This window comes from Siphateles boraxobius, unplaced genomic scaffold (genome assembly GCF_051911475.1).
Source record: "Siphateles boraxobius isolate OS27281-9 unplaced genomic scaffold, OSU_SipBor_1 29, whole genome shotgun sequence".
NCBI classification, from domain to species: domain Eukaryota; kingdom Metazoa; phylum Chordata; class Actinopteri; order Cypriniformes; family Leuciscidae; genus Siphateles; species Siphateles boraxobius.
Genome location: NW_027508908.1, coordinates 17,004,016 through 17,076,104, shown reverse-complemented (window position 1 = coordinate 17,076,104; position 72,089 = coordinate 17,004,016). Strand labels below are relative to the sequence as shown.

Genomic DNA, 72,089 nt, shown 5'->3' with positions numbered 1-72,089 from the left:
GAAATTTCAGTCTTATTTTAGACTGTAGAATGCATTGTCTTAATACAACAAGCAGCAAACACATTTCCCTGAAATTCCTTAATGTAATTCTTTGTGATCTTTAAATACTATATCTTATCCCTGATTATTGTGGATTATATATATATATATATAAATTTCTTGGTTGATTTCCACAAAGAAATTGGCATAGACTCTACACTACAGTGGCATTTGTTTGAGCACCCTATGGTGCGTTTCCCAAACCCATCGCCAAATATGGTCGGATTAATTTTGTGATTCTGACCTTTATTCATAATAATGCCATAATAATGCACCACATTTTTAAGTTGTTTCTGCAACATATTATCAGTTATTTCTGTCTTAGTTTCACTTTCATTGACTTTAAGGTTGTTTATATTCAGTTTTCTTTTTATTCTAGTCCCCGCCAGTCTTTAGTTGTCATGGTAATTGATATGATTTTGTTATTCTGTCCAGCTGTGTGTCATTAATATTCCTAGTTTGGCTGTGTATTTATATGCCTGTGTTTTCAGTTCTCTTTTTCAGGTTGACGCTTATGTTGAGTTTGGTGATGCTTCCGTTCTATTAAATAAGTGTTGTTTTACCTTCATCTTCTTCGTCGTGTTCCTGTTTGATACCGCGCTTAGCTACAAGTTTCTACATTCATTTGGATATTAAATGTAAAAATATAATATATTACAGTATAAAAAATATATTACAGCCTCGAAATGGCACAAAGAGTGCTCCCTATTAGGCTACTACAAAACTGTCACTTAATCTCAGGAAAAAACAATAAAGTTATCGACTCACTGCATAGTGAATCTACTGAGCTCCGCACATGACATGACTAGCTTAATCTTGCGGAACATTTACTAATTTGTTCCCTAGATTTATAAATTGTGTGCACGATGTAGCAAATCAAGGGAACAAAATAGTAAATTGTGCGCTCGATTTATAAATCGAGGGAACGACGTAGTAGCCTAAATCATGCACGCGATTTAGTAAATCGAGGGAATTAATGAATAGCCTAAATAATGCGCACGATTTAGCCTACCACATTTTTTCTGCATGTTATTTGCAGCGCTCCGTATGAATCTACTTGAATCTCTTAAGACACAACTTTTTTTGTTAATGAGATGATTCGAGAGCGTGCAGAACTCAGCATTGAGCTCAAACCCAGGAGTTTTGTCCGAAGAGTGGATTCTGGTTAAATTAAACACCTCTGATTGGCCATTGCGTTCAAAAGATCAACAAACATGTCTGTGATTAGCTACATTTCTCACCGCTGCAAAAACATGTTGTAAATAAAAACAATTGATCTTCTCCAAGCGTAAACACAAATATGCACTGGAGCGTTTGCCAGATCTGTTTCACCATTAATATGATATTATTACAGTATCAACTGAGGGTGCTCTTGCTTTTGTATAAGGGTGCTTATATTTAAATTTTACTTTGTGTGTTCACACATGTTTTAAATTTTTAACAAAAAAGAATATTTGTGATAAAACATTAATTGTAGGACCCCCTGCATTACTGCTGTGGACTCCTTATGGGCCCTACGACCCTTGTTTTAGCATATCAACAATAACGCTGTTTTTGAAGAGTGTGCATGTTTCAAATGCGTAAGAGGGAAACCACAATGAATCAAACATCGAAAGCAAAAATAATCTGAAAGCAAATGCGAAATAGTAAAAGTCCACGACTTGCATGCCACGCGACGTCGTTAACAACAGACCTGTATTATTGATTCAATGTTGGTCAAACGACAGAGGTGCGACCTTGCAACAGTTTTGCGACTTACTAGTTAATTTCTCCAACAATTCATATTACGGTGGTTAAACAGCGAGTTATGTCATTGTACAGGAAACGCACCCCTGACCAGCCAACACAGCAATTCGGCTCAACCAATGGTGTGACAGGGGGAAAGGTTTAGGAAACCTGTTTGAAAAACAGCAGTTCTGTTGGTGCATTATTGGTGCAGAAACTTGAATCCTCATCCTCAAAGTTTCTTTAACTATTTCTTTATAGCCGCTCAGTCTAAAGTTTTTCTCTGTAGACTGAAGTGTCCATGGTTTTCCACTCTTTGTCTGGATTCTAGCAATAGTCCAGCTGTACTCAGTGGGTTGGGAGGCTGTTTATTATACAGTCCTGTCCTTGTGGAGGCCCTGGGGATCTAGGCCAGAACGGCAAGACAAAAGACTATGTGAGAATTCAGGGCAATGGCCAATAAACCTGAATGCTACGATTTAATACTGACAGACTGAAAACCACATAGTCTTCTCAACTGTAAAGTGCCAAAAGCAAATACAGAAAGACTGACTAAAATGGCATATCTTCATATCTGTCTTGTCAGTGCTTGCCTTCATACTCTTTCCTTTCTCAGATATGCCCTTTAAATATCAATCACTCCTTTTTTCATTAAAGCTGCGATAAGGTTGGAAATATTTCAAGAGTCATGGTAATAACAGAAGTGATAAGCTATTCATTTCAGGACTCAAAGTTTGTTTTGCATGTTTTGACAAAAATCTGTAATAACATAATCCTTTATTAGAAGTATGACAATATAAATAAAAGCTACTTTATAGGATCATTATAGGATCATTTGTCTCGCAGCTATCATTTTAACATATGTGGTCAGACCACCAGTTAAAATAAACAGGACTTCATTGTCTAGGTAATGTTGTTTATTATTTGTATTCTACAGGTCGGTTTTCGGCCAGATGGTCAAACCGGAGTCTGGTTAATATAGATCAGAGCTTGCAGCTGCATTTTGCTGATCCAAGGCCAGCTTTACTGTTTCCTTTTCAATTAATAAAGCAAGGACACTGATCTGGGAGCAGAGCAAATGGGCAACTGATACTTTTTGATTAATGCAGGGGAAAAATAATAACACATTCTGTGTCAGATGACAATAAATGGAAAAGATGAAGCTGGTAAAATATTGTAAATCACTGAGGTTAAAGAAAACGTGATATATTTCACATCTGCCACAGCTGCGGTGGGTAATGTGTCACCGGGGTGACAAAGGCAGGCGGAACCTTTTAATCACAGCCGGGTTTCCGAGGGGAGGGATTTCCGGTGTGGGACCCGGAAGACTCCAGTTCCGGAAAACTCCGAGCAGAGACGGAGGATGATTAGTTGATACAAAACAGGTGCGGGAGAGGATGATTGCGATCGCGATTGGGACGCGTTGTCAGTTGGGAAGGATAAAAGGACATTTCATCTTCAATGAAGGAGGAAGGAGAGAGGAATAGCGGCGGGAGATATTCGGGTGAATCTGGAGATGTGGAGAGGAGAACTGTGACGGATAAGAGATAAGTGCTGTTGATGTTTGGAGTGAGAAATGAGAAATCTGGTGGAGGACGTGATGAGAAGATAAGTGTTGTTGATGTTAGGACTGTGATATGAGAAATCTGTTTGGAGGATGTGATGAGGCTGCATGAAGTGTAATTTTGTCTTTTTGGAGGAAGTTGAATGCCCCACGCTCCATTGGAAAAAGTCCAAGAGATTGAGAGAGGTGCAGTGGACCAGACCCCCTGTCTCCGCCCTAGTTTGTGAGTGACGAGACTTTGCAGTGTTGTTCATTAATGTAAACACGTGTGCAGATTTGTGCGAGTTGCAGTTGAGCACGAGTGGAGGTGTAACGCAGTGACATTGGGGAAGCGGTCCTGGCTGTGGAGACATCGTCCGCGACTCATTGGATGGAGACCGTTGGAAGAAGTCATCTAGTGGTGAAATTCTCCTTTTCTCCTCTTTAATAGTTACGGGGCATTGTGAAGTGTTAGCTTTGCTGTGGAAACCTCATCTTCTCTCTGTCTGAGCCCTGTGAATGGAACTAGCTTTGCTGTGGAATCCTCATCTTCTCTCTGTCTGAGCCCTGTGAATGGAACTAGCTTTGCTGTGGAATCCTCATCTTCTCTCTGTCTGAGCCCTGTGAATGGAACTAGCTTTGCTGTGGAATCCTCATCTTCTCTCTGTCTGAGCCCTGTGAATGGAGCTAGCTTTGCTGTGGAATCCTCATCTTCTCTCTGTCTGAGCCCTGTGAATGGAGCTAGCTTTGCTGTGGAATCCTCATCTTCTCTCTCTGTCTGCCGGAGCCTTGTGAGTAGAACCAGCTTCACTGTGGAATCCTCATCTTCTCTCTGTCCGAGCCCTGTGAATGGAACTAGCTTTGCTGTGGAAACCTCATCTTCTCTCTGTCTGAGCCCTGTGAATGGAGATAGCTTTGCTGTGGAATCCTCATCTTCTCTCTCTCTGTCTGCCGGAGCCTTGTGAGTAGAACCAGCTTCCCTGGGGAATCTTCATCTTCCCTCTGTCTGAGCCCTGTGAATGGAACTAGCTTTGCTGTGGAATCCTCATCTTCTCTCTGTCTGAGCCCTGTGAATGGAACTAGCTTTGCTGTGGAATCCTCATCTTCTCTCTGTCTGAGCCCTGTGAATGGAGCTAGCTTTGCTGTGGAATCCTCATCTTCTCTCTCTGTCTGCCGGAGCCTTGTGAGTAGAACCAGCTTCACTGTGGAATCCTCATCTTCCCTCTGTCTGAGCCCTGTGAATGGAACTAGCTTTGCTGTGGAAACCTCATCTTCTCTCTGTCTGAGCCCTGTGAAGAGAAAGACAGTTCTGCTGTGAATCCGAGAGAAACAGTTCTGCGGGTAATTCTTACCTGTCCTCTACCTGTCTGAGCCCCGAGAGGAGAGCCAGTCCTGTGGCTGATTCCGTACTCCTCTCCGTCCACCCGAATCCTGTGAAGAGAGACAGTTCTGCTGTGAATCCGAGAGAAGCAGTTCCGCTGATAATTCTTACCTGTTCCTTGCCTGCCAGAGTCCTGAGAAGGACCAGTTATACGGCTGAAACCTCACCTTCCTCCAGTTGGCTTGAGGTTGTTTTTACTTAATTTATTCAATAAAGATTCTGTGTTTTTCTACATTACTTTGCCTCTGTGTCCTCTGTGGTGTTGGCTCCTCGCGGTGGTACGTGAGTCGGGGGCTGGGACGGCCGGTCATCTGGCGTCCACTCCTCCCCCGACCCGGTGACATAAAGTGGCGTAGTCGGCAGGGTTGTTGCCACCGCGAGTTGAAGCGGCCACAGGTTCGCTATGGCCGACGAAGAGATGGTGGCTGCAAGACCGCAGGTCATGCCCGTGTTTATGGGAGCCCCTTGGGCCCAGCGTTATGGAGGACCGGGATCAGAACTACATCTCCAGGACTGGAGGACGCAAACTGAATACCTGGCTGGCCTCCAGGGGCTGAGTGATGCACAGAAGATACAGTTTGTTCTGGGCTCCCTGGAGGGAGAAGCAAAGAGGGAAGTTCTTGCTGCACCCAGCACTGCACGAGCCACCGCCAAGGCCATCTTTGACTTTTTGGCGGAACTGTATGGGGATACTACCCCCGTGGCCGCCCTTCGGGCTCAGTTCTTCAACTTTCGACAAGGTCCTAGGCAAGCCTTACGGGCTTATGCGTTGAAGCTACGTGAGCAGTTTGTTCGATTGAAAGGGCGACCCGATCATGGTCTGGGTGATGGAGATTCCTTATTGCGAGATCAGTTCGTTTTGGGGCTCCGAGACGGGCCTATCCGACAGAGTATAAAGCTCCAGCTCCGCCGAGACCCAGCGTTAACTTTTGAAGATCTCCGACAGGAGGCCTTGGCGTTGGAGATGGATCAGGGTGAGGCAACTGACCCACCGGTGTGTATGGCTGTTGGTGGTGCCTCTACTCCAACCGTAGATTGGAAACAGAAGTTGCGTGCAGAACTGTTGGAGGACGTCAAAGGACAGATGGCTGAACTATCTAGGACCCTCCTAGAAGAACTGCGCCGGGGACAGCTCAGTGGCCGGGATCGATCCTATTCCGAGGGGAGCCGAGAGCCCGGACGGCGCCCTGGACGACCGGCTAATCCGAGGTTCCAGTGGGATGGTCAGGGCAGGCCCATTTGTAACAGCTGTGGGGAATCAGGACATTATAGCCGTCAGTGTGGCTCCCGACGCAGTTCCCAAGAGGGTTTTTAGTTGTGCCGGCCACTGCGGGTCAAGTGGCCGGGACCCCCTTAAATGACCCCCTTTCTATGCCTATCCTCCGAGACGACTGGGTTGGACGTTGTCCAACCGTGAAGATTCAGGTTAATGGGGTGGAGATTGAAGGTTTAGTCGATACCGGTTCCCAAGTCACGTTATTCTCCGAGAGCCTGTCCAGGGAACTCTTTAAAAACCGACGACTTCAGGAGGCGGAGTCCTCACAACTTGTGTTGAGAGGAGCAAACGGGCTAGACATTCCCTATACCGGCTATGTGATGGTGGACTTCCATGTTCAAGGGGTCCCCGTACGACAAAAAGGAGTTGTTATCGTTAGAGACCGCTGCTTGGGTTCACATCGAGCATTGATTGGCATGAATGTCATTTCGGAATGCTGGGAAGAGCTGTTCCGAAACCGGCCGGCCCAGGCCCCTTCGGTCCCAGAGCGACAGGAATGGGAGCGTATTCTGGCTGACTGCCGTAGGATTCAGGCGGCTAACCGCGAGGAGGATCGCGAAAGCATTGGGCGAGTAATTTGCCGGTTTGGCCTGACAGTGCCAGCACGAAGCGAGGCAGTGATATGGGCTCGGCTGCCTCCAAGGTCTTATGGCGTGGACGACTGGGTCCTCCTCGAACCACATTGGGATTGCCAATCCATCGGAGTGGCCCGAGGGCTGGCTGTGGTCCATCGGGGCCGGGTCTCGGTGCGGGTACGGAACGTTAACCCGTATCCTGTCGTCCTTCGCCGCCATCAACGCCTGGTCCGAGTCACCGCGGTGCGTTCCCACCAGGTGAGGGAAGAGAGAGACGTTTGCTTCCGTCAAGTGAGCTCTGTGGTAGTGGAAGTGGCTGTTAGATCGGTAGAGCCGAGGAATGACCCCCAGAGAGGTGGAATACCGGATCATGTGGCAGGAGATTCCTTAAAAGGAGAGGGCCTGGAAGAGGAACAACAACTCCAACTCCGAGACTTTCTGGCGAAATGGCAACATGTGTTCTCTACCCACGATGAAGACTATGGTTGTACGGGGATTGTCAAACATCAGATTCCTACAGGCGACGCGGCACCAAGCAGAGAGCGGTATCGGCCGGTGCCCCCGACGCTTTATTCAGAGGTTCGCACCCTGCTGAAGGGGATGCTGGATGGAGGAATCATACGGGAGAGTAGTAGCCCTTGGGCGGCCCCAATTGTGCTAGTGCGGAAAAAGACCGGTGCCTGGAGATTTTGTGTTGACTATCGGAAGTTGAATGACGTGACGAAGAAGGACGCATTCCCCTTACCACGCATTGAGGATTCCCTCACTAGTCTGACTCAGGCCGCCTGGTACTCCACGTTAGATCTGGCCAGTGGGTACTGGCAGGTGCAGGTGGACGAGAGGGATAGGGAGAAGACTGCCTTTACCACTCCATTTGGGCTCTTTGAGTGGGAGCGGATGCCGTTTGGGCTGTGCAATGCCCCTGCGACTTTCCAGAGGCTAATGCAGCGATGCTTGGGAGGGCAGTTAGTTGATTCAACCTTGGTCTACCTCGATGACGTCATAGTATTCTCGCCAGACTTCGCCTCCCATCTGCTCCACCTGGAACGTGTGTTCCAGGCTATGGAAAAATATGGATTGAAGTTGCGGCCGGATAAATGCCAGCTATTTAGGAGTGAGGTGCAGTTTCTGGGCCATCGGGTCAGCGCTGCAGGTGTGTCCCCTGACCCGGAGAAGGTGTCTGCCGTCCAGGGCTGGGAGGTGCCAAAAACTGTCCGGCAAGTAAGGTCCTTTTTGGGCTTTGTAGGCTACTATCGACGTTTCATCAAGGGGTTTTCGGGGATTGCCAAGCCCCTGAATCGACTCCTCGAAGGTACCGGACGCTCCCGACCCCGGGGATCTCCCTCCGTGGACTGGGACTCGGCGTGTGAATCGGCTTTCCAAAAACTCAAGCGGGAACTCCTTCAGGCCCCGATCCTGGCGTATGCTGATTTTACTCAGCCGTTTATCCTATACACCGACGCAAGTAATGCAGGATTGGGAGCTGTACTCGCACAACGACAGCAGGGAGAGGAGAGAGTTATTGCATATGCCAGCCGGAGTCTCCATCCAGCCGAGCGGAATGCCTCCAACTATAGCTCTTTCAAGATAGAACTTCTGGCAATGAAGTGGGCGATGACGGAAAAATTTAAAGACTACTTATGGGGAGCGAAGGTGATGGTGGTGACCGATAACAACCCCCTGGTTCATCTGCAGACAGCCAGATTGGGAGCGGTGGAGCAGCGTTGGGTGGCCCAGCTGGCAAATTACGATTACCAGCTTCAATATCGACCAGGTAGAGAGCATACTAATGCGGATGCGCTGTCCCGACTCCCTGTGCCTAACGAGAGTGGGCGAACCGTACCCCCTACTTTTGAACCGGAGGAAAGACTGCTAGTGGGAGTGGTGGAAGCCCCCGGAATCCGGTTGGAGGGAGTACCCACTGGCTGGGGATGGGACCCAGGCCGGTGGAAAGAGTTACAGCAGAGGGATGTTGACCTGGCAAGGGTGCATGCTTACCTGCAACAAGGTTCTAGGCCGGGGGTAGAAGAGAGGCAGACTCAAACCGTGGCAGTAAGGAAACTCATGGGGCAGTGGAAGAGACTCAGTTTGAGAGAGGGGGTGATCTGTCGTTTTATTCAAGAGCCAGTAAACCAGGAGGCAGTATACCAGGTGGTGGTGCCAGAAGAACAGCGTTTGGCCCTGCTGGAAGCCTACCACACGCACACAGGACACCAAGGACAAGAAAGGACATTATCCCTGTTAAGGAGGTATTTTCACTGGACAGGGATGGAAGCGACGGTCAGGGAGTTCGTTCAAAGTTGCCCCCGGTGTGTACTTTTTAAGACCAGGAAAGAGGCAAGAGCTCCCTTGGTCCCCATGTGCCCTAGAGCACCTCTGCACATCGTGGGGATGGACTTCTTAACGCTGGGTCGGCCCACGGATCGGTACCAGAACATCTTGGTAGCAACTGATCTATTTACCAAATACGCATGGGCTATTCCTACCCCAGACCAAACAGCTGTTACCACTGCCGGTGTACTCTGGCGAGCTATTATCCAGCCCTTCGGGTGCCCCGAGACTCTTCACTCGGATCAGGGCCCGAACTTTGAAGCTAGGGTTGTACAAGAACTGAGCCGCCTTTATGGGTGCCGGAAGACTCGCACTACCTCGTATCACCCCCAAGGTAACGGGGGGTGCGAGAGGTTCAACCAGACCCTGTTGGGGTTACTCGGGACCTTGGAAGCCGACCAACAGAGTCAGTGGGAGGAATGCCTCCCTGCCCTAGTACAAGCCTATAATAACAGTGTACACAGCACCACAGGTTATGCCCCGGCATTCTTGATGTTTGGGAGACACATGCGGTTACCGGTTGATCTGTTGCTGGGGACTAAGCCTACGGAGGGAGTTCAGAGTACGACGGAGTGGGTGGGTCGTCATCATCGGCAGCTCCATTACGCCTACCGTCGGGTTACGGACCATCTGAGCGCAGCAGCAGCCAAAAATAAACGGTTGTATGATCGGACAGCTCGAGAAGCCCCCCTACTGCCCGGAGAGCGAGTATTGGTGCGAGACAATCGACGCCCAGGGAAGGGCAAACTCAGCGACCGTTGGGAGACTGTACCGTATGTGGTGGAACGCCAACAAAGGCCTGATCTACCTGTGTATACCGTTCGCCCTGAAGGAAGGCTAGGCCCTGAGCGGGTACTCCACCGGAATTTGCTTCGTCCTTGCCCAAATTATTTGGCCCCGATGGAAGAGGCCCCTGAACGGTCTATGACCCCAGTAGCTCCATCAGTGGGATGGGCCGTGGTCCCAAGGGGCCCCGAAATCGAGGCGGTAAGAGCAGTCCCCTTATCCCCACCTCGACGTTCCCAGAGGGACAACCAGGGGAGGCCACCCCAGCGATACGGCGAGTGGGCCGAAGTTTCCCGGTCCTAGGGACTAGACCCGAATGGCAGGGGGGGATGTCACCGGGGTGACAAAGGCAGGCGGAACCTTTTAATCACAGCCGGGTTTCCGAGGGGAGGGATTTCCGGTGTGGGACCCGGAAGACTCCAGTTCCGGAAAACTCCGAGCAGAGACGGAGGATGATTAGTTGATACAAAACAGGTGCGGGAGAGGATGATTGCGATCGCGATTGGGACGCGTTGTCAGTTGGGAAGGATAAAAGGACATTTCATCTTCAATGAAGGAGGAAGGAGAGAGGAATAGCGGCGGGAGATATTCGGGTGAATCTGGAGATGTGGAGAGGAGAACTGTGACGGATAAGAGATAAGTGCTGTTGATGTTTGGAGTGAGAAATGAGAAATCTGGTGGAGGACGTGATGAGAAGATAAGTGTTGTTGATGTTAGGACTGTGATATGAGAAATCTGTTTGGAGGATGTGATGAGGCTGCATGAAGTGTAATTTTGTCTTTTTGGAGGAAGTTGAATGCCCCACGCTCCATTGGAAAAAGTCCAAGAGATTGAGAGAGGTGCAGTGGACCAGACCCCCTGTCTCCGCCCTAGTTTGTGAGTGACGAGACTTTGCAGTGTTGTTCATTAATGTAAACACGTGTGCAGATTTGTGCGAGTTGCAGTTGAGCACGAGTGGAGGTGTAACGCAGTGACATCGGTCCTGGCTGTGGAGACATCGTCCGCGACTCATTGGATGGAGACCGTTGGAAGAAGTCATCTAGTGGTGAAATTCTCCTTTTCTCCTCTTTAATAGTTACGGGGCATTGTGAAGTGTTAGCTTTGCTGTGGAAACCTCATCTTCTCTCTGTCTGAGCCCTGTGAATGGAACTAGCTTTGCTGTGGAATCCTCATCTTCTCTCTGTCTGAGCCCTGTGAATGGAACTAGCTTTGCTGTGGAATCCTCATCTTCTCTCTGTCTGAGCCCTGTGAATGGAACTAGCTTTGCTGTGGAATCCTCATCTTCTCTCTGTCTGAGCCCTGTGGATGGAGCTAGCTTTGCTGTGGAATCCTCATCTTCTCTCTGTCTGAGCCCTGTGAATGGAGCTAGCTTTGCTGTGGAATCCTCATCTTCTCTCTCTGTCTGCCGGAGCCTTGTGAGTAGAACCAGCTTCACTGTGGAATCCTCATCTTCTCTCTGTCCGAGCCCTGTGAATGGAACTAGCTTTGCTGTGGAAACCTCATCTTCTCTCTGTCTGAGCCCTGTGAATGGAGATAGCTTTGCTGTGGAATCCTCATCTTCTCTCTCTCTGTCTGCCGGAGCCTTGTGAGTAGAACCAGCTTCCCTGGGGAATCTTCATCTTCCCTCTGTCTGAGCCCTGTGAATGGAACTAGCTTTGCTGTGGAATCCTCATCTTCTCTCTGTCTGAGCCCTGTGAATGGAACTAGCTTTGCTGTGGAATCCTCATCTTCTCTCTGTCTGAGCCCTGTGAATGGAGCTAGCTTTGCTGTGGAATCCTCATCTTCTCTCTCTGTCTGCCGGAGCCTTGTGAGTAGAACCAGCTTCACTGTGGAATCCTCATCTTCCCTCTGTCTGAGCCCTGTGAATGGAACTAGCTTTGCTGTGGAAACCTCATCTTCTCTCTGTCTGAGCCCTGTGAAGAGAAAGACAGTTCTGCTGTGAATCCGAGAGAAACAGTTCTGCGGGTAATTCTTACCTGTCCTCTACCTGTCTGAGCCCCGAGAGGAGAGCCAGTCCTGTGGCTGATTCCGTACTCCTCTCCGTCCACCCGAATCCTGTGAAGAGAGACAGTTCTGCTGTGAATCCGAGAGAAGCAGTTCCGCTGATAATTCTTACCTGTTCCTTGCCTGCCAGAGTCCTGAGAAGGACCAGTTATACGGCTGAAACCTCACCTTCCTCCAGTTGGCTTGAGGTTGTTTTTACTTAATTTATTCAATAAAGATTCTGTGTTTTTCTACATTACTTTGCCTCTGTGTCCTCTGTGGTGTTGGCTCCTCGCGGTGGTACGTGAGTCGGGGGCTGGGACGGCCGGTCATCTGGCGTCCACTCCTCCCCCGACCCGGTGACAAATGCTGGAGAAAATAAAATACATATATACAACAAAAAATATGTTACCTGTATCTGAACAATACCAGTTAAAGTATTTTGTTTTAATAAGTCTGATAATTACTAATGAAGAATTATTTATTTATTTATTAATCCATTCATTCATTTGTTCGTTCGTCCATTCATTCATTTTATTTTACAGCTTGCCACAATATGCTTTTTTAAATTAAAATTAAATTGGACGCTGAATGAACATCAGTCTTTTTCTACATGAAGTATGAAGATCTCAAACTGCCTAAAACAAAGCTTTTACTACACCTGAAAAGTATTTGCAAGGATATCATGCATGCACTGGGTCCTTAGGTCATTTCCATGTCAGATGAACTACCGCTCAGGGACCACTGGTAACATGTGCTAACCAGGTGGATTGGGTCTGCATTGCATACTGTAGATTCATTGTTGAATGGTAGCTACATTTGCTTTCTAAACAGTGTCTGGAAAAACAGGTGCAAGCTTTGATGCATCCCACTACACCAAAATAGTATTAATCAAATGCAGGTTGTTGTTAACTTGTGTGCACACCCTTTAATGTTAATTTTAAATCATGAAAAAAAAGGTATTTGATTATAATCTTGACAAAGTACATTTGACCTCACAACCTGTAAACATGTTACGTCCTCATGTCTGCCTGTTATTAAGCTGAATCATGTCTCAGACATAACAAATTTGCAACAAGCTTAAAAGCAACATCTTTATTTTTAGTGCATTGGCACTCATAGAACTTGGGGGTAGAGTATTAAGCCTTTAAATATAATTGTACACTTGCTACAGATATTTTGCTCATTCTTAAACATGTATTTTTATAGTGCACACTCATTTTCCAACTCTTGTATTTATGCGATAAAAATATGCACATTATGCTACACGCAGCCAGAATTTGTTTTGGAAAGTTGAAGTTGAGTCATGGTGGCTGATTCAGCATAATATGAGCCTGCTCATGTGCAGTGTGTGAATCGAAGGCGATGGAGGATGAACTCACAAAGTCTGCTCCAGGTGCACTAGTTCATCTGACCGCTAGAAGTATATTCAAAGAGCATTCAGCGTGACTGTGGTGAATGACAGGTCTGTGGCAAAGTGTGAGTCATTTTTCTCTTCTTTAAGTGAGGTCTGTTTTTTTAACTACTCAGTCAGCAGTTGTTAAAAGATTCTGACATCAGGTTCTTTCACTGCGTTTAGAAGTTATTCTGCCATTAAACGAATGACATGTGGAGGTCACAGAACATTAAATAGAAATTAGTTGAGCACGTTGTTTGAAGAATGTGCTCACTAAGAAACCAGTCACCTTGTAAGACTGTTTTGATTACCTTTTAACAATGCCCTGATTGTGAATGAAGAATGGAATTTCTCTATTTTCATGTTTTACTAACCTTTCTGACTATAAAAACTGAACTGTGATTTCATAAATCACTTTCATTTTTCCTTGTAATGTTTTTACGCAAAGACCTATACATAAAAGTTTCTTCAAACTGTTGTCTTGAAATCAAAAGGGGAAACCTTTTTACTGTGTGTCATACTGAAGCAAAAAACAACAACAAAAGAAAACATATTTTTGATTTTGTACATTTTTGAAATAATTGTGTGTGGTGTGCTCACCAAGACTGCATTTATTAATCAAATTTAAGATAACAGTTTTTAAATGTATATATATATATATATATATATATATATATATATATATATATATATATATATATATATATATATATAATTTGTTCCTCAGTTTTCAGCATCATTACTTCAGTCTTAAGTGTCACATGATCTTTCAGTAATCATTCCAATATGTTGATTTGGTGCTAAAGAAACATTTCTTATTATTATGTTGAAAACAGTTGTTGCTTACTATCTGTGAAAACCATGATAAAAACAAATTCTTTATTGAATATAAAGTTAAACAGCAATATTTGAACAAGAAATATTTCCAACATTGTAAATGTATTTACTGTTAATTGATATGTCTTGATGTATGGATTTGTTTAAAATCCCCCAAACAAAGAAAATTCCTTTCTCGAAGATGATTACATTTTGTTTTCATTCTTCTTTGATTTCATTCTTTCTCATCATGATCACAATCTGTTTATGCTCACCTCTATTTCCATCACTGAAGATGACTGCAGATACATGTAATTTTCAAGCAGGTGTGCTTTCTGCTTGAAATTACATGATGTGATGTATGGAATCTCCAAAGTGGTCAATAACAGGGGCAGGAGCTTGTGACCTTTGCCCTTGCCAGCCCCCAGCATTTTCTTCTCTAAAATGCGGGTGCCTTGTGAACTCAGGGGAATTCATGCATGTGAGAGAGAGTGTGTGTGTGTGTGTGTGTGTGTGTGTGTGTGTGTGTGTGTGTGTGTGTGTGTGTGTGTGTGTGTGTGTGTGTGTGTGTGTGTGTGTGTGTGAATGCCATGGGTCTAGGATCAGTCTCTAGGAGGGAAATAACAAGGATTTAAACCTTGTGTAACCTTTACTTATAGAGTCTCAGTCTGAACCTTTAAGGGTCAAAACAGCATGTCATGGAAAAAGAACAGTGGGGGATGCAATAACTTCAACTACCATAAACAACACATACATGTTCGCGTTTGTACTGCCAAGTTGTTGCATTGAACTGACATTACACTACATTTTGTCTGGAACTGTGTGCTTTCGGCAGCTATTCGTCTCATCCAAAACATTACTTTCAGGAACGCGTGTAAAAGGCTCAGTCGGTCACTCCCCCCGAGCCCTGCGTTTGCGCGCAGACGTATCAACGCGCGCACCAGCGCCATCTAAAAGTTTCATTCTCACGTTTCCAACATAACGCACAGCTTCACAGCTGGAGTCTCCAATGCGCTTCTCAAATACATCCTTTTTCAAAAATTTTAGGGATTTGTTTATACTGTTTTGACGTTTCTCCGCATCGGAATACAAGCAATTAGTGTTATATTGGATTGAGAAGAAAACCGACAACAAATAAAAACTTAATGAATGAAAACATTTTCAGCTTTTTCATCATCAGTGGAGAATTTGCATCCTAAATTGAACGGACTATCACATTTCTGGAGATAGAATTTTGAGAGGTGCATGCTGTGGACCAAAAGCATGCAGGATTGTAGTTGGAATAATCTCCTGTTAACAAAGTTAACATAAGGTTTGTTTGTTTTTTTCTCTTTCCAGTAGCTCTTGAATCAAAACGTACTCGGAGTTTGGCAGCTACAACAGCGCTCCATAACTTATTTTAAAGCAAGAATACAGTTTATTATTGTAAGATTGTAGTGACATTTAAGAACCAATTGCTTTATTAATTAATTCCTCAGCAAACAAAGATTTAGATACATATAGATCGCCAAGTCTTTATATTTTGCTTCTGGACGAACCCCTTATGCTTGCAGACTTTATATAGGCTATCTTAGAAATAACACACACACACACACACACACACACAAACACACACACACAAACAATTATTCTATAGTAGGCTATTTTTGCTTAAAAATTTGCGTTTTTCTGCAGTTTAAGGTGGCTGCTGCTGTGAGGCTGAAGATGGGTCGCTTTTATGCTCAGGTTTTGATGATGCTGGTGGTAGTAGCACTGCCTGTAGCAGTACGGTGTTGCCCGAGGCCATGTGCGTGCCACCAGCCCGCAGAGGTGCACTGCACGTTCCGCTCCTTACTCGCGGTGCCTGCTGGCGTGCCCAAACAGGTGGAGCGGATGAATTTGGGGTACGATTAACTGTTCTGTGACACGAGATTATTATTCCTAGACATTGCTTTCTTTCTTAGCTTTCTGAAATCAGCTTTCGTAATAGAACACTTTAGCACATCTATTCCAAAACTGATTTATCTGTAGATTAGGCATATCATACTGGTCATCGTAGCATTTTGAAAATGGATTTTATTACTCGTTGCTTTAAAACATTTAATCCAAATGGGTTCATCTGTCGGTTAGTGGGAATTTCCCTTGATGATATCAAATGCCGGGGATATTTCGATCACTTTTCATGTGACCTACAACTATGCAGGATGTTTAGGACTGTCCCAGGACGTATTTGAGATAATACTTAATTGGTTAAACAGGGGCTAGTTGTCGCAATGTGTGCATGTTTATATTAAATTGTATGTTTACATAAACACATACCTTACAGGCTACAAAAGTTACATTTCAACTGATCTTACCCAAGTGTAAAATCCAGTTCTTTGAATTGTCACAATGCAATATGTGATCATTTTGTTTGTTTTGTAATAAAATAAATAAAATAAAAAACAGTAAAAAGATTATTATATACAAAATTATTTTATTAAGCAACACAAATGTAAACAGTAATGAACAAAAAAAAAAAACATTGTTTTAATCAACAAATATTGTATTTAATTTTTTTTTAAATTTTCCTGACCTGAAATGTATGAGAAATGCATACATTTGTCCTGGGAACAAAGTTCAACCATATAATCAGCTATAGTACAGTAGTTGAGCCATTCCTGAGTGTATGGCAGTGTGGTTTTATTTTGTTCAGTTGTTTACCCAGAAGCAATTACAAAAAACAACAACAAAAAAGATTTAGAAATTTTATTTGGAGAACTTAATTCCCTAAATTATGTCATGTTAAGACATTTTTGGACTAGGCATTTGGAAACCTTACAATTACTGAGATAAAACCTTTTGAAAACCCTACACTCCCACATTGAAATTGAGTCAATTCAGATTATATTTGGTCAATCTGCAGCATCACAGCATAATTAACAATCTTATTTTCACCTCCTTCTTTACACTCAGGTTTAATACTATAAATAGAATAACTTACAGCTCTTTTGCTGGGTTACGAAAACTGGAGCTTCTTTTAATGCATGGCAATGATGTGCATCAAATTCCTGATGGAACATTCCGTGACCTCATATCTCTTCAGGTACAAATTTTTCCCTTTGAGAAAACATTATTTCTGTACTTCTTTTGTTGTACTAATGTTTGCATTGATACCTCATATATGTATGGAACAACTTTTGCAATTAAATAACATCAATGAATTCAAATTGAAAATGTAATATAAACAAGTAAATCATATCTAGTTCAATGCCTCTTTCTCCTCAGATGCTGAAACTAAGCTATAATAAACTGAAGGTAATTAGCAGGCAAACCCTTTTGGGTCTCTGGAGTCTCACAAGGTTGCACCTGGATCACAACAGACTTGAGTTCATCCACCCTGATGCATTCCAAGGCCTCACGTCTCTTCGCCTTCTCCAAATGGAGGGCAACCAACTTCAACAGCTCCATCCAGCAACCTTCTCCACTTTCTCTATTCATGGACACTTCCATGTGTCCACCCTAAAGCACTTGTACCTGTCAGATAATATACTGACCACATTATCACAGAGGATGCTAGCTAGCATGCCCTACCTGGAGAACCTCTCCCTGCATGGGAACCCCTGGACCTGTGACTGTCGCATGAGATGGTTCAAAGAGTGGAATAAAAATTCACCAGGTTATTATTAGCATGATTGACAATAGTAATAATATAAATGATCACTTGTGATTATCTTCTCATAATGATAGTTCTGCATGGGATTATATACAATTTTGTTTAGAATTATACAACTACTTTATCTTTATGAATGTCCATTTCTAACTCCTCCTTTTTTCTTTCCAGGTGTGCTGAAATGTAAGAAGGACAAAGCCTATCTGGATGGCCAGCTATGCCCTATGTGTTTCTCTCCAAAATACCTAAAGAATAAACAACTACAGGAGTTGGAGAAACCCACTTGCAATAGTCCCATCATCAGCACCTTTCACAGAGCCATTTCCCCAGAGGACACTGAAAGTGACCTCCTGATGGAGGATGAATTTCGTCAACCCCTTGGCAACATTTCCCTGGGCCTATCAGATGAACATGGACATCAAGTAGACCTGGAATGCATTGTCACTGAGCCAGGAGAGGTTACAAGTATAGGCTGGGACTATGTTAACCATTATCAAATATCAGCAAATGTGACTCTGGCGTTAGATTTAAAGTGCATTATTGACAGGTCCAGTTATGAGAAGTTGTGGAGATTGATTGCATATTATAGTGATGTTCCAGCCCACCTTCGAAGGGAAATTATGCTAAGTAAGGACCCTTACACAAGCTTTAGATATCGGCAAGATGTTGAAAAGGATGCTCGTTACTATACAGGAGTAAAAGCTAACATAGCAGCTGATCCATCCTGGTTAATGCAGTCATCAATGGACCTCCAGCTAAACAGACTTCAGTCGACAAGTAAAAGTGTTCGAATTATTCTGAGCACCCATCTGACTGAAGTTATGGAAAAGGAATATATAAGACAGCAGAGTAGGGGCTGGGTTATCATTGAGTCCAGGAACAATACTAGAACAATGCAGACTGCTGTTGTGGGAAGTCCTGCTAAAATAAACTGTACCATACATAGCTCAGGGAACGAGTCAGTTAAATGGATGCTACCTGATGGCTCTACTTTAAAAACACCTTATAGCAATGTTGATAGAATGCTTTCAGCTTCAAGTGGCGGTGTTCTTGAAATCAAATCTCTGGATCATTCTGATTCAGGAGTGTACTACTGTATTGCACAGGTTTCAGATGATCTTACGATACTCCCATTTCGCCTGGCAGTAGAGGAATCCTCCAGCCCACCTCCTGGAGGTGAGGGAGTAACAGAGCCAAAAATGGGATTCGCAGGTCGACCGTTTTTCCTTCCATGTGTTGCCACTGGATCCCCTGATGCTGATATACACTGGATTCTCCCTGATGGCAGCATTGTTAACAAGTGGATAAACATTTCCAGGATATTTGTGGCTTCAAATGGAACTCTGATTATTCGACACAGTCAGCTTTCAGACAATGGATACTATAAGTGTGTAGCAGGAAACCAGCATGGGATGGACACTTTGGCCACAAAAGTAATAATAACTAGGCCACCAGGTATGCTCCCCTTACGGAAGTACTCCAGTAGCCCTCAACCTGCTGAGGGAGTTTCAACTAAAATAAAAGTCCTTGTGAAAAATGATGTGGAGTCATCTGGGGATAATGAACCTGAAGAGTTTTTAGAGAAAGCGCTTCCTACGCAAGTGGATTTTCCCAATCGGCGGAGGGTCCCAAGTACGGGAATAAGGGGAGGTCATCCGTCTAGGAATTCCTGGCGACGCCCTGCTACACCAAGGAGGAGAATAGGTACCCCAGTAGTGGACAGGGTTAACACTGTAGAGTCAAAAAGAAGAATTAACTTGTCAAACAATCAAATAGACCCAAAGCACTGGGCTAACATTTTGGCAAAAGTTCGCAGTAGTGGAACCAGTTCAAAAACAACTACTCCAAACTATATTCAGAACAGTACACACAAAATACAGTCAGAGTCAGAGTCAGAGGCCTACACAAAGCAATCATTACGATCATCTGCAGAAGGTACAACAACAAGGGCACCAGTAAAGGAAGTATTGTACTCAGTTACAATGTCACAGATGCCTATTGAAGCTACTGAGTACAACTTGAATATAAGATCTCTGGATTCTGAGAATGCAAGACATGTTATTTACCAGATAGCAGCTCCTAAAACAGACCCAAATTCAGATTTGTTTACAGTAAGCACATATTTCTCACAACCCACAGTTGGACCTCAGATGACCCGTTTTACTGTGAGAGATTCAGAGGTTGCAGATGTAGTTGCAGGGAGCACTGTGTTGAGCACAACATCATATGGAACCTATTTACAGGAAAACCAAAGCCACACAATGGATGTAACTGAAGCAATTCAAAAGTATGATGGTGAAGATGACGTAGAAAAAAGGGTTTTGGAAAACCCTGAGCATGTGGGAGAGGTTTATCAGGAAAGGATGCATCACAGCTTAGAATCAACCACAGCCAAAACTCTCATAGAACCAAGTACAGAAACTGCTGTGTATTTATTTACTGAAATTCTAAGTATAATTAAGCAAGGACCACAGACCTTACAAAAGCACATACCTCAAGAGAAACATAATGTCTCAAAAAATCCACTGCTTCTTACTGTGACACCAACCACCAAACCCACTTCAGGACATAAAGCAACATTCACTAATTTACTTAATGCTTCCTCCTCAAGTGCTAGGAACTCATCCAGTTTGAGGAGAAGGAACGGTGGAAGACGTAGAAAGCCTAATCGAATTAGAACTAAGACAAACAGTTCTAAATCATCAGTATATGTCACAAATGTCACCCCACAGCCCACTTCATCTTCAATTGCAGAAGTCACAAATGAGTTTTCAGTCGTTACTAAGACAACTGCCTCCTTTCAAACTAAAATAGAAACATCTCCATGGGCCAAAAGTGTAGGAGCCAAGATGAATAATACTGTTCCATTAACTGACAGACAACCAGAGTCACTAGGCAAAATTACTCACGAAGAGAACACAGACCCTTTATACAGTGGCAGGAATCACAAAACCCACAAATCCCTATCCCAAGAAAAATTATCTTTGACAAAGGAGAGACACTCATCTCATGCTAAGCCAGCTCAAGAGAAAAGCACCACTACAGTACTAGTGTCTTCATCAACATTCAGTAGTTTTGGAAGTGAAAAAGAAAAAGCAACCATAGAGAAAGAAAAAAAATCCACCTTGTCTCCCCATATTCCAAATCCTCCTATGAAGGCAGCCATTCATGAGTGGTTTACAAGCACCCATACCCCTGCAGCTAAAACGTTTGAAGAGACTCAACAGGGAAACATTACAGCAGACCCCAGCTCAACCCCAACGTCAGACGACTCTCATGCACAATTAGAAGAACTTCCAGATGCAAGTCCAGACAAAACAAACAGCCAATATATCCCCACAGAGACTGAAAAAGCTCTGTCATACAAAGAGCTTGAAAGAAGGTTTCCTGTGAGGTCATTTTCTTCTTCTTCCCCAAGTACACAGTATGAAATCATCAACAATAATTCAGAAATCCTATATGGTTCAGCAACAGCAACAATTTTTGAGGGGGCACAAAAGAGTTCACAGGTTCCAACAGGAAGGCCCAAAAGCTATCCAGGATTAGTGCTTGCAACAACAAAACCAATTAGGCTTTCAACTGGTAGCATCCACAACAGACACAATTCTGTTTTATCCATGAACCCTTGGTCTCCATCAGAAAATGCTAATGTGTCTCCAATTACAAAAGAAAACATAATTGCCACAACAACAACTACAACAGCTCTGAGGCCTCCTACAGTACATACACATATGCTTCACCCAAATACACCCACTTCTGTGAGCATGCTAGGTGAACCAGACAACGCAAATCACATTCCTGATAGTGACAAAGACAGATTTGTAACCCCAGGCCAGGAAACCATTAGTAAGATAGAACTTAGCAGAACATACAGTAGGACAAGACTTCCAGTCACACAATTTCCTTATCAATTAGCCAGTGCCTCTGAGGAGACAGGATCTCAAGAATTAGAGGAAAACATCCACAAAAAGACCATTACAAAAACACCCACAACGCCGCCACTTCACTCAACTTTAACTGTATCTTTACAACAGCAAAAACTTCCTGGCAGGCCAGGTGTTCAGGGTAGAGGAAGCTCTTCTGTACATTACACCACATCAGGAGGACCTCAACAAAGACCAACGGTAGTGCCTGAGGGTAGAGGCAGACCTCGGATCACCAGCACAGACATTAGATCAGTAACAGCACATGCTGAGACTGATGCCTATTTGCCTTGTATGGCTGTGGGAAAACCCAGTCCCTTCCTTTCCTGGACTAAAGTATCCACAGGTAGGACAGGTATAGTTTTAATTATTTAAATATTACCATTAGCTTTTAAAATCTGTGCGTTGTTGACACATGCATTTAGAAATATATTCTTTTGATGCTGTAGCTCTAAAATTATTTTGTTACTTTTTTCCTACAGGAGCTAGTATCACACAGAACAGCAGGGTTCAGAGATTCGAGGTCTCTTCTAATGGTACGCTTATAATCCACAATGTACTTCCTCTGGACAGAGGCCAGTATCTCTGCAGTGTTCAAAACCAGTATGGAGAGGACAAGATTGTAGTTAATTTAGTTGTGCTAGCTGAACACCCTAGAGTTTTGCAGCCTCGCTATAGAGAAGCCACAGCATACGTTGGAGAAAATGTTGAGTTTGAGTGTCAGTCCCAAGGGCATCCTCAGCCTCGGATCACCTGGGTCCTACCTGATAGGAAAATGGTACATTCTAATGGACCTACTCAAGGCACACCTGAGCACATGGTCTCAGTGTTACCTAACGGCATGCTTCACATGAAATCGGTCAATCACATGGATCGAGGAATTTATAAATGCATTGCTAGCAATGCTGCAGGTGCTGATACCATATCCGTTCGACTGACTATTGCTTCCTTGCCACCCATCATTCAGCAGCCAAGACATGAGAATGTCACTCTTCCAGAGGGAAGCACTGCCTACTTGAATTGCACTACCAGGGGTGTTCCTCCCCCTGCTATTGGCTGGATCACTCCTGATGCCATGCAGCTCCGTCCCTCCCAGTTTATTAATGGACGTAACTTGTTTGTATTCCCCAATGGGACACTCTATATTCGTAGTCTTGCTCCGACAGATGCAGGGAGGTATGAATGCTCAGCAACCAATGCGGTTGGCACTGCATGGAGAGCCATTTTTTTGTCTATAACGAAGTCTATAATATACTCAAGAGCCAAGATTATATTCTCAACGCCTAAAAAAACAGATGTGGTCTATGGAGGCAGTTTGCACCTGGACTGTGTTGCGTCAGGGAATCCAGAACCCAGGATCATTTGGAGGACTCCGTCTAAAAAGCTTGTGGATGCTCACTACAGGTAATGTAAACACTTAACTGAAGTACATCTACTTTGCAGGAAAGTACATACTGAGTTTATACAGAAAAATGAAAAATGTGCACATAGCTACTGTCTTCCTTTCTTTTTCTTCTCCCTCTGCATTTCTCTTGGTACTTAAAGCATGCACTTAAACACTATGTTTTCATAAGTTTGCATCCTGTTTTGACTAAGAGACATGTTACCCTTGCCATGCAAATCAAACACTCTTAATGTCACGCTGTGGTGAATCAAGTTTGTATTGTTGTTAATAGGTCTATGTGGTGTTTATTGTATGCTTTGAGACAAACCATGTGCAAACTCTTAAGTCAAGACCATTGCTGAGTACTTTCTCCTTAAAACTGCAGTGATCTAAAGACAGTTTCAAAATCAAGGTTTGAAGTCACTAGTGTTTCTTAAGTCACAAACTACCTTGTAACTAATCACATCAATGTAATGGCAGGCTTTAGCATATCATTAACTATTATCTGAAGCAGTGGAGTCTCAAGAGAGGCCAGGTTAACCCAGTATATTTTTCTCTGTTGAAATAAAAAATCGGGTAGTTTTAGCAATATAGCGGGTGTATGATGTATATTAGGATGTTATGAACTATATGCCTTTCTCCACTGATGTTCTGAGTTTTTCAAAGCGTTTCTAAGGATACTAATTGTTAAAAGGCAGCTGTCTGACTCTGAGGTGGCGAACAGGAACATGATTTATGTAAAATTAGTAACACATTATTAGCTGTTTGATAGAGTTTTCAAGCAAGAGGCTAATCATATTAATTATCGTTATGTGTCAGACGCTGTAAAAAGCGATACCATTGTGCAGCGTTTACCTCAATATGTTGATCGAGTGGACCGCTTATCCTAAATGAAGCAAGGGTTACATTTAAGCTATTTTAAGGCATGAAGAAACATTTTTCACAGGAAAAATCTTTTAAATATGTAATTTTGGTGATCAAAGATCAGTTTTAAAGGATAAAATTATTGACTACAACTTTAATTGTTTAAGACTTTGACTGCTCCTCTAAAAGAGGAGCTCATCTAGTTATGAAATCTCAAACATCAAGGGTGCAAGATTCTAATCAAAAAGCAAAAATCTTCTGTTAGTAACATTTTACATTAAACTGGTTGAATCACACATCTTCAGTAATAATGCTTTTGTAATTTTTTTATATTTCAGTTACGATCAAATGATCAAGGTCTCTGCCAACGGTACTCTATCCATCATCTCTGTGACAGAGAAAGATAATGGTGAATACCTCTGTGTTGCTCGCAACAAAATCGGGGATGATTTTGTGCCCTTTAAGGTCAACGTCCTGGCAAAACCTGCTAAAATTGAGCAGAAGGCAAAGTCTGATAGGAAGGTGCTGTATGGAGGTAACCTAAAAGTTGACTGTGTGGCCTCTGGACTACCTGATCCTAAAATCCAGTGGGTATTGCCTGATGGCACCATGATCAACAGTGTTGTGAAATCTGAACGTAATGTTGGCAGTCGAAGTCGCAGGTATGTTGTCTTTGAAAATGGAACCCTCTTCTTCAATGAAGTAGGGATGCGTGAAGAGGGCGACTATACATGTTACGCTGAGAACCAGGTTGGACAAGATGAGATGAAAGTGCATGTCGAAGTAGTTGCAGATGGTCCCATGATTGCAAATAAGACACATGATGTCATCAGGGTCCTCTATGGAGAATCCGTCTCTCTGCAGTGCAGTGCCAAGGGTGAGCCAACACCTCTTATATTGTGGTTCTCACCCACTAATAGAGCCATCACTTCAACTTCCGACAAATATTTTATACACAACAATGGGACTCTAATCATTCAGAAAGTTCAGAGATTTGATGGTGGGAACTATATATGTCTTGCCAGGAACAGTGCAGGACAGGATCGCAAAGTGACCAGAGTGGAAATTATTGTCTCTCCACCTGCTATTAATGGCCTCATAGGCACCACAAACTCAGTGAAAGTGTCTAGTGTGAGAGATCAACGGAAACTAATTGACTGTGAAACTACTGGTACACCTGTTCCCCGTGTCATGTGGGTTCTTCCAGAGAATGTTGTACTCCCCGCACCATATTATGGCAGTCGAATGACAGTACATCGCAATGGCACTTTGGATATTCGTTCAGTGAGAATGACCGATTCAGGCCAGTTAGCCTGTGTTGCTCGTAATGAGGGAGGTGAAACAAAACTCATTGTTCAGCTTGATGTAACAGATATTTTGGAGAAGCCGAATCTTAAGAGTCCTAAAATGGAGTCACTCTTATTGACCGTGGGCAGGACCATTAACCTAAGCTGTTCAGTTGAGGGGTCACCAACCCCACAGCTGACATGGATCCTTCTAAATGGCTCCCCACTATTGAGTGGTGCACAATTCAGTAAATTCCTCCACAAGTCTGATGGGACTTTAGTCATCAGTAACCCTGCTCTCTCAGAGGCAGGCACATATCGCTGTTTGGGACGCAATGCAGCTGGGCTGGTTGAAAGAACTGTTACATTAATGCCAGGGCACAAGCCAGAAATCAATAACAGGTATAACTCACCTGTTAGTATCATAAATGGGCAAAGTTTACATCTGCACTGCTTGTCAAACACTGATTCTGTCCGTCTCACCTGGACTCTGCCAAGCGGGATAGTCTTAAACCGACCTCAAAGAGCAGGTCGTTATGCTATTCTTGCCAATGGAACACTCTCCATCCAGCAGGCCTCTGTCCATGACAGGGGCTCATATACCTGCAGAGCCTCAAATGAATATGGAAGCTCCCTGATAACTGTTCCAGTCATCATCATTACATATCCACCCCGTATCACTAGTGGCCCAGCTCCTGCTACCTATGCTAAAAGAGGAGTGGCGGTACAACTTAACTGTGTGGCCACTGGCATCCCCAAATCAGAAATCGCATGGGAGACACCAGACCGAACACGGCTTGTTGTCAGCCCCCAACCACGGCTAATTGGGAACAAGTACCTCCATCCTCAGGGTTCCTTAATCATCCAGAATCCTACAACAAGAGATGCTGGACTGTACAGATGCACAGCCAGAAATGTGGTAGGGGTTGACTCAAAAGGTACATACCTTTATGTATACTAAGAAACATCTTCATATGCCCAAGGAACTGCAACATTAACACAGCTTGATAGCAATAGAATTTGTCAATGTGAAATACAGAATGGAATCAGCCCAATGCAAAAAAACCCCAAAAACATTACATTTTATTTTGTCAATGATGTGAGCTTTACTTTAAAGTTTGCAAGTAAAACTTTGCAAAATGTAAAAAGGTACTATTCTTCAAAAGCTTGGTATGGGATTCATGTACAGTAATGTAACCAACCTACTGATATTACAAGGCATCTTTCTACTTTTAATGTTTGACAATGACAGTTTATGTCTAAATGTATATATATATATATATATATATATATATATATATATATATATATATATATATATATATATATATATATATATATATTTGTAGCCATGTAGAAAAATATAAATTATATATTCTGACTTTATGGAAGCCAATAATGCAGAATATTTTGCAAATCAGGGATAACATTATTTTAATAATGCTTTAAAAAAATCTAATTATTCAAAACTTTCAAATGTAAACAAGATGATCACTACACAATTTTGAACGACTTTTGAATTTTTGAAAATTAATTTTCACAGTATTACAATCATAGATTCTTATTCAGCTTTCAAGAATTACTAGCAAATGAAATACAAAGTTGCCTACAATAGCTTTTTCATATGATTATTTGTATCTACATTGCTCTATTTGAAAAAATGTCTTTTTTTGTCCATTTGTAACACTTATAAATTATTTGTCCTTTAAAAACTAATGTATTTCTATTTTGCATATTTTTAATAAAGATTACTTTTAATAAATAACCAAAGTTCCATGTCAGCCCTTGAGCAACATGATGGTATTGATATGACAGAAAAGATGTGAGCACTCTCCCCTCGGCAAATCACTTAAACATTCTCTAACCAGTAAATGAGAGCAATTCATGAAAATGGGGATTTTGGAAACTATTATGTAGTTGAGGTTTTCTCAGACATGATGAAAGCACAGACTAAACTGAACCATCTTCTGCTTTATGGTTTTTAGATTTCAACAACATACATATTCTGAGCAGCTAGTCTCTAAATGATCTGTAAATATTTTCTCTAAGAGTGGGAGAACATTACTATGAGACCGAAAACATCTTTACACCTGCAACACTATGTGGTAGGCCTACATCTTTGTTTGTTACCCTGCACAGCTTTAAATCGACAAATTCATGCTTATATCATACTACAGCAGAACTATTGAAGTATTTTAGAAAAAATATTTGTGAAATCTGCTCAGATCCATATTGAACCACTAACCCCCGGTTTCACAGACAAGGCTTAAGTCTAGAATGCAGACTTAAAGGTATTGTAGGTAGGAATTTTATTAAAAAAAAAAAAAAAACTTTTTTCCAAATTTGTTTAAACTTTCTGTATATATCAATGCATAATTAAAATGTAAGTACTCTGAAAAAGAAAGTATAAAAATCGAGTGTCTGTAGACCTCTCACGACTGTTTTAAAGACAGCTCATTATTTCCATTCATTCCACCCCCTCCCTTCTGGGCTCCATCTAAAGCCACGCCCCCAAAACACATGAACGCGCGATCCCGGCCGTTCGCTCAGCTGGAAGAGTAGGACTCGGACGCGTTTACCAGCGCCGAGCAGAGATGAGCGCAGTGCATGTAGTGACATCATGTCAGAATCACAAGTAATAAAATAACTAACTTTATCAGTATGAATATAAACAACTAACGTGGCTGTTAGTACTCACTATCAAGCTCGCATATCGATACTGGTAAAGTTTAAAATATTTTACAAGCTCGTAACCGAATCAAACTCAATATAAGGCAAAGCTATAAATAGCTTCATTGATACACGTTTGCCGTAAAAATCAGTTACACTGTGAAGAAGGTGAATTTGTAAGATTCATAACATTAGATTGTTTACAGATAAACTGAGTAATACACTCAAACACCTTCTCACAACTGCATTGCAGACACAAGATAATATAACACACACACACACACACAACATATATTGTATAACATACAGATACAACATAAAGACAGGTAAATATATGTAGAGCATATAACAACAAATCAAACGTGAAAAAACGGAGCAGGTAGAGTTCACTGTGAACATGGGAACAAAGTTTAGGCAGAGCAGAGGGTAAAGCTAGGAATAAAAACAGATCCCCTAAACTTTTTAACCTAAAGTTAGATTTGGCGAAATTAAACAAAACAGCTTTCAACTGCAGATAGGCCTATTGCTTATTTATCGTCTCAACCCTGGCTCACTAATAGTAACGTTATACCAGTCGACACCAAAGTTACACTGTCATAGCTAAGCCAGTACCGTTAGTTATGCTACGTAACGTTAGGTAGCTATATTAGGTAGCTACGTGTGCTAGTGATACATGCTTCATGAAAAAATAAATGCCATCAAAATGAAAACAGCAAGATTACCTGTCCAGCAGAAATAAAGCCATCATGGAGTCACTTTTCAGCCCCTTGAGATCCCTCAGTTGTCGCCACCGCTGGAAAGCCACGCCAATATTGACTCTCGTATGATTTCTTTATTTATCCAAAGACTTTTCTTTCATAGCCTTTTCAAATACTGTCTTCCTTTTTTAACTTGTTTGACTTCGCTGCCTCTATATGCAGGTACTGAGAATTTTGACTGTTTCTCTGCCATAATTATTATTACTAGCTTCCGTGCCTCTTCAAACGGGTGCGCGCATTTGGGCTGCTCCTGTATCAGCAGAGGTGGTATCCATGGTAGCGAGGGAGAGTGACAGTCACCCCAGCCAATCATTTCTTTCGTCCCGAATGGAATAATGAGCTGTGTTTATTACATTCCTGAGAGAACTACAGAAACTCGATTTTTATACTTTCTTTTTCAGAGTACTTACATTTTAATTATGAATTGATATATAAAGAAATTTAAACAAATTTGGAAAAAAGTTCTTTTTATAAAATTCCTACCTACAATACCTTTAAGCCTGCATTCTTCATTCAGACTAAAATGCATGTTTGAGTTGTTTTTACTGAAAGTAACTTGCACTGACATATTTTAAAATCTGTCACTGTGATGACGAACCTTTGTGAAGACGTCATCACCAGAGTGTCATTTCAGTGCACCCCAGTGAGTGTTAAATGTTGTTATAATTGGTCTGTTTAGTACATAGTTTAAGCACTTTGTTTACAGTTCATTACATCATCCCGGATACACTCAGCTATGGACGTTAGCAACTCCACAAGTCCCATTATTGGAATTTATAACTGTGATGGCGCAGTGGATAAGACACATGCCTTTAGTGTGAGAGACCCGGGTTCGAATCCACTGTGAGACACCAATGTGTCCCTGAGAAAGACACTTAACCCCTAGTTGCTCCAGAGGCGTGCAACCTCTGAAATATAGCAATTGTAAGTAGCTTTGGATAAAAGCGTCAGCTAAACGAATAAATAGAAATATAAATGATGCAGCTATTGTCTTCTGCTTACCTGTTAATTACTTAGCTGTCTTAATAGCAGCGGTCATACCATTCTGCATAACCAGGGGGCGACATATGTGGGGATTGTGATGTTTCTAGCTGGTTTCCTTTGTGTTTAATCTGCAAAGGGTATAGTGCTGCCTCATAATCACTGATCATTTATTTTATTTTATTTATTATTTTTTATTATATATTAAGTTGTAGCCTACTCCGCACGAATTACCCTTGGGTTGTTAATAAATTATCTATTTTTGCACCGGAATCAATCTTGTCACGCCATGCCTTTCTAACTCCTCTCTAACCCTCCAACTACAGCACCTTGCTTTGGACAGTCCCAAAGGATGTCCTTTGCCAGTCACTCACTGTCATTGTTTTGTCTCAAGATACACACCAGTAATGTTTTTTAATTTTATTTTCTAAGGCACATTTATAAAAGCTACTTAAATGTCCTAAATAAATTAATTAAACTAATCTTGGCTTAATCTTAGCCCTGTCTGTGAAACCAGGCCATAGGGTATTTACCATTATTTTCTGAATGTGCTTATTTTGGATCAAATTCAACGATGCATATATATATATATATATATATATATATATATATATATATATATATATATATATATATATATATATATATATATATATGTATATATATAAATCCTGTTCTTCATCTGTCTGATAGAATTCTTCTTCTGGTTCAAAACTTCTGGTTTTGGCAGCATCGTGAAACAAAGTAAATGGTGCTTTGTACCAGACCATGACACAGCACAGGTAATACGGCAGAGCGTGAGCAGCTTGAAAAAACTCTCAGATTGCTAAGATGTCAAAATGAGTAATTGTGAAAGACTGAGAGTTTATATTTAGTGCCATATGTTGCTTGATGTATAAGTACATGGTCTGTATAAATGTCAACTTCATTTATGCTTGACCTAAAGTTCACTCAAAAATGAAAATTCTGTCCTCATTTACTCATGCTCAAGTTGTTCTAAACCTGTATAAATTTCTTTTTCTTCTGCTAAACACAAAAAGAAGATATTTTGAAGAATGTCAGTAACCAGACAGTTGATGGACCCTATTGACTTCCAAAGTACTATGAAAGTCAATGGGGTCCAATCAACTGTTTGATCACTGACATCAAAATCTTCTTCTAAATTCATACAGGTTTGGAACAACTTGAGCGTGAGTAAATGATGACAGAATTTTCATTTTTGGGTGAATCATCCCTTTAAATGGCAATATCTGCAGCTGTCGAGACAGTGAAATGATGTAAATGTTAAAATATATTGTTTCATGTTGGAACTGGCTAATCTTTTATATAAACATATAGCTTATGTAAAAACTGGATGATCTCAAATTGATCTATGTAGATTCTGTTTATTAATGGACCATTTTCACAGAAAGTCTCCTTTTTTGCAAAGTCATGGAAATTCAACACTGGAATTTTTCTTCCAGTTTTTTAGCAAATTTCTTAAATTTACATTGCGTCCATGTTCCAAACCTGTTGTATTGACAGTATAAACATAATTTAAATAATATTAATGTAGTAAAATAATGGTTAAAATTAAAGCTGCAGTATGTAACTTTTGTAAACAAATATTTGTTAAAACTGTCATTTTGTCCTGACAGTAGAATATGAGACAGATAATCTGTTAAAAAATCAAGCTCCTCTGGCTCCTCCCTGTGGTCCTAATGCCATTTTGCTGAACTACACCGCTCCCGGTCAGAAAAAATCAATCAGAGCCAGGAGGAATGTCTTAGCAGTGTCAATCACGCTCGAGTACGCGCTGAACACCCCTCTCTTGCACAGCGCGAGCGCGTACCGTTGTTCAAACTCAACATTGCCGGTGTGCTGCAGCTGTGCTAATGGCGGAGAAACAACCTAAACTGCCAATTTCTCGAGTGGCACCTGCTCATAAAACAAGGAGATAAAAGGAAAAAGACCGATGATGATAAACAAGCGAAAAAGAAAGAATTAGACAGAGCCCATTGACTCGATGTCAAAACTCTAGCAGCGTAACATGTAGATAAAATGTCACGCACTGTGGTAAGCAACAATTGAAACCTGCTAATTCACTGGCTTGTCATGTTGCTGAAATAATGTACTAGCAAACCTTATCTAGCATTACATACATATTCACTAGAATAATTACTTACATACTGTAACGTTAGTTACCGTTATATTAACGTTATCTTACTAGCTATTTATAACTTAAAGAAAGAGTGCAACGTTATAAAGTTACATGTATTGCAAAATACATAATGATTTGAGGACCAAGTTTGTAGTCAAAGTATGGGCAGGCCATAGTCAATGTAAAGCATATTGTTGATGTTTCGTCCCTATTAGTGAATGTTCCATAACTGTTTATAATCCGCCGTCATCGGTGGTCCTGCTTACTAGCCTGCGCGTTCACGGCAGGCTCCGCTGTGGGGGAGGAGCTGTGGAGGGAGGGCTGTAGCGCAGCAGAGAGCAAGGGGGTTGGACCTGTAAGTTGTGCTTCTTCAAAATTTCAGGCTAAGTCAACGTTTTCTCAAAACTCCCTACTGCAGCTTTAAGATACATTTAGAGTGAATCAGAATGCAATCAGATCTTTCTTTGTGCAAAGTTTAAAGCAGAGAGATGTCATACCAAAAGAGTAATACTCCTGAAAACCTCAATATACTGTGGCCAACATGTTTTATTGAACAAGATCAAATAAAAGATGCCCTCTAACTGAATGATAAATATTTTATGACTTCAAAGAGCTGTCATGAGTAAAACTCAGATGAACAATCATTTTATGACTATCTCCTTTTTTCCTCAGACTGTTATGCTCTAATAGTAGAGTTTGTGAAGGTGTTGAAGCTAGAGAGTGTTTATAGCCTGACCTCTAGTGGCGCAAGCAAAAAAAAAAAAAGTAGGATATTGTATGCAATTGAACATTTTCTTTTGGTTGAAGGATGTTTTACAAGATTATTTTTGGACATTGACCTGTAATACTAGATCTTTCTCCTGATTTCTTTCTCATGATGTAATACTTTATTAATAAGTTATTTATAATAACTTCCTTAACAGCTCTAGAGAATGGGATTTTTTAACAGTTAATATTTAAATAAAACTGCAAAAAAAAGATCACAGCTGATGCTAAATCATACAGATATACCCCATATTACATAATGTAGGCTCATAGTACAGAAATTGAATTACTAGGTTCAGTTTACCACAATTAACTTACATTTATATTTAACTTATATTTTCACAATATTTTTGTATGATTCAGAGTGATTGTGGCAATATACTACAGAGGTAGAAAAACGGCTATATCTGAGGAGGTGAAAATGTAACAGTTGAGATGATGATGTACTGTACAAGTGAAAATACAGGTGCTGGTCATATAATTAGAATATCATCAAAACGTTGATTTATTTCAGTAATTCCATTCAAAAAGGGACATTTGGATATTATATTCATTCATTACACACAGACTGATATATTTCAAGTGTTCATTCCTTTTAATTTTGATGATTATAACTGACAACTAATGAAAACCCCAAAATCAGTATCTCAGAAAATTAGCATATTGTGAAAAGGTTCAATATTGAAGACACCTGGTGCCACACTCTAATCAGCTAATTAACTCAAAACACCTGCAAAGGCCTTTAAATGGTCTCTCATGCTGCGTCCCAATTCGCATACTATCCGTCCTAAATAGTATTCGAAAATAGAATTAGTACGTCCCAAATCTTAGTATGTTGAAATGAGTGTTCCAAAGATACCCGGATGGTCTACTATTTCCGGTCAGAATCCGAAGTGCAGATTGATGCACACTCTAACGGCTAATATTGCCCACAGCCCATCGTGCGTTGGACGAGAATTCGGTTAGAACTACAAACACGAGTGAAAAGTGTTAAAAAACTACAGACATGGACGACGCGCGAGTCGTTTATGTAGAGAGGTTTAGATAAAGAGGTTTGAGTGATTAATTATCAGTATCTAACCTGACGAAAGTGTATTTATTCAACGTTGTCTACATTATATTGGATCTGCATGATATGTTTAGCCATTACCTTTTAAATGCATCATTATATTCAAATTGCAAACACATGAGGAGAGTATCCGCATGAAATACCCACGACTGGCAGATGAACGTGCTCTCCGAAACGGTAGGAAATCAAATTAGATTGAATGGAGGATTTTAACTGTGACGAGATGATTGACAGGGCCGTTTACGGTGACAGGATGCATGCGCCAGATCTGTCCGTTAAAGATGACGTGATAGTATGTCCCAAAGCTTGCCTACTCTTTTGCTACACACTCAAAAGTATGTACTTTTTCTTCACAAAAAGAGTACATACTTTTAGGTCGTAGTATAAGTAGGCGAATTGGGACGCAGCACTAGTCTAGTTCTGTAGGCTACACAATCATGGGGAAGACTGCTGACTTGACAGCTGTCCAAAAGATGACCATTGACATCTTGCACAAGGAGAGCAAGACACAAAAGGTCATTACTAAAGAGCTGGCTGTTCACAGAGCTCTATGTCCAAGCACATTAATAGAGAGGCGAAGGGAAGGAAAATATGTGGTACAAAAAGTGTACAAGCAATAGGGATAACCGCACCCTGGAGAGGATTGTGAAACAAAGCCCATTCAAAAATGTGGGGGAGATTCACAAAGAGTGGACTGCAGCTGGAGTACTTCAAGAACCACCACGCACAGACGTATGCAAGACATGGGTTTTAGCTGTCGCATTCCTCGTGTCAAGCCACTCTTGAACAAGACAGCGTCAGAAGCGTCTCGCCTGGGCTAAAGACAAAAAGGACTGGACTGCTGCTGAGTGTTCCAAAGTTATGTTCTCTGATGAAAGTAAATTTTGCATTTCCTTTGGAAATCAAGGTCCCAGAGTCTGGAGGAAGAGAGGAGAGTCACAGAATCCACGTTGCTTGAAGTCCAGTGTAAAGTTTCCACAGTCAGTGATGGTTTGGGGTGCCATGTCATCTGCTGGTGTTGGTCCACTGTGTTTTCTGAGGTCCAAGGTCAACGCAGCCGTCTACCAGGAAGTTTTAGAGCAATTCATGCTTCCTGCTGCTGACCAACTTTATGGAGATGCAGATTTCATTGTCCAACAGGGCTTGGCACCTGCACACAGTGCCAAAGCTACCAGTACCTGGTTTAAGGACCATGGTGTCCCTGTTCATAATTGGCCAGCAAAATCGCCTGACCTTAACCCTATAGAAAATCTATGGGGTATTGTGAAGAGGACGATGCGATACGCCAGACCCAACGATGCAGAAGAGCTGAAGGCCACCATAAGAGCAACCTGGGCTCTCATAACACCTGAGCAGTGCCACAGACTGATCGACTCCATGCCACGCCACATTGCTGCAGTAATTCAGGCAAAATGAGCCCCAACTAAGTATTGAGTGCTGTACATGCTCATACTTTTCATGTTCATACTTTTCAGTTCGCCAACATTTCTAAAAATCCTTTTTTTGGATTGCTCTTAAGTAATATTCTAATTTCCAGAGATACTGAATTTGGGATTTTCATTAGTTGTCATTTTTAATTATCACAATTAAATGAAATAAACATTTGAACTTTTTGATGATATTCTAATTATATAACCAGCACCTCTATATTGAGATACTGCATTTTCAAAAACACACATCCAGCACACACGTGCGCGCACACACACACACACACGGTTTTGTTATATCTGTGGGGATTCTCCATAGGCGTGATGCTTTTTATACTGTACAAACTGTGTATTCTATGGCCTTATGCTAACCCTACCCCTAAACCTACCCAACACAGAAAACGTTCTGCTATTTTACATTTTCTAAAAAACATAATTTAGTATGTTCATTAATCAATTTCCCTTGTGGGGACCACTGGCTAGTCCTCACAATGACACACACACACACACACAGAGAGAGAGAGAGAGAGAGAGAGAGAGAGAGAGAGAGAGAGAGAGAGAGAGAGAGAGAGAGAGAGAGAGAGAGAGAGAGAGAGAGAGAGAGAGAGAGAGAGAGAGAGAGAGAGAGAGAGAGAGAGAGAGAACTACTCAAGGAATAGGTCAAGTTTCCTCTTGATGTTGTCGAAGGCATCTTTGCCCATATAATCAACGTGACCTTCCTCCCACATGCGCCGGCGCTCCGAGTCTCCCTCTTCTGTCTCAGCAGCGATCTACAATGGGACCATATGATAGAATCCATCGTCAGTGACAATATTACTATCAAAATCATAATGTTAAGTTTGTAGTTGTTCATGGGGAAAAATACTGGTTTATTCTGCTAATTCAAATCTAATAAATGCTCTAATAAGCCACCATTAGATGGCAGTATATACACTGATATTTACAAGAAAAAACACCCATCTCAAACTTCATGTTGTGAAGCAGTGTTATTTTAGCATTATTGAGATACTATTATATTTTTTTCATTTTGTTTTATTAATTTTGAATTAGTTTTTATTTTTATATTTTCAGTTTCCAATGTAAAAAAAAATTGAGTGCGTAATACATATTAGTTTAAAAAAAAATCTCTAGTTTTATTCCAGTTTTATTTTTAGTTATTCTAGTACATCAAGTTAAATAAAAAAATAAAATAATAAGAAATGTTGTAGCTGAACAAAAGTGTTTTTTAAAAAAAGAAAAAAATAGGCTTTGGTTTTAGTTTTAGTTAACTGTAATGCAAATATGTAATGCACATTATGTAGAGACATATTTAGGGAAATAGTGACATCTATAGATAAAATTTACAAAATTATTATTATTATTTTTTTCTTTGTGAGCAGAGCTCAAACTCAAGTATCCTGGAAATAAGTAATAATTATAAAAGTATAAATGATACAAAATTATAACATCAAAATAAAATATTTATTTAACACTTTAACAAAATATTTTTTTCCCATAAGCCAGGCACATTAGCTTATTTTCATACATACAGCTTTTCCAGTGCATACGGCAGAATCATCAGCAGTCTCTGGATCTTTGTGTTCAGTCACTTGCTCAGATGGAGGGCTGATTATAGGGGTCTCTTCAGTCTCCCCACCAGACAGGACTTCAAAAAGAATATTCTGAGAAGACAGGATAGAGAAATAAGTAAGTAAATAAATAGGCCTTCCTAAAACACTAGACAAAATACTTGCACATTCACAATTGGGATTTGGAGGTGGGGGGTGGCACTTAGATGTGGTGGACAATATATGAAAAACCAAACTATAGTTTGTTAACTTTCCCTTGACTGAAGTTATTTTGTATGTTTTTATTTTTTTATTCATAAAAATTATTTTGATTTTAAAACAAATAAGGGCCCGCTGAAGGGAAGAATAAATGTAGCATAAATGCCAAATGTAATGAATTGTATTTTATTTATTTATTTGAGCATTAGATTCTTGTGAAGTAAGGCATGTGTGTACTGGATCAAACAAAAACTGTTCTGGAGCATATACAAGAAATGGAATGGATTGACACCAAACTGCCAACATTTGTATCCTTTTCTTTTAAATCAAAAGTTCTGGTCCATTTTAATCCCTGGGTCTTTAGATTACATTTAAACTAATATCTTCACAGTCATTGTGTTTTTGCAACTATCTGAATTAGTTTTTGTTTGTCTTTGTGTTGGGGTGAGTCACTGTTGGGTGTGTCACTGGATTTGTCTAGAAGCCCAGAGGGCACAATACTTTTAAAGGAAGAAGAGTTAATTCAGAGAGCGACTCAGAGTGAGAGGTGAATCAAGACTGCATAATGTTGTTGTTGTTTTTTTGTTCAGAATTCTTCAATTCAGTTATTCAAACCTTAATTTCGCTGGAAGGACAGCTCAACCTATCACTTAGCATTTCCTCAGATTTTTTAGATGAGCTGATCGTCAGTGGCTCCAAAGTCAGATCTTGGGGAGGTGAAGAGAGTCTTATCTCTCTGTGGAGGGCTTCAGTGCTGCTCTTTTGGCTTTGTGTTGGAGTTGGATGTGTCTGTGAAGAAACCAACTGCTGCACTGACTGCAAACCAAGAAAAAGATCACAGATGACTTACAGATGAAATATATTTTAACATAAGGTCTATTAAATAATTATGCTAATGGATATTTAAAGGGAAAATCTAACCAAAAAAGTCTGTTCATCATTTAATCACCTTTATGTCGTTCCAAACCCATATGACTTTCATTCATCAGTGGAACATAAAAGAAGATATTTTGAAGAATGTTGGTAACCCAACAGTTTACCACTGACCTCCACTGTATGGACCAAAAAATATAATGGAAGTCAATGGGAACCGAACGTGCTGGGTTACCAACATTCTTCAAAATGTCTTATTTTATGTTCCACAGAAGTAACGCCCGTTTCACACATACTCCGTGTGCAGTGCGTATGCGGTGCGTGTTTCAGTATACGGTACAGGAGCAGCACGCGCTATAGAGTTTTCACATATTCTGCGTTTGCAGTGCGGTACTGATCCGCAGCTTCTGTGTGCCACAAAATCAAAAATGGCTAAGTAATTTTGATTTTAAATCCAAACGTTAACTTTGACATTGTTTAAGACATTGAAACAGTATGAAAATTAATTTTAATCATTGTGATTCTTTGTTTTACATGTAGTTTCCCCCCACCCCCTCCCCAAATAATATATCATGTATTTTTTTGAGGGGGAAAAAATCATATATGATGGCATTTTGCAACTTTTGAGACAATAATCATACTTTTTTGTTTTTCTTGACCCTGTAATTTAGTAACTGTAGAACACATTAACTGTAATTATGTGTATATGATGAAATTATTAGAGTTTCTTGTCAATCTATGTCTATTTTAATGTGAACAACGCGCTGCCACTTTAATGATGACAGCATTTTACTTTTTTTGGGGTGGACTATCCCTTTAAGGGTTCAATGGAAGTAACACTGCTATGTACAACACGAAAAACAAAATATCTGATGTGAGTGTAGTCTTACATTGTCTTCATTCTTGTCATCCTTCTTAACTTGTAGCTGGTTTTGACTGTAATACTCCGCCCACCATAAATGCATAAATTGTGCAAAGTTATTGCTGGAATCCCTAGAAGATGACTCACTGGTAGCCTGTGGGTTATTTGAATGATGCCAGGGCTTGATCCCACCCAAGAAGTGGACAATTTTTGCATGGTGGCCATACCTGTACAAAACCAGAATGCTTATTTGTTCTACTTGTGTACGTATTTAATGTGGTATATAATTACTTAATAAACATTACACGTTACACAAATAAATAACACCATCAATTATTGGTAAACCTAAATAATAAGATATAGTGTGAAAACTAACTTACTGCTGAAATGCTGGTAGATAAGTGTAGACAGCACTGGCTGTGAGGTTGTACACAAATGGTAAATGCTTCCTGATATCTTTTACTGCCCAGTCACTGAAGAAAGTGTTTAAAACACCCTGGTCTCCTCCTATACATGACATGTTGTGTCATATTAATGTCATTAATAGATTTATATTTGACAGTACTATAGTACCGTGAGTGAGTTGAGTGAGTGAGTGAGTGAGTGAGTGAGTGAGTGAGTGAGTGAGTGATTGGAGTGAGTGAGTGAGTGAGTGAGTGATTGGAGAGAGTGAGTGAGTGAGTGAGTGAGTGATTGGAGAGAGTGAGTGAGTGAGTGAGTGAGTGAGTGAGTGAGTGAGTGATTGGAGAGAGTGAGTGATTGCAGTGAGTGAGTGATTGGAGTGAGTGAGTGAGTGAGTGAGTGAGTGAGTGAGTGAGTGAGTGAGTGAGTGATTGGAGAGAGTGAGTGAGTGAGTGAGTGATTGGAGTGAGTGAGTGAGTGAGTGAGTGAGTGATTGGAGAGAGTGAGTGAGTGAGTGAGTGAGTGATTGGAGAGAGTGAGTGAGTGAGTGGAGAGAGTGAGTTGAGTGAGTCAGTGAGTGAGTGAGTGAGTGAGTGAGTGATTGGAGAGAGTGAGTGAGTGAGGGAGTGATTGGAGTGAGTGAGTGAGTGAGTGAGTGAGTGAGTGAGTGAGTGAGTGATTGGAGAGAGTGAGTGAGTGAGTGATTGGAGTGAGTGAGTGAGTGAGTGGAGAGAGTGAGTTGAGTGAGTGAGTGAGTGAGTGATTGGAGAGAGTGAGTGAGTGAGTGAGTGAGTGAGTGAGTGAGTGAGTGATTGGAGAGAGTGAGTGAGTGAGTGAGTGAGTGAGTGATTGGAGTGAGTGAGTGAGTGAGTGAGTGTGTGATTGGAGAGAGTGAATGAGTGAGTGAGTGATTGGAGTGAGTGAGTGAGTGAGTGAGTGATTGGAGAGAGTGAGTGAGTGAGTGATTGGAGTGAGTGAGTGAGTGAGTGAGTGAGTGAGTGAGTGGAGAGAGTGAGTTGAGTGAGTGAGTGAGTGAGTGAGTGATTGGAGTGAGTGAGTGAGTGAGTGCGTGAGTGAGTGATTGGAGTGAGTGGAGAGAGTGAGTGAGTGAGTGAGTGAGTGATTGGAGTGAGTGGAGAGAGTGAGTGAGTGAGTGAGTGAGTGAGTGAGTGATTGGAGTGAGTGAGTGAGTTGAGTGAGTGAGAGAGTGAGTGAGTGAGTGATTGGAGTGAGTGAGTGAGTGAGTGAAGAGAGTGAGTGAGTGAGTGAGTGAGTGAGTGAGTGAGTGAGTGAGTGAGTGAGTGAGTGAGTGAGTGAGTGAGTGAGTGGAGAGAGTGAGTGAGTGAGTGAGTGAGTGATTGGAGTGAGTGAGTGAGTTGAGTGAGTGAGTGAGTGAGTGATTGGAGAGAGTGAGTGAGTGAGTGAAGAGAGTGAGTGAGTGAGTGAGTGAGTGAGTGAGTGAGTGAGTGGAGAGAGTGAGTGAGTGAGTGAGTGAGTGATTGGAGTGAGTGAGTGAGTTGAGTGAGTGAGTGAGTGAGTGAGTGAGTGATTGGAGTGAGTGAGTGGAGTGAGTGAGTGAGTGAGTGAGTGATTGGAGAGATTGAGTGAGTGATTTAAGTGAGAGAGGTGAGTGAAACAGAGATGCCGACAATAAGAACATCCGTCATCTCTATCACTGAAAACTTAAACAATATAGGAATATTTTAAGAAAGAAAAAAGAACAAAACACAATAAGTCAACTCAGGGAAATTGAAGAATCCTTAGAATCCAACCACTTCTGGAAACATTGGAACACACTAAACAAATCTTACCATCAATAACTAGTCATCCAGAATGGAGATGTTTGGATAAACCCCTTCTCCAACCTCTTTTGTAATATAAACAAAAATCAGGAACAAAATACCCTGTACGACAAACTGAAGGTTTTAGAATCAACCATCAAAAACCACCAGAACTCCTTAGACTCTCCAATTACACTAGCCAAACTATGAGACAAAATGCAAACCCTGAAATCACAATAAGCCTGTGGTGTCGAACTGTCGATGGCATCCTAAATTATATAATTAAATACATAGAACAAATATTCAAATTAGCCATTCTCAAGCTCTTCAGTATCATCCTGAGTTCAGGTATATTCCCCAATATCTGGAACAAAGGTCTTATTACCCCCATCCATAAAAACTGAGACAGATTTGACCCTAATAACTACCGTGGTATATGTGTAAACAGCAACCTAGGCAAACTTTTCTGCAACATCCTAAACGGCAGACAAGCCCATTTTCTCAGAGACAGAAATGCCCTGAGCAAGTGTCAGATTGGCTTCCAACAAAAATATTGCACATCAGACCACATACACTCTCCGTACCTTAATCAATAAGCAAATCAAACAAAACAAAAGTACAATTTTTTCATGCTTTGTTGACTTCAAAAAAGCTTTTGACTCCATTTGGCATGTAGGTCTTTTAATCCAGTGCGGCATCAGAGGAAAAACATCAATGTACACATAAATCAATGTACACAACAAATTTGCAGTTAAAATTGGTAACAAATACACAGAATTCCTCCCTGAGAGTTGTGGAGTGAGACAGGGCTGCAGCTTAAGTCCAATGCTGTTCAATATATACATACATGAGCTAGCGAGGGCTTTGGATCAGTCTGCAGCACCTGGTCTTACTCAACTGGATACTGAAGTAAAATGCCTTCTGTTTGCTGATGATCTGGTACTGCTGTGTCCCACTAAAGAGGGTCTACAGCAGCATCTAGACCTCCTGCACAACTTCTGTCAGTCATGGGCCCTGTCAGTTAACTCCCAAAAGACAAAAATTAATGATTTTTCGAAAAAGACCAACATCATAATTTTAAATTAGACCACATGCTCCTCAAACACACACAGAACTACACCTTGGCATAAATATTAGCAACACAGGAAATTTTAACAAAGCTGTTAACGACTTGAGCGACAAGGCACAGAGAGCTTTTTATGCTATAAAGAGAAATATCCAAATTGACATCCCAGTCAGAATAAAAATAATCAAAATAATCAAACAGGTAATAGAGCCCATCGCACTGTACGGGTGTGAAGTCTGGGGCCCACTCACAAACCAAAAGTTCAGTAAATGGGACAAACACCCAAAAGAGACTCTGCAGATTGAACTTTTCACAATCTTCTACGAGTACAGCACAAAACCCCAAATAATGCCTCCAAAGCATAATTAGGATTATACCCACTTATAATAACTATTCAAGAAAGACCCATTAAATTTCATGACCATTTAAAAAATAGTGATGAACAGACCCTCCATCACAAAGCCCTGAACTACCAAGAGCTGAAGCCAGAGAAAAACGCCCTCGGCCGATTGGTCTTAGAGCTGACGTCACAAACTGACAATAAAAACATAGCCAAACCAAATAATTAAAACACAAAAAGAAAAATACCTACAACATTGGACAGATGTATTATCCCAACAAAGTAAATTGGAATGCTATTTGGCCCTAAACAGAACATATGAATTGGCAGGATACCTGAGTAAAGTGACCTCCAAAATAAACTCCAATGTTACTCGACCCTAAATAGAATCACTAAATTGGCCAATTATCTATTAATTAAACAATTTAAAGAAAGACAATTCCTCTCCAAATACAGATTAAGTGACCATTATCTAGAAATAGAGAGAGGAAGACTAGACAATGGACAGAGAGAGAGCAGAGGATCTGCAGACACTGTGATCTACAGCAAATAGAGGATAATACACCCTTTTCTACTCATCTGTACTAAATATATCAATGTGAGATAAACTTTTCTGTGAGAGAGTGAGTTGAGTGAGTAAATTGAGTAATTGAGTTGAGTGAGTGAGTGAGTTGAGTGAGTGAGTGAGTCAAGGAATTAATAAATGAATTAATCAACGAAGAGCCACATACAGTTCAAATATATTCTAAACATTTTCTAAAATGTAATTTATTCCAAACTGAATTTTTAGCAGCCATTACTTCAGTCTTGGGTGTCACATGATCATGCTTAAGAAACATTTATTATTATCAATGTTATAAACAGCTGTGCTGCTTAAAAGTTTTATGGAAACCATAATGATGAATATAATCTTTGATGATATAAAGTTAATTTTTAACTGCATTTATTTAATATATACATTTTGGTAACATTACTTGAAGCATTATAATGCATTAAAAAGGTACTCATAATGTACATTATAATGCATTATATCTTTTCATAAATAACTGTAAAACCAAAGTTAAAATGCATTATATAATTTGCAGATTCCTTGTTTTCCTAAATCCCAGATATTATTCCCAGATTCCTTGAGAACACATGTTGTCATGTGTTTTAATGCATTATACTTTGTAAAGATGTAACAATGACTAGATTAGTATTATGTATTATAACTGTAGGTAAAATTATTAATGATATCATAAAATGCATTTTAAGGTGCATTACAAGGTATAATTACTGCATTCAATATACTTATATATGCATATATATATAAAGGCTTTAAGTAAAGTGTTACCAAATGGTAGTGTATATGTGATGCTCCTGTTGCTGCTTTTAAAGATTAAAAATACAAATGTGACAAAACAGCATTTGAGGCTAATTAAAGTTCCAACGGGCATTGGGCACATCCGATTTAGACTGAACTTAAAAGATCTTAATGCAATATACGCTAAATATAACCAAGTGACTCACCATCAAAGCTGCCGTGTTGTGCGACATGTTCCAGTATTTGGGTATGGGTATTCAGGGATGGCCTGAACACAAATACCCCAGAGTTGAAGCAATCCGGCCAGCCTGGATCAGGGGCAGCAGACAATTCTTCATATTCAAACAGCTCATCAATATTACACAGTACCTGCGGCACAGAATAATATAACAGCCTAGTTGTGGGGCCATCAACTCATACAGTAAATTATCCTTAAAGTATGTATCTGCACTGTAACATATGCAGGCCGTGGCACTTTGTTTATTATTGCATATTGTGCACATAATATTTAGTTAGGTATTCTGTGTGTTCCTAAAGCTTTGAACTCCACTTTAATGGCCATCTTTACTTTCATTTATCAGAACAGAACCAACAGAACTCACAAGTGTGTCTGCATCCAAGAACACACACTTGCTGAACTGTGTAAGGGTCCAGCAGTGGAGTTTGGTGAAGGTGACCCCTAGTTCAGGACGTCCCAGCCAGGTGAGATGTGCCTTGTCTCTACTGTCCAACACATCTACCACGACAACTTCATCAAACACGGCATCCAGGGTCAATCTAGAAGAATGCATAAAAATCAATGAGGCAAAAAAAGTCAAAGGCAATCCAAGATAGATGAGAAGCAACCCAAAGAAAGATTAATATTGCACTGGGATTGAAAACTATTACAGACTTAATAGTACCATGAATGGAAAGGAATTACCCTTTTGAAAGTCATATATTATTATAAAGCTAAATGTACAACAGGAGCTTAATCACTCTTCATAGCCCTTACTTCTGAAGTTTATCAGGAAGGGATTGATGTTATTTCAGAATTAATAGTGGATGGCAGTTGCTCACTCACCTTCCTACCCTAGAAACATTGGGGGAAACCATCACCACTAACTTCCTTGATGTTCCATGTCTGCGCAAACTTTTGCCTACCACTATACATCCCATGCAATAGGCATCTGTAGTGGCCAGGGTCACAAAGGCCTGAGCCTCTGAGAGAAAGAGACACATAAAATACCAGACAGAAATAGTAAACAGAGGACAATAGTGCAATAAATGTGCTTTGGACCAATACACAACACACTGTAAAAACTTTTATTCGAAGTTGTCAATTTCAGTCTTAATACTATTTCAGTCTTTATACTTCAAAATTGCATGTTTAATTCAACCACCATTTCTTTGTGAAATTTACTATCAATTTTTGAGGGAAAAATGTCACCCAATTTCTGTCACTGTTCTAGTCACATTTTAGACTAATTTTATTTGAAAAGATCATGATCTTAATTTAATTTTTTTTAACCCAACTTCGAACAGGCTTGGTTGATATTCATTTTGTAGCCATAATGGACCAGATATTGAAAGCAGCCAACAAGTACCAAGAACACATCTGAAAGTCGAACTTTTGACTGGCATTAATAAGGTGGGTTTCAAAAAGCACACAAGGTTTCGAGGTCTCTCAATGACCCATTACATTCACCCGCCATTGTGAACTAGTTACTGATATAGCCTACACAAGATATCACCTCAGTTGTTTTGCTGTGTCCTCCTGACTCCCTGGCAGGCAAAAGGAGCAGATGGCAAAATGACACAACTGGATGGCATGGTCAGTGACTGAACTTGAAATGAACAGGCATGACTATGCAAATAGAGTGCTTAAGTTACTATATTGTTGGCAGCACTTTGAATAAATAAACACTCAAACCAACATTAGCCTATTATTTATAAGTTTGATGGATTATGTAAAGTCACGCCCACCGTCCTTCCCAGTTAATAATTAAGTCAGCTCGAATACATTGTTACTCGGTCTAGACATTTGGACGTAAACATGTCAGCTTACCCGTCATTTCTCAGTCTGATTTTTATGTCGCTCTTCGGAGTAACGAGGGAAAATCTTTATGGAAAAAGTGCTATAAAGTAAATAGAAGTGTTTAAAACAAACGATGAAAAGTCGATGACACGTCTTCAAACAGCATGCAGCGCTGCCTTCAGTCAACGTTCACTAACAAGTGAAAAAAAAGAAAAGAAAGTTTGATATAACGGTATTGCGACAGCGGTCATTCAACCCCCGCTATAACTGGACATAGAATGAGAATGAGTATCATAATGATACTACCATTATCTATTATTGGGTCATTAATTAATAATTATCTATTATGGGTTATTAAAATTATTAGGCTACAAGATTTAAACACTGAAAATTAAATGAAGGAAAACAATCTCGACGCCGAATTAAAGATCAAAATATTCCCTTACTGTATAAGCAACATCAAAATACAGAACAATGTTCTAAATCCAGGAACCAATGGCTTTATTTTGGGAAGAACAACCAAATGCATATTCAAAGAAAAATAGTCAAAAAAAAAAAAAAAAAAGCAGACAGACAATAAATCATAAAGGCTCATTCTGTAGTTCATATTTCAATTAAACACATTAAATGCAAGCTGACTTGTGCGTATAAAATGGACAGTCTGACAGTGCAGTACATCTTGCTAAAGCAGTATTTACAATGGCTAAAACAGATTAATGAGAAGAAAAAAACAACTCTTTACCTTTTAATCTCAAATATATTCTATTTTAAATTAATTTAAATATAGAAAATGTAAATGATAAGCGAGTTGGCATCCCATAATTTTAAACTCATTCCATGTCAGTTTTATTTTAGTTGACATTTTGTCACCAGTCAATTTGATATTCATCAGCCTACATCATCATCATCTAAATCCATCCATCCATTGTCTGATTGTAAAAGAAGGCAGTCTATATTCAGATTACGCATGCAATGTTAGAACAAACAAAAAAGCAACTGGTGCATTCATCTGTAAACAGACAGCTTGCTTTACAAAAGCAAGTCCCTTATGTAACTTGCTGTACTTCTACAAAAATAGTAACAACTTTGTCCAAATAAAGTGCAGTATCTTACATTGGCACTTGAAATACTAAAAGACCAATAAAAACCATAAGTGACATATTACCTCTACCTCTTTCAAAGATAAACAATTAGTCAAGAGAAATGTTGAATACAGAAAAAAAAATGCATTACAACTTAGAAAAATCCAATAAAAAATAAAATCAACACATTATTTATTTTATTTTTTAAAATTTGCCTTAAACCAGCCTTTCATATAACGGATGTTTCCCACAGGGTTAGGCTCTCCATAACTGGACATGCTAGACGTATATTCTTTCAGTGCGCAGATCCAATTGCGGTTACGAAGAGCGGAGCAGGTTGCTGAGAACTTTGGGGGAGAAAAGAGTAAATTGTTATCTACTTGGTGAAACTTTAAAAGCTGCATCAGAAAGCAATGAAATCCATATAAAAACAACCTATTATCTTTTAAGAAAATATGTACAAAAATACGTTGATACTTTTCAAAATACTGAATACTTAATTTGAACAAAACTCTATGATTTAATACTGATAGCTGTATAAAAACCACACACACACACACACACACACACACACACACACACACACACACACACACACACACACACACACACACACACACACACACACACACACACACACACACACACACACACACACACACACACAAATAAATTAATTTATTCGGCAACAATGCATTAAATTGATCAAAAGTGACAGTCAATTTTTTTGTAAACAATGACAAATAAATGCTAACTCGCTATTCAAAGAATTCCCATTTCCACAAAAAAAATTTAAGCAGCACAACTGTTTCTTGTTCACCAAACCAGAATATTAAAATATTTTACAAAATATTATGTGATAATTTTAACTTGAAAAAATAAATAAATAAATCTTACACTACCATGACAAAATGTGTGGTTGGTATCCATGTTAATTGATTGGAACAATCACACATAACTTTGCATATGACGTGGGGTCAGAAAACATTTTCTTAAATTTGCTACATTGGCACTATCATGCTTACCTTGTGGATCAGACTGAGTACCATGGTTTTTGCCACTCTCTGGATCCTCCCCTATAAGAAAATTTACTTTTTAGCTTATCCCATGAAACAATTTTGGGTCCCAGTTTATATTAGGTATCTTTAACTACTATGTATTAATATTTAAATTAATAATTTGATACAATGCACTTATTGTGTGCATACATGTTTTTACAATGTACTTATACATTTTAAAAACACCTGCATGTAATTAAAGCTGTAAATAATCTCTGTATACATCTACAATTACTCTGTTGAACTTTCCCTTAAACCTTACCATACCACCAAACCTGTCGCTAAACTTACCCGTATCCCACCTCGATAGCAGCAAAAGTGTTTTGCAATACCACATCAACACAACTACTTTGTACTTATTTTTTGATGTAAGCGCATAGTAGCTAAAGACACCTAATATAAAGTGTGAGTCAATTTTGTTTATGGTATTTTGAAATATCAGTTTCTAAAGTTCAGTTAACACCATTCACACTTGGACAAAACACTGCTACTTGTGTTGTTATCCTTTTTTCATCATTTCCTCAAAACTCGACTCTGGTGGGACTCGAACCCACAACCTTTGAATCACTTCTCTAAGTGTAGCTTAGAAGTCCAATGCGCTATCCATTGCGCCACAGAGCCACCTGTTGAGGCCTTGAGGGCTTTTGTAATACAACCAGAGCAGTTAAACTGCCTGCCACGTCATGCACCCAACCCCCACTTCCTCTACAAGAGCTGCTGTGTTAGTTGAGCTAAGGTTAACCATGTTGTGGCTCCCAAAAGCATTTATATTGTGGAACAAGTTATTAAATGAGGTCAATTAGTTTGAGTAAAAAAAGTATGGTTTTGAAGTTAAACAGCTTATTTGTGAAGTATTTTTTCCTCTTCTCTTTTTAACTGCTTTGATAAGCAAGTCACATTAATCAAAACCAAGCTAGTGCTTGTATAAGGATTCAGAATCATGGATAAAAGTGTTGAACTCACCTCCTTGTACTTTGAAACACAGTTTCTTTTTCTGATAGGCAAAGTAACTTGAGACGGCACCGAGCAGAGCAACACCCACAGAACTGATGATGGCAGCCATGGCTCCGCCTGTGGGATCAATTTAAAGGGACACAACATACAAGAAAAGAGAAGGACAAGGGCTAGTTTCAAATTGCTTTTGAAGTGTACAATACGTTATACATATTTTTGTAATGGCTACATCAGTTATTAGTTGGAGCTTGATGACAAAACTAAAGAGACATGGGCATTTAACAAGAGGACAAGCAAACTGTGATGTTTTTGCCACTAGGGGGTGCAGCAGAGGTGTCCTATTCTCCACAGAACACTTGGCAAATGTTCCTGTACATTTTGTTCTTCAACTTGACGTGTAAATATAAGCAATAACAAATACAGTTTACAGCATGCATTCAAAATCAGAAAGAGGAGGTTCATAACACTGGAAGTAGTTAACTAACTACGCATCTGACATTGTGCAATTTTGATTAACTAAATTAGAAATTTAGTTGCAGAGTTGCTCTAATATTGCTGTCATGATATATGGTGTAAACATGCTGGGCGTTGACCTGATTAAATAAATAGAGGTTTCCAAACTAATGTTTGGAATTTCAGACCTAAAGCAAGATTTACCTAGCAGGTTTACCTCCCTAAACTTTAGGCAGCTAGATAATATAAGAGGCAACTAAAAGCTGGCAGGCCAGTGTTCTTCACACAAGCTTAATACATTCTTACCATGCCATTGTTGGATGAGTTGGGCGTGACTATATTATATGAATCAAACAGAGGGAATTCTCACATTTCACTTTATTAAAAAGAAAGTGAACACAAAAAGTTGAAAAGATGACAGAGAAAATAGCCACTTCTGTTGGAAAGAAACCAGACAAACTTAAGAAAAGAAAAAATGTGAGCCTGAAATACAATTGAGAACCAATAAATCAAAACGGACACCAAACAATACCAATGTTAAAGGCATCTATCATGAGAAACAAAACCAGACAATGTTGAAATATTCAATAGATTAACAGCAGTGAATGCAAACTACCATGCTCTTACAATAGGATGAATGTCTGCTATGTGGTAAATGAACATCACAAAAATGTGTGTGTGGAGGGGGGAGGTTGGAGGTTCGCAACAATGCAGTAGTAGAAGAACCATTTTCAGTTCCTCAATAATAGTGAAGAGTTCTTTAAGAAGAAAAAACATTTCTTGTGTGTGTGTCTAAACAACTCTTAACGACGATAAAGAACATTTTGTGCAAAGGAAAGTTTCTAAAGGTTCTTCATGGAACCATTTATGCCAATAAAAACAAAATTTTTAAGAGTCTCTTTTTAGACGAAAAATCAGTATATGGGGTAGAAAAAATCATTCCTATAGTGCCTCTGCTCTCTTTAAGATTCAGGATGGCATAATGACTGCATGCGCTAAAGCTTTCAGTTGTGACGCACACAAGGGCAAACATTTGCCAGTTTCAATCCTCTGGTACATCTGGTACGTCAAGTAATCCTAAAACCAAGTTTTAGTCAAAAGAGAATTGTGCTACAATGTTTCAACCTCAAATGTTGTTTTTTCAAGAAAATAGGTAATAAGATGTCTTCCATGAGCAGAGGAAAAGGAAGCAAAGTAATGGAATGCTCAACATGGCCTAGGGGTTAATTCCATAAAACCGAGCGGAGATAAGAAACGCCTTCTCAAACCCAGGCAAAACCAGTCCCACTGCTAGATCTATTCATTGGGGAAAACATCTGAGAATACCCTATGTATCTACAATGTGTCAACACAACAAAAGGGATGATAAAAAAGACTAGAAGTCATTAAGGATGTCCTGAGGAAAAAGTTGGACATCTATTGTAATTCCCACCCCTCTTTTTGATCTAAAATAACTGAATCACTAGTGTATTCTCTATTTCACAATCAGAATTATCATTTATTCGTACACTCTAACAGATTCATAACAATCAACTATTAGTGGCTTCCACCAACTGATTTATTATATACACTGCTGTTCAAAAGTTTATGGTCAGACTAAGTAAGCTTTTTTATGTTTAAGAACAAGTCTCTTATACTCACCAAGGCTGCATTTATTTGATCAAAAATACAGTAAAAACCATAATATTGTAAAAAATATTATTGCAATTTAAACTTTTCTATTGTAACATTTTAAAATGTAATTTATTCCTGTGATGCAAAGCTGAATGCCCAACAGCCATTACAGCAGCATTTTAGAATGATTTCTGAAGGATTATGATGACACTGTAGATTGATTTGGTGCAACATTTCTTAACATAGACTTATTGACCCCAAACTTTTGAATGGTAGTGTATAGGCTTTTAATAATCCTTACCAACATAAAAAGAAAACAGTCAAACCGGTCAGCAATACAATGAAATTAATTCCTTATTGCCAAATTTTCAAAACCAATGTGATCAATCTTGATCATGACCAAATATGCATCTCATCCATAAACCGTGAGCACCAGCAGCCCCGCCTTAAAACCAAACCATGTAAACAATGTTTAAAACCATTTCACCCCAACACAAGCAAATAATGTTACTTTACAAGACATTTAGAGCTCTGCCTTTTCCTCCGTTACATTCAGAAGTCCCCGAAACTGCTCTAGCAGGGGCTCTACTACTTGTATAAACCCGGCAATCCAGACACTGAGGCCTTCTGGTATATTATCGCCTAGCATCTTGATAAACTGGAGCCACTGCTGGTTTAGATCTGCAACAACAGGCAATCGAAGCAGAGATTTAGGGCACAGCCAGTGGCAGAATGAACAGTCAAATCTATCAGTCTTCAGATACTAAAAGTCCCAGCACATGATATTCACCACCCATTTACTATTCCAACACAGAAGAAAACAATCACCTAGTGGAAAAACCTCAACATGTACTGCCCACAATAATTGTTTTTGTCTGTTGGACCGCCCTGTCCTTATGCAAGAACTGTGTGACAGTTAGTCATCAGACTACCACTGTTTCCATGGTCTCACTCAATATTTAGGCTGAAACATAGGACAGACCCATTCTTGATTAAAAAAAAAAAAAATACTACAACTGAAAATAAAACAGAGGACATGCCACGGAGAAAGACAACATTGGCAAGTAAGCAAAGCTTCTGTCAGGACAAGCAGCTAGAAAATAGAGCATGAAAGAGCTGAAACAAAAACACCACCCAGAGGCACTAGCTCATATCAGTTTTATATTTCAGTGGACAATTTATCCTTAGGTAAACTCCATAACAGGCTTCATTTTGTGACAGACAGTTTTTCCAAAACAATTACTAATAGATTTAACTTAAGTACTATTTAAATAAAATTAGTGAAACTAATATTTACCTTGAGGTTGTTCAGAGGCACCGCCTAATGAGAAAATTACATTCAAATTATCACCCAGCAAATGAAGACATATTTATCTATTAAATATGTAAATGTTTTGTTACAGTAGATAAAAATAAACAATTATGAACTAGAGGGTAAACATTTGGCATAAGGAAATAAATACCGCTTTGATCATCATAACCAGGGTCTGCTCCTCCCCCTTTAACCAAAACCAAAAACCAGAGTCAGATTCACTCACAGCACTTACATAATTCACAGACAGTACTGTACATTTAGTTAGTTAGTTTTAGTTTATTTTGGTCAACTTCAAAATTTAGTAACATACGTTACCAAGTTTAGGTAATCGTAAATGTGTTTAGCATTTATTACAAATGGGTAAGACATAAAGCTTATATTTAAGTCACAGAAACCCATGGGAAACTATGGAAGCTTGTTTCTACCACAGAATAAAAAATAAAAAAGGTAATTGCGACTTTTAATCTAGCAAATCTAACCTTGCGTGATATCAGAATTGTGTAATATAAACTCTCAATTGAAAGTAATAATAGTTACAATTGAAAGTTTATATCTTGCAATTATGATTTTATAACAAGTTATATAACAAGTTGTTTGTGAGTTATAAAATCAGAATTGTGAGATAAAAACTCTGAATTCTGAATAAAAAAGTCAGTCTATTCCCCACAGAATTGGACTTTATAACTAGCAATTGTGAGTTTATATCATGCAACTCTGAGAAAAGTCAGAATTGTAAGATAAAAAGTCAAAACTGCCTGGCGGAAACAAGCTTCCATAGGAAAACCCAGGGAAGCATGCTGAATATAAAATATTGAATGTGGAATACGTTCCATGGCTAACTCTGTTGGTTCTATTTTCAAGAAAAAAAAAATCTAAAGTAACATATGAACAATGGTGACATCTGTCTATAATTTGCTGTGCTGCTGTAAACAGAGATTCAAACTTCAAATTGAAGACAACTTACAGTAATAAATCAAGCTGAAAAACTGATAAAAAAAGATTATGTAAAACTTGACACAAACCTCCACTTCTGCCTTTATCGGGCCTGTATTCACCATCATCATTCACATTAAAAAGGTCTTTGTCATCAAAATTTCCACCACCTAAATGAAACATGAATGCAAGATTTCACGAGAATAGCGGTTTAATGCACGAGTCTGACTAGGTACAGTAATCTTTCAGTTCCTCAGACTTTTTAAAGTGTTGATTTACCTAAATTAAATGTAATTAGGTTTTTGAATAAAGACTGCGATCTAGATTATAGTGAATTTAAACAAATATTCCATTAATGTATTTCCTTAAAAAAAAAAAAAAAAAATTTTATATATATATATATATATATATATATATATATATATATATATATATATATATATATATATATATATATATTATCATCAACATACATAAGCAATTTTGCCCCTGATGGACTAAATTTAAAAATCTGCACATAATTTAAATTGCAATTAAAGTCAAATTTCAGTTATTTTAAAGTTTATTTATAATCTAGCGTGCTTCCAAATTATGATCAAATTCTCATGTAGAAGATATGCATTTAAAATTTACATTTGATTTTTTCAATACAAATTTAAAAAAAAACTTCAGCTTCTCACCAGATTTTCCATCCAATCCAATTGGTCACTTGTGAACACATTACTAATTCCTATATAGTAATAAAACACAGCACACCATGGAATAGGGAGTGTTTCACACAGTGTTAATATGCTTTCCAATGGGGAAATTCCTCAACACCTCAAGGAATACATAACTGTGCTCATCAAGCCACGTCACAGGAACTTTCATATACAAGATTTATGCATGTTCCCTGGCTGAGTAAGAGGTTTTATTTTTTACTTATGCCATGCATTGTAAAATATTTTACATAATATGCAGCACTCCAGTTTTATCTCTCTGAAACAGTAAAATAGAACCCAAAAAAATTACACTATTACCAGCTTTTTTGAGACATAAGGGTGGTGCAAGACCCTAACAGATGCAAACAAACATGGGTAGAACTATATTTTTACTCCTGTTTTGCATGTGCATACTATGTACTTATTATAGCAATTACAATAACTAGGTACTAACCCCGAACCTGTCTCTAAACCTAACCTTAACCCATGTAGTTACCTTATATTACCAGCACTTTCTTGGGTAACTACACTGTAAGTACACGTACTGTAAAATAGTGTGTAATTGAAACATGTTGGAACATACCAGTTCCTCTCTCTTTGGGTGGGGCATCAGGTTTTTTGGGATCAAGATCTGTAGAAATAGAAAGTGTATCTATGTTTATTAATACAAAAGAAGAAATTTTGAAGATCTTTTTTTTTTTTTTAAAGAAAACCTATGGCATGATGTTACTCATTTAATAGCACCTTTAAAACAACCAGAACAGAAACAAACTATTTTACAATTGTAATAGCCATTAATAGCAAAAAAGGAGCTAGTAAGTTGTACCTTTACATTAATATCACATAAATGCCCAACATTTATTTTTTTGGGTTAGTTCACACAAAATTTAAACAAATGATCATACAAACTCTCATGTCATCCTAAACATATATGCACTTCTTTCTTCTGTGGAACACAAAATAACATACTTTGAAAAATATACTGTATATGTGTTTGTCCACCTTCTGAAAGTCAAAATGGTCAATGTTGTTTTGACCCCCTTTGACTTTTTCAAAGTATCTTTTTTTGTTCCACAGAGAAACGAAGTCAGAGGTTTGGAATGACATGAGGGTAAGTAAATACTGTGTTGTCAGTTATCAGCTGAGTATCTATGAATATAATGCGCCTCAAATGTAAACTGTATGAAGGATTGCAAATCTCTTAATTAAATCAAGAAATGATACTGGGGGGAAAAAGATTGTAAACAAGACAAAAACAGAAACTACAATGTTCTCGAAAAAAGCAACATTAATTTTTACCTGGATTAAGTGCATCGGACAGATCAAATGCATCTGAAAATGAAATCATCATGTTAATTTGTTTGCATTGCATTAGTAAGTTGATTAGTGTACAAAAATAACAGATTTAAAAACATAATTAAACTACAATGACGCGCGCGTGTGTGTGTACACATGTATATTTTACTTCCAGAGTCATATGGTTTATTTTTATCTGCAAATACAATAAAAAGGAACTTCACATTAAATTGTATTAACACACTCATTTACAAACAAGTAATAAATGAACTTAAATGAGCTCATTTAACTAAATGCACAATGGGTCAGTAAAACAAACATTACTACATAAACTGTTATCACTTTATTTTACAGTGTACTTACTATAGTAACAGTAAACTAGATGGTAAAGTTCGCAGACAAACTTTAAGTTGGCTTGGAAAAGCCTAGCCAGAAAGTTTGAAAAAGTTTTAAACTGTTCTAGCATGGTTTAACATGTTTCAAGTATGGTTTGCCCATTGCTAGCATGATTTAGCATGTTTTAACATGACCATGGATGGTTGGATGGATACATCATCAAGATTAGTTAGAAAGAAAGATTAGAGATGGATAGGAATAAAGAAATAAAAAAGAAAGAAGATTAGTTTAGAAAAAAACAAAGAAAGAAAGATTAGTTAGAAAGAAATAAAGATTAGTTGAAAATAGTTAGAAAGAAATAAAAATTAGTTCGAAAAAATAAAGAAATAAAAAGTAGTTAGAAAGAAAGATCAGTTTGAATAAAGAAAGAAAAAAAGATCAGCTTGAAAGAAGGTTAGTAAGAAAGAAAGCTTAGTTAGAAATAAATAAAAATAAGTTTGAAAAAAAGAAATAAATAAATAGTTAGAAATAAAGAAAGATTAGTTTGAAAAAAGAACGAAAAGAAAGAAAGAAAAGTAAAAAAGACAGAAGAATTAGAAAGGAAGAAAAGTAAAAAAGAATAGTGAGAAAGAAAGAAAGAAATATTAGATTAAAAGAAAGAATAGTAAGAAAAAAGAGAATAGTTAGAAAGAAAGACAAACAAAGAAAGAAAAAGATGGATTAGTTAGAAAGAAAGATAGATTAGTTAGAAAGAAAGAGATAGGTTAGAAAGAAAGATAGAATAGTTAGAAAAAAGAAAAATTAGTAAGAAATACAGAGAGATTAGTTTGAAAAAAGAAAAAAAAGTAAAATAGAAAGAATGGTTCGAAATGTTAGGAAAAAAGAAAGAATAGTTAGAAAGACAGAAAGAAAGATAGATTAGTTAGAAAGAAAGAAAGATTAGTTAGAAAACAATAAAGAAAAGAAAATGAAAATAGTTAGAAAGGAAGAAAAGTAAAAAAAAAGAATAGTGAGAAAGAAAGAAAGAAAGAAAGAAAGAAAGAAAGAAAAATGGATTAGTTAGAAGGAAAGATAGATAGATTAGTTAGAAAGAAAGATAAATTAGTTAGAAAAAAGAAAGATTAGTTAGAAAGAAAGATAGATAAATTAGTTAGAAAAAAGAAAGATTGGTTAGAAATAAAGAAATATTAGTTTGAAAAAAAGACAAGTACAAAAGAAAGAAAGAAAATTAAAAAAGAAAGAATGGTTAGAAAGAAAGTAAAGTAAAAAAGAAAGAATAGTTAGAAAGAAAGAAGGAATGGCTAGAAAGGAATAAAAGTAAAAAGAAAGATAGATTAGTTAGAAAGAAAGATTAGTTTGAAAAAAGAAACGAAAAGTTAAAAAGAAAGAAAAGTTAAAAAGAAAGAAAGAAAAAAGAAAGAAAGAAAGTAAAAAAGAAAGAATAGTTAGAAAGGAAGAAAAGAAATAAAGAAAGATTAGTTAGAAATAAAGAAAGATTAGAAATTAGAAGGAAAATAAAGAAAGATTAGTTTGAAAAAAACAAAGAAAAGTAAAAAGAAAGAAAGAAAAGTAAAAAAGAAAGAATGGTTAGAAAGGAAGACAAGTAAAAAGAAAGAAAGAAAGATGGATTAGTTAGAAAGAAAGAAAGACACATTGGTTAGAAAGAAAGATTAGATTGAAAAAAGAAAGAAACGAAAAGTACAAAAGAAAGAAAGTAAAAAAAGAATAGTTAGAAAGGAAGAAAAGTAAAAAAGAAAGAATGGTTAGAAAGGAAGAAAAGTAAAAAGAAAGAAAGAAAGATGGATTAGTTAGAAAGAAAGACAGATTAGATTGAAAAAAGAAAGAAACTAAAAGTAAAAAAGAAAGAAAAGTAAAAAAGAAAGAAAGAAAGTAAAAAAAGAATATTTAGAAAGGAAGAAAAGTAAAAAAGAAAGAATAGTTGGAAGAAAGAAAGAAATGTTAGGAAAAAAGAAAGAATAGTTAGAAAGAAAGAAAAAAGATGGATAAGTTAGATAGAAAGAAAGATCAGTTTGAAAAAATAAAAAATATCAGTTAGAAAGAAAGATTAGTTTGAAAAAAGAAAGAAAAGAAAAGTTAAAAAGAAAAGAAAAGATTGAAATAAATAAAACGATAGATTAGTTAGAAATAAAGATAAATTAGTTAGAAAGAAAGATTAGTTAGAAATAAAGAAATATTACTTTAAAAAAGAAAGAAAAGTAAAAAAGAAAGAATAGTCAGAAAGAAAGAAAGATTGATTCATAAGAAAGATTAGTTAAAAAGAAAGAAAGCTTAGTCAGGAAGAAAGAAAGAAAGAAAGAAAGAAAGAAAGAAAGAAAGAAAGAAAGAAAGAAAGAAAGAAAGAAAGAAAGAAGGAAAGAAAGAAAGAAAGAAAGAAAGAAAGAAAGAAAGATTAGTTAGAAAGAAAGATAAATTTGGTCTTAAAGCGGTTTGCAACAATTCTCCTTTCCCCCACAATGCATTGCATTACGTCACCTTGGGGAGAGAATTCACCAGAGCCTACCTTGAGAGCATTGAGAGTGACTAGAGAGACGAGTAGTAGATGAGAGTATTCAGATGGCGCAGATTATAGATACATAGATAAATACATAGATAGATAGATAGATAGATAGATAGATAGATAGATAGATAGATAGATAGATAGATAGATATGTAGATAGACAGACAGATATATAGATAGGCTAGTATATGCGGCAACTGCATATCCAATGGCGCGGGCGCCTCTGACGTGCGACCAACTCTACGTTGTCAATCTACCTACTATATATATTTCTATCTATTTATCTATCTAGCTGCTAGCTATCTATGCTAACGTTATGCTCTCTGGCTTTGTGCCTATCTCTCTCTATACCGCCCACACAAGCACCTGCCAAACACAGCGACAGACACGCGGCGGCTACGTTTGCAACAACATTTTCACCGGAGGAAGAGATAAACGCTTAGAAACACCCATATAGCTAGCATGAAGCCTTCTATTTCTAGATGACAAAGAAGAAGTTTACCAGTACTACGACACTATGACAAAGTTTACCGGTACTACTTATCTGAACTAACGTCATGATCACTGCCACTAGATATAAAGAAAACGTTGATTTTCCACTCGGTGCTCTTCAACAATGACAGTAAAAAAAAAAAGTGTGGTTATTGTGCACTGCTGCTCGTAGACTAGCTCCAGTGCTCATTGCTGCGTTGCTAAATGATAGCAACTCACCAGGACACTTCACCAACTCTCCACTCATTCTCCTCGGACAATGCATTTAATTGGCTTTGACGGCCATCAGTTCTTGGCAATTCCTCATTTGCCCTCTCTCACGTCTGGCAGGTTCGAAATTATACAGCTGCGGGCCATCATACATGTTGGCTCTTGCCACCTCTTCCTCATCCCAGTCAGTCGCCATAGTTCTAATACTAGGCTGAGGCTACCTTTCCTCCACTTCTCCCCAACGTGACGTCATCACCGAATTGCGTAAAAAACATAACGTTAATACCAAAAACGTAAAAGAATGGACCATTTTTGAGACATTTAAAAAATGATATAGGCCTACATATCTTGAGTGATTTATGTACCCATTAATCGACAGTGGTGGTTAACCTGCAACATGGGCTTTAAGGTTAGGAATAGGGCTTGGTTTAGGGTTAGCTGCATATAAGTATGCATCATTTATTGTTATTACTACAGTAACAACATGTAACGTGTAACAAGGACACTGTACATGTTACTCATTAATATTAAATGCATAATTATACTGTAACAACGAGACCTCAGAGGAACTCAACCTGTTTAACTTCAAGGCTCTACAATATTTGAAGACCTCACCCCCACCACCACTCACAATTTTTACCCAACAAAATAATATAGATCTTGGTAAAGCTAGAACGATGTATAATATGTCTATTCAAAATATCTGGATTTTTAGTTGTTTTAGCTTCTTTAAATAATATCAAGTAATTTTGAGGGCCCCCACTATCTTACAATAAAGTGTAACCCATGAACATTATACATAAAAATTACATAAACACCCCAGGATAATGATTTCTTACCATCTCCTGATTTGGGGGGGACCACAGCAGGTTTTTTCGGGTCTGTGTACAATAAACAATGGTCATAAAAAGATATTTTACTTTAAGTTTAGGCTCATTTAAATACAGTAACTGAAATGAAATGCCCCCCCCCTTATAATTCAATGAAATTCAACCACACAGCAATGGAATTTGATAAGTTGTCCATACCCCCCCCCCCCCCCCCCCAAAAATATTTCACTTAAAGTAAAAACTTAATCTTCAATGGTTGGGTTAATTTTTGCTATGTAGAGTAACACAATATCCATGAAGTTGTTATCTTGTTAACGTTTTTGTTATGTGTGTTGTCTTGATTTTCTGTTGCTGCTTCATTTCCCCTCTGGGATTAATAAAGGAAGTCTAAGTCTGATCAATATGGACTGGTGATCATCATACATTCAGTAGGTGAACTATCAGGCAGAACACCCCCACAACAATAATTATTATTATTTTTGGAACGGAAGTTAACTAGGTTTTATAATTATTATTATTAAGAACCATGTACTAATAAAGAAAATTAGAAGACACTTAACAAATTCAGAGGATTACTAACATGCATTACACACACAAAAAAATATTCAAAAAGAGTTTAAAAATGAATTGTGCCCATCATAAGCCCACTTAGTCTTACCTGAATCGACCGCATCTGACAGATCAAATCCTAGAAGAGCAAGACAAAACTATAAATTAGGTAGCAGTCCTGTTAGTCATTCTACGCATACTGCAATGTGCCTTAAACAGTCCATACTGTAAAATTATGTGCTCAAACATAATCCATTGCTATATGCAAAACAAACACACACAAAAACTTACCATTATCTGGATCTGAGTTTTTGGGTGGGACTGGTTTCACTGCTGGTTTCACCGTTGGATTTGCAGGAGCTTAAGATCATAATATTGTCAATTGTTGGAAAATACAATATGAGTGACATACCAGAAAAAGTTAACAAATAAACAAGGATGGAAGTATGGTATTCCACATTTGATACGTAAAAAAATAAGGTGGATAAAGTATTTTTTTTTTTAAGAGTGTGTGCGGCCATTTGCAAATTGAATGTGCCTGGCTTCTGGTGTCATCCGCTTCCAGTTATTTTTAGCTGTACAAAAAAAGCTTGTTATGCTGCTTGATATTGCAAACTGGTACTTCTTACCCTATTATTTTAATGTATTGTCATAATTATAGACACACTGGCTCGTAGCGCAAATAGTTTTACAATTTGCCGCACTTTATTCTTCTCGTTATTTCCTCATAGCGGCTAATGAATCAGAAGTCTCGCACATTCACAGGAAATAGCTTGCTTCCACGTTGAAAAATAAGGTGGACATGGGGCTTGATAATAAGGACTTTAGGATGGCCCGGGCCAGCGTGAAAGACGCTCGGTACAGCTGATGGAATTGTCACTTGGCCGATCAGTGCTGCGTAGTCACAAAAGGTTATCACTTGCACGTGTTTTTAAGTTCTGTCAATTTAAGCATTCACGTTACTTTTAACCATGCAGATTCAAGCCAAAGAAGATGTGAAAGAGAACTCCATTCTGTACTCACGCTCTGTTTTCTGTGCGCCCAGTAGCGGTATTAACTTTAAGTGGCAAGGCATCTTACTCACAGAAGCCATTTGCTCACAGAAGATAGTGGCATGGATTGCGTCATGTGCGTCAAAATCGTAAATATTTAGTGATTTGTTTTTTAATTGATGCACCGAAATGAAAATTCTGGGCCGAAACCGAAAATTTAGGATGCACTTGGCCGAAAATCGAAACTGAAGCCGAAAATGGCTTATTTAAAAAACTTATACTAATAAATATATATGTATATATATATATATATATATATATATATATATATATATACAGGTCCTTCTCAAAAAATTAGCATATTGTGATAAAGTTCATTATTTTCCATAATGTAATGATAAAAATTAAACTTTCATATATTTTAGATTCATTGCACACCAACTGAAATATTTCAGGTCTTTTATTGTTTTAATACTGATGATTTTGGCATACAGCTCATGAAAACCCAAAATTCCTGTCTCAAAAAATTAGCATATCATGAAAAGGGTCTCTAAACAAGCTATTACCCTATCATCTGAATCAACTAATTAACTCTAAACACCTACAAAAGATTCCTGAGGCTTTTAAAAACTCCCAGCCTGTTTCATTACTCAAAACCGCAATCATGGGTAAGACTGGCGACCTGACTGCAGTCCAGAAGGCCATCATTGACACCCTCAAGCAAGAGGGTAAGACACAGAAAGAAATTTCTGAACAAATAGGCTGTTCACAGAGTGCTGTATCAAGGCACCTCAGTGGGAAGTCTGTGGGAAGGAAAAAGTGTGGCAAAAAAACGCTGCACAACGAGAAGAGGTGACCGGACCCTGAGGAAGATTGTGGAGAAGGACCGATTCCAGACCTTGGGGGACCTGGGGAAGCAGTGGACTGAGTCTGGAGTAGAAACATCCAGAGCCACCGTGCACAGGCGTCTGCAGGAAATGGGCTACAGGTGCCGCATTCCCCAGGTCAAGCCACTTTTGAACCAGAAACAGCGGCAGAAGCGCCTGACCTGGGCTACAGAGAAGCAGCACTGGACTGTTGCTCAGTTTTGCATGTCATTCGGAAATCAAGGTGCCAGAGTCTGGAGGAAGACTGGGGAGAAGGAAATGCCAAAATGCCTGAAGTCCAGTGTCAAGTACCTACAGTCAGTGATGGTCTGGGTTGCCATGTCAGCTGCTGGTGTTGGTCCACTGTGTTTTATCAAGGGCAGGGTCAATGCAGCTAGCTATCAGGAGATTTTGGAGCACTTCCTGCTTCCATCTGCTGAAAAGCTTTATGGAGATGAAGATTTCATTTTTCAGAACGACCTGGCACCTGCTCACAGTGCCAAAACCACTGGTAAATGGTTTACTGACCATGGTATTACTGTGCTCAATTGGCCTGCCAACTCTCCTGACCTGAACCCCATAGAGAATCTGTGGGATATTGTGAAGAGAAAGTTGAGAGACGCAAGACCCAACACTCTGGATGAGCTTAAGGCCGCTATCGAAGCATCCTGGGCCTCCATAACACCTCAGCAGTGCCACAAGCTGATTGCCTCCATGCCACGCCGCATTGAAGCAGTCATTTCTGCAAAAGGATTCCCGACCAAGTATTGACTATTGGGTGCATAACTGAACATAATTATTTGAAGGTTGACTTTTTTGTTGTTGTATTAAAAACACTTCTTTTATTGGTCGGATGAAATATGCTAATTTTTTGAGACAGGAATTTTGGGTTTTCATGAGCTGTATGCCAAAATCATCAGTATTAAAACAATAAAAGACCTGAAATATTTCAGTTGGTGTGCAATGAATCTAAAATATATGAAAGTTTAATTTTTATCATTACATTATGGAAAATAATGAACTTTATCACAATATGCTAATTTTTTGAGAAGGACCTGTATATATACACAGTACAAAACCTAAAATATTTTCAACAATAAATATAAATAATAATAGCAAATAATATTATTCTTCAAGTTTTATGTTCCATCAAATAAAATAGTTTTTAACAGTTGTGCAAAAAGATCCACAATTAACTGAATAACTGCACACAAAATCACAGAATGGCAGTGGGCCTCTATTCTGCTGCTGCATGTAACAATTTTTTACTTACATTTTAAATTGCTGTGCAAAACAATGCAAACCAACAGTGCAAAAACAGCACTAGAACTTAATCCAAACTCAAACAACATGTAAGCCTATGTAGCCTTAGGAAACACAGTTTTGCAGTGCTACGCAAATTTTAATGTAACTGCTATACACACAGAAAATTGGACTGGGGGTCTTACATGCGCTTCAGGTGGCACACTAGCACACACACGCAAGGTCTCTCGCTCTCTCCCTGTCTGGCGTGCGCGCGCTACACGGTTTGGAGCACGAGCTCTTGCTCGCTCGCTCTTCCAGGAGATTTGAACTAATTTGCGGGGATCAGGGAGCCGCTATCAAGATGCGGGAGACATACCTATCTTTCGGTTTACGTTGTCGGCTGTTATTTTTTTATTTCTGCCTGAAACCGATAATGCCATTTTCGGCCGAACATTTCGGCGGTTAGTTGACTATTTTTTTTTTTAAAACATCAATTAAATGTATTTACAAATCTGTATTTTTTTCAAACATGTAGTCAGTTTGTAATATAATACCAGTAGGCTACTACTTGTGTGTATGTTGTAGATCACGCAAAATGCCCATTCTAGGAAACACATGGAATAAATTTATCACGGGTCACTACGAATAGCTACTGCATCTGTTACTTGAAACGTGTTTTTTTTTTCTTTTTTTCTTTTTTCTGATGCTGCGTACAAGCTGGTAGGTGTCAGTATATGAAAATGTAGCTTAGGTCAGCGCAACATAAACCAAAATATATGAGAGTTGAGGAAGATCCACAGGAGGTCTATTTGTTATTTGTTTGTGAATTAGACAGGAGCAACCAAAACAAGAAATCAGAGTCTGATATTCGGTCACACTTGAGATGAGGGTCCAATTCTCACTATTAACAACTCAAACTCCTAATTACTGCTTATTAATAGTTAGTATGGTATAGTTGTTAAATTTAGGTATTGGGTAGGGTTAGTGATGTAGAATATGGTCATTCAGAATAAGGCATTACAAATATGTGCTTTATAAGTACTAATAAACAGTCAGTTTCCTAGTTATATGCATGCTAATAAGCAACTAGTTAATAGTGAAAATTGGACCTTAAACTAAAGTGTTACCTATTGATTTAAATAAATGTAGATAGGCCTATAATTGAATATGTGGTTAGTGGTTCTCATATATGGCTTTAATATTTTACAATTATTTTTATGGAATTATGTAATACATTCTTGAGTGAACTATCCCTTTATTGTTAATACCGTCTCTCTGCGTGCATAGAAAACAGATTGTGAGTACTGAATTAATTTCTCTTTTGATTTTCTCTTTTTTTAGAATACAATGATACATAGGTCAAAACAACAATAAAACTTTTTTATTTATTCATTTATTTATTTTTGGTGGGGCCAATGACCATTTTGGCAGGGTAAGGAAAATTTGAACCACAATTTGAAAAAAAAAATTTTTTATAATACTTATTTAACAAACAAAAATGGGCATGCATAAAATGGGCCATATACAGTGAAGACAGAGTAATCTTTACTTACAGTCATCAATAGCATCAGACAGGTCAAGTTCTGCAAGAAAACAGTTGTTATTTTAATATTTAGTTTGAACTAGAAAGCATATCTAGTGGGTAGTGGCTTTCCCATTCAAAACTCAATTTTAAAATCTAATATTTTAACTGAAACTAAGAAAAAAAAACTGGCCTAAAGCTGCAAATAAACTTGTCAATAGAGGATGCATCCAGCTAATTCAACAGAACTCATTTGATTCACTAAGTAATGTATATTATATATAATGTATATTATATCCAAACACAGCAAAATGTTCATTAAAATAACAGCCCACAATGCCTAATGAAATTTCATAAAGAGTTCAAATGGAAACCAATTAGCCAGATTGGAGTTGACTTGTGCAATTTACATGTGGCTCCACATCTCAGAGCAAAACCCATATAAATGATGCACATCGAACTAGGGCTGGACGATATGGCCAAATTTTATATCACGATATATTTCTTAATTTCGGTCGATACAATATAATTCCGATATCGATATGAACAATATAAAAGCCTCAGAAAAACTGCCAAGAACGCCAATAACAGATGTCTGTTCCTACAATCTTCTGAAAAATGAATTTGCCAAGTCTATGAAATCTGCTGGAGTCTTTCGCTACTGCACCATAACAAACTACATGAAGCAATGAAATAACCCATCATAACAATAATATTCTCTTCTCAATACCTGCTACAAGACTATGAAAGCATATGGGTAGCAATATTCAGTTTGAAATGTAATATGTAAAATGGCAATGCATTTCTGTTTTTAAATTTACATTTGACATAACATTTGTGCAACATTTGGTACACAAAATGGGGGAATTTTTTTCCGATTTAAATCCCATTTCCTGCATTTACATAAATTTAGGGACTATGGTGTTACAAAATCCAAGAAATAATTAAGTTGATTATAATGATAAATTCTGCCAAAAATAAAAGTAGGCTACTAAACTATGTATAACAAAAATATGTCTTACTTTTTTCAAGACTTGAGATAGGCCTAATCATTTTATAAAGTCAAAAATGTTCACCATTAATGTTTTGTGTGTAAATAAAACTGAAATATACAGAAATTGAATGATGTTATCAAATAGTCTGAACTGCATAAATTATAAATTAAATATAGATTAATCCTTATTAAAGCTACACACGTTCTTTAGACAAGACCAGTGAGTAATTTGATCTGTTCCCCTTTGTTCTTTGGTTAACTTAACTGACAGACAGAATTGGCTGCTGTCCCTTTAAGATCTGTCGCTGATGAGATGATCTTACGCATTTAATTTTCTCATTTAGGCTACTCTTAACTTTCATTTAAGATTCTATTTAACTCATTTAGACTGTTCTGATGAGGATACAATTGACAAAACGGACATTTTGGCATAAATGTGTGTGTTATTATTCAAACGCTAAAGAAAGAGAACTGGATTCTGCGCTTCGTGTGCGTGTGTGCGCGCGCGTCAGGACATTCACGGGGAGCGATACCTGCTCATTAGAACTTTCGGTGAGCTATTTTTAGAGTGTGGACACGACGTTCCTGGCCGCGGACGCGCGCATCGGCACAGTCTATCTCCTGATCCTCCTTTGATGTGTTCCCGCTGCTAGTCGGACTCGGCAGTCACACTCCGGCACATTTTGCAGCACGCTGAAACACCGAAACACCACTGAATTTATACCACTAGATTAGTCTTTCCTCTCTTATCAACTATTTCGTCTGCTTTCTCCTCACTTGTGGAAGCTCGTTCAGTCACATTTGCATTCTAGTCAGCTGCAAATATGGCTTGACCCCAAAAAAATTCTAACAAAAGGTTTCTCAGTGGTTTACAGTATTATCAGATGTACTTAAAAACATACTGAAAGTTTACCAAAGTTTGACTCCAAGAAAGGCCCTATTTTCAAAATGGCGGCTGTCAGGTCCTTAAAATGACCATTACTCCTTTGTATTCCTCCTAGACCAGGAATACTGGTGCCTGATACATGTTTTGGCCATGTAATATTATAAATAGCATATTTGCATGGTAGATAAGTGATTTCAAGCACAAATATATATTAAAGCAATTGGTTACAAGCATATTTATGTGAAAAATAAGTACAATTTCCCTTAAGTAATTGCATATTTCTCCTTTCTCATATCGTTTTGCCTAGTGTTGGTGGTTTCTGTGGTTCATGTGGTTCATAACCATTCTTTTGATTCCAATAATGAATAAATTCATTAGAACTGTGTGGCACTGTAAAATTAGTCAAAACAGGGCTGCCACGTGAAGGCTCAGTACCGCTAACCCCTTTTATTTTTTTGTGTTTTATTTTTTTTATAATGTTTTTTTTTGCCTTTTGATTTTTGTATTTTTTTAATACTTTTCTGTTTTATTCAGTTGTTTCCTTTTATTCTGGTTTATTTTTTTTTCTACTTTTTTGTATTGTGACCTTCACTAGATTTACCATTAGTCGTCACACTCTTCCTCCCATAGAGGTTGATTATAGTGATTCTCACAATTCCCAACTTGACATGGTCCACAAGCAGGCATGCATGGTAGTCCATATGCCCTGCAACTGCACCGTTGTGTTTGGCAGGCAGTTGTGCAATTACAGTGGATCATCTGCAGGAGGCTTTGTGGGGCAGCAGTCTTACTGGTCATAACTGGCAGGAACCGGTTGTCCACCAGTTTTCATCCCCAATCCACTGTGTTCATGTCACCATCCTTTCCAATCCAAACCATGATCTGGAAGTAAACTCTTTGGCAGTGGTATTTGGTTGAGGACTCAGTTGGAGGCAGACGTTCTTGGTAATGTGTTGGTAATGTGGTAATGTGGTTGGTAATGTGTCTCCTTGGTATGATACAGTCCTTTCTTCGCCCTGGAGTGATTGCTGCTATGATTCCCATTCCGTGAAAGGTCCCCTTACCATCAATAGTAAGGAAGTTGTGGTCAACATTGTCCCCAGCAAAAAGAAGTGCCATGTCCAGCACATCTATGTCATCCGCTAACATATCTGGGGCTACTGAATCTGCAGCATTCTTTTCAAAACGCAAAACTTCCTTGTATGATGAAGCAAATCCCATTCAATGAAGGGTATCCACCAGGAATTGTGACCGATACATATGATGTGCCTGCACTGCAACGCCAAGTTGTAATGGAGCTACCACAGCACGTGGCCGTGCTGCCTGGACAATTGCCTGTCCAATTCCTGCAACCTTTCGGCGGGTCTCCATACACACAAATAGACCATTCAAAAGTGTACGGAGAGTCTCAGGAACAAACGAAAGGGCAGAGTCAAGCTCAAGTGACTTTGTGCTCGGATACTGATCCGTAACGGATGGGACATTGGACTTGATACACTTTTGATCAATCGCGCAGCTGTTTGAATGATCGCTTGTTTCTGGGATTCCTCATCCTTTTCTTGTTCGCTGAAATAAGATCGTAGTATTTGTGATGTCTTCTCTCTCATTGTCACTATGTCATGGAGGCCTTCCCCTTCAGTGAAATGTACATTGTCCTGGTACTGTTCCCTCAATTTTCTCTTGAGGTATTGATTTCCATATGGTTCAGAATCCGGGTTTGTCAGAGATTCCTTCATTTTTTCACAAAGATATGTAATTGTCAACTGTTCCTCATCATTACTCTTGAGGTAAGAGCAAACTTTCATGAATGCCTGGTCCTGATCTTCATTTTTGGGCCGGCCAGACTTTCTGCGCTTTGCCTCTGGGTCTTTCTGGAACTGTATCGGTATGTTATATCCGTTACGAAAACTACTACTGCATAAGTGGTGGTAAACACAGTCTGCAGCATGTAGATCCCGGCCATAATACTCAATCCTGCCTTTCATAGTGAAAGCCCATTGATCCGCACGATTGTCACAACACTCAAGAATGGACTCTGCGGAGCGTATCAGTCTTAACACTACTTGTGTCTTTACTTCCATGTGTTATCGTAGTCCCACAGAAAAGACAATCGGTTTGGCTGTTGAAAGGACCAGTTGCTACTCTGGCACTTCTTTTTGGTGGCTCAGCTTTATTCTCTTGTTGGATTTTAATATCTTTTTTATTTATGTACTTCTGTCGACATTTTGAGTGTAGTATTTCACCAGCGGAAATGTGTATGTCATCGCCTCTTTGTACACTTGCATTGTTGATTCCATCAGCTCCCTTCTGATGAACCTCAACCACATCAGAGCCATCTCTTAAGTTTTTACAGCAAATGGGGCAAGTTTCTTGGTTTACAACAACATGACTCATGGTCAAAATTGCATTAGGAGTGTACATTTTCCTCAAGCTAATTCAACAATGTCAATTGCTGAAAATTGTGAATTTAGTTTTGTTGGGTTTAGTATAATGCCCCCTTTATACTCGAAAACATCTATAGAGGATGCATTACATATGTATTACCTTATTCAAATTGAAATGAGTGACCATTTTAGAGGGTTCACACACAGGCCTCTGTTCGGGCTAATTCAGAGTTTTTTATGATCTAAGTTATACAAATCCAATTTAAGTTACTTTTGGGCTCAATAATTTTTACATTGAATGCCAAGTCTGTGTTTTAGCAAAAAAGGGTACGTGTCCAAAAACACTTGCTGAGTAGGAGTTACATGACATAGGCTAATTCGTTTACATATCTGGTTCACCCCAAACTAAGATAAAACCTTACAGTAATCTCACAAAATCATGTATTCCATAAGTTTGTAATCATGTCAGTGCAATTTAGACAAGTCCAATGGATTCATAGACCCAGAAAACATGGGGTTAGACACCAATATTACTTTGCTAGGTCAAATAATGAAGGAGTTAGGATATTTTAAGGGCTTCCTGCCCATCTTGGACGCCATCTTGAAAATTACGCCTTTCTAGTGGTCAAACTTTGGTAAACTTTCAGTATGTTATTTAGGACACCCAATACAACAAAAAACAGCTGAGAAACCTTTTGTTAGAATTTTTTTAGGGTTAGGTGTTTTTTTTTCATATATGCAGCCGCCTATTCCGGTCAGGGGCGCTCATTCTGTGGCTGAAACTTGGCGCTTTATATTGAGTGGCTGCGTGTCTGTGGTGTACGTCATCAGGAAAGTAGCCAATTGTGTTCTGCTCTTTCTGACGGCTGCGCGCCTAACGTCAGTCAGTGACAAATGCTGCTATGTATATTGAAATATCGAAAATGTGTTTAAAAATCATATCACCGTTATCGAAAAAAAAACATATCGCGATATATATTGATATTGAATTATTGTCCAGCCCTACATCGAACTCAAGTCAAGCAACTCAAATGAGTTAAGGTAATTGTTTTCACAAAAGCATTTCCAAATATAAAGGCTCCTGCAAAATTACTCTTGTATGACCCCCAAACAGGAAGACACAAAAAACTAAAACCACCTGAATGAGAAAGAAATAACCAACTAAAAAAATAACCCAGTCTAGTTCCTAGAGGGTAAAAGTGCTGCTGACTGAGCAAAATGATTGAAATTTGACAGTTCTATTTTACATAATAACCCCCCCCCCCCCCCCACCCAAATATAACCTGTATTGTAGCCTATACTATATTTGTGTGTTGTACTGGATTCACATTGTGACCAAACCCTCCCATCTCTTAGTAGGCCTATACGAAGCAAAACTAAACAGAATTTTTTGTATAAATATATGAAAAAAAGATGTACACTGCACGACACGCGAAGGCATGTGTTTGCCACACGCAACACCACAGAGATTGCATCCTGTGGCTTATGTTGCTATGGCGATGTATTGTTTTCATTATGGTCTAGCACAAACCATGATGACTGGTGGTTGAGTCAGAACTGAAACCAGAGATCCTTTCATCTGGGTAGATGTGTACGCAGTCAACTTAAATTGCATAAAAACTACATTTGGGAAAAACTACACTTAATGTAAAAGTTCAGGAAAAGTATAGATTCAGGCAAACTTGAGTAATGCAGCCATGTATTATACATGACATTCATTTAAATTTGGGCATGTCTGATTTTCCTTATGATGATCTTCTGGGGGTTATGTGGGCCTACATTTGTCCTATCATGTTGATCTCGGAGCATTTCTCATCACCAAAACCCTAATAATGACTATTTAACTGATCTTAGATCATGCCAAAACAAAACTGTCAATGCATCATTCAAAACAAAGAAGAGTGCCTTTGGATTAATAAACTCAATGCTTCCACCACAGGAAGTATGGGTCAACATCATGGGATCAATTATTTTTAGAACACTGTGACCAAGGCAACTTAACTGCTGGAAAATAAGTTTCTGTGGTTGAAAAGGGTTTTTTTCTGTGACCTTCAACATCTTAGATGTTATCTATCTTGAGCAGCTATGGGAGATATAGGCTACTAAAAAAAGTTGTTTTAAGTGGTTATTTGTATGTTTTATCTTTAAAAACGTTGAGAATAAATGTATTGCCATTCATAAGCTTGTGTAAAAAAAAAAAAAAAAAAAAAAACATTAATGGAATGGCATTACATGGCACCATGCGTCTGCCAGTAACAAGCACTGTTAGGATTTACTGTATTTAAAGTTAGAACAAAAGACTTAAATGACAAGACAGTGTATGGTTCATAAAGTTTGTTTCATTAATAAAAATGGGAAAAAAAATATTGCTCTGTGAGGCAAAGAGGAGCTACAGCCAAACTATTTAAATTAGCACGTAAACTCTGGTTTTCAATGCGTTGCAGCTAAATTACTGACATAAAACATTTGAAGTTGGGAATAAATAAAATTGAAATTGGGAAGATCAATAATCTCAACTTCTGTACCTCTGCTTTAATTTTTGGACATACTTTTAAAAATATTAATATATGTTACCAAAACAATCGTCGTATCTTTGTTCTCCAGCCATTTTCCCATAGGCTGGTGAGTCATGCGCGTGTATAGCCTAACTAAATGTATCCTACCCATGTTCTGGCACTTCAAAAACATTCAATATTGTATTTTGGTTTGAATTATATTCAAACACTCAACATTTCCCGTATAATGCATCAGAGTAACGTTAAATAACTGGGCTAGACTACCAGAAAACTAATTTTACTCCTCGCTTCAAATATAATTTAAGAGCGATATAGCCTACGAGTGACGACGCAGTTTACAGCAGGGCGTTTAAAATGAGGCAAAAGGCGACGAGTCTTTTTCCGTTGTTATTTTATGGATTATATATAGGTCTACGTCCCCAGTGCAAGAAATGTAACGAGCGCTGTTACCAAAACAAAATGTAAATAGGTTAGATCAGACCATACCTTGTGCTCTCGTTGCCGCAAGACTTGCCAGAATAAGTAGAATCCACGTGAATGAAGTCATCTTGCTTTGAAAAGATGTAAGATTTAAAAGAAACCTAGTAGGCTTACAATGGAGTGTTTTTTTTCTCTCTCTCGAATATAGCCTATGACCGCTTTACAAGACTTTACCGCTTTAGCCTACAAGACACTAGAAGTTCTGGAAAGGAAAGTTGACTTATGTTACCCACCCCTCTGAGTGATGGAAGCGCCAACCAATTGCTATTCAACAGTTTAGCTCTCTCTGTAGTTTAATAAGAGTGATGATTCAAAACACAGCGCAGGAGGACGCGCCTCGACACGCCCTATCTGCGCTGTTTGAGAGCACGAGAGAGCTTAATTTTGTCAGAAGAGGATCGTAGCCTATTACGGCCAGAAAAAGGACAGTTTTTATTATAGAAGCCTATGGAATATATAATTTTTATTTGGCATATGCCTTGTAGCATTTATTATATATTGTTTTAAATAAGCAAGCCACATTGCAAATTAACAAACTAAATAGGCTATTTTATTTTACGGAGGGGGAAAATTACGTTGGGAGTAGCCTAGTCTATTTACATGCAGCATATTTAGTTTAAAATTACAACGTGAGAATCGTTGTGACACATTGACGATTTCTGCCACAGAATTTAACACAAACGTTATTACAATAGGATAGGCCA

General features: G+C 38.8%; 3 protein-coding genes and 1 non-coding gene across 9 annotated transcripts; 1 reads left to right on the top strand and 3 right to left on the bottom strand.

The window, feature by feature from the left end:
- The first annotated feature begins 14,599 nt into the window (after positions 1–14,599).
- mxra5a (matrix-remodelling associated 5a) lies at positions 14,600–26,087 on the top strand. The gene is made up of 7 exons (XM_077246735.1): positions 14,600–15,163; positions 15,526–15,734; positions 16,786–16,915; positions 17,098–17,488; positions 17,654–21,751; positions 21,888–22,809; positions 23,992–26,087. The coding sequence occupies exons 2-7, from the start codon at positions 15,556–15,558 to the stop codon at positions 25,898–25,900; spliced, it is 7,629 nt and encodes a 2,542-aa protein (XP_077102850.1). The 5' UTR covers positions 14,600–15,163; positions 15,526–15,555; the 3' UTR covers positions 25,901–26,087.
- Positions 26,088–32,016: 5,929 nt separating this feature from the next.
- On the bottom strand, positions 32,017–45,583 carry gyg2 (glycogenin 2). Of its 2 annotated transcripts, XM_077246819.1 has the most exons (9): positions 45,190–45,583; positions 44,206–44,344; positions 43,745–43,919; positions 43,349–43,511; positions 38,631–38,757; positions 38,279–38,477; positions 37,131–37,331; positions 36,279–36,410; positions 32,017–35,519 (listed from the first exon to the last, which is right to left on the bottom strand). In XM_077246819.1, exons 1-9 carry the CDS (start codon positions 45,194–45,196, stop codon positions 35,394–35,396), a joined length of 1,269 nt encoding a protein of 422 aa, XP_077102934.1. In that variant the 5' UTR covers positions 45,197–45,583; the 3' UTR covers positions 32,017–35,393. The 2 variants fall into 2 exon arrangements, with proteins under 2 accessions (XP_077102934.1, XP_077102933.1); XM_077246818.1 differs by lacking the exon at positions 45,190–45,583 and having other exon boundaries at positions 44,206–44,482.
- Positions 45,584–45,639: 56 nt separating this feature from the next.
- On the bottom strand, positions 45,640–71,684 carry cd99 (CD99 molecule). Of its 5 annotated transcripts, none has more exons than XM_077246839.1 (14): positions 71,392–71,623; positions 64,157–64,186; positions 59,792–59,860; positions 59,610–59,639; positions 58,961–59,002; positions 54,735–54,761; positions 54,569–54,601; positions 53,853–53,900; positions 52,658–52,738; positions 51,784–51,819; positions 51,618–51,641; positions 48,263–48,370; positions 47,267–47,317; positions 45,640–46,588 (listed from the first exon to the last, which is right to left on the bottom strand). In XM_077246839.1, the coding sequence occupies exons 1-14, from the start codon at positions 71,450–71,452 to the stop codon at positions 46,560–46,562; spliced, it is 669 nt and encodes a 222-aa protein (XP_077102954.1). In that variant the 5' UTR covers positions 71,453–71,623; the 3' UTR covers positions 45,640–46,559. The 5 variants fall into 5 exon arrangements, 4 of the variants coding, with proteins under 4 accessions (XP_077102954.1, XP_077102955.1, XP_077102956.1 ...); XM_077246840.1 differs by having other exon boundaries at positions 59,610–59,641; positions 59,800–59,860; positions 71,392–71,621; XR_013207840.1 differs by lacking the exon at positions 54,735–54,761 and having other exon boundaries at positions 48,263–51,001; positions 71,392–71,684.
- Positions 47,829–47,920, bottom strand: trnar-ucu (transfer RNA arginine (anticodon UCU)). Its single transcript is given in 2 exon segments — positions 47,829–47,864; positions 47,884–47,920. It is a non-coding gene; the product is annotated as a tRNA-Arg (tRNA).
- Positions 71,685–72,089: the final 405 nt, after the last annotated feature.

What these genes read in the sequence shown, in the direction of transcription:
- mxra5a (XM_077246735.1), top strand. Translation starts at nt 15,556, where the DNA reads ATGGGTCGCTTTTATGCTCAGGTTTTGATGATGCTGGTGGTAGTAGCA. An exon ending in GTGGAATAAAAATTCACCAG is followed by an intron (nt 17,489 to 17,653) that starts GTTATTATTAGC and finishes TTTTCTTTCCAG; the next exon opens with GTGTGCTGAAATGTAAGAAG. An exon ending in CTGGACTAAAGTATCCACAG is followed by an intron (nt 21,752 to 21,887) that starts GTAGGACAGGTA and finishes TTTTTCCTACAG; the next exon opens with GAGCTAGTATCACACAGAAC.
- gyg2 (XM_077246818.1), bottom strand. Translation starts at nt 44,363, where the DNA reads ATGTGTCTCTTTCTCTCAGAGGCTCAGGCCTTTGTGACCCTGGCCACT. An exon ending in AATGTTTCTAGGGTAGGAAG is followed by an intron (nt 43,920 to 44,205) that starts GTGAGTGAGCAA and finishes GCATTCTTCTAG; the next exon opens with ATTGACCCTGGATGCCGTGT. An exon ending in ACAACACGGCAGCTTTGATG is followed by an intron (nt 38,758 to 43,348) that starts GTGAGTCACTTG and finishes TGTCATGTATAG; the next exon opens with GAGGAGACCAGGGTGTTTTA.
- cd99 (XM_077246839.1), bottom strand. Translation starts at nt 71,452, where the DNA reads ATGACTTCATTCACGTGGATTCTACTTATTCTGGCAAGTCTTGCGGCA. An exon ending in TGCGGCAACGAGAGCACAAG is followed by an intron (nt 64,187 to 71,391) that starts GTATGGTCTGAT and finishes GTTTTCTTGCAG; the next exon opens with AACTTGACCTGTCTGATGCT. An exon ending in GTGTTTCAAAGTACAAGGAG is followed by an intron (nt 47,318 to 48,262) that starts GTGAGTTCAACA and finishes ATTTTCTTATAG; the next exon opens with GGGAGGATCCAGAGAGTGGC.